This window comes from Dendropsophus ebraccatus, chromosome 9, assembly GCF_027789765.1.
Source record: "Dendropsophus ebraccatus isolate aDenEbr1 chromosome 9, aDenEbr1.pat, whole genome shotgun sequence".
Taxonomy (NCBI): Eukaryota; Metazoa; Chordata; class Amphibia; order Anura; family Hylidae; genus Dendropsophus; species Dendropsophus ebraccatus.
The window spans coordinates 4,618,886-4,690,974 of record NC_091462.1 but is presented as its reverse complement, the minus strand read 5'-3'; the positions used below and the strand labels follow the sequence as shown (position 1 = coordinate 4,690,974).

The window sequence follows — 72,089 nt, the reverse complement described above, 5'->3', positions numbered from 1 at the left end:
TGCTCCTATATACAGGGATATAACTACTATAATACTGCTCCTATATACAGGAATATAACTACTATAATACTGCTCCTATATACAGGAATATAACTACTATAATACTGCTCCTATATACAGGAATATAACTACTATAATACTGCTCCTATATACAGGGATATAACTACTATAATACTGCCCCCTATATATACAGGAATATAACTACTATAATACTGCTCCCTATATACAGGAATATACTACTATAATACTGCTCCCTATATATAGGAATATAACTACTATAATACTGCTCCTATATACAGGAATATACTACTATAATACTGCACCTATATACAGGAATATAACTACTATAATACTGCTCCTATATACAGGAATATACTACTATAATACTGCTCCTATATACAGGAATATACTACTATAATACTGCCCCCTATATACAGGAATATACTGCTATAATACTGCTCCTATATACAGGAATATAACTACTATAATACTGCTCCTATATACAGGAATATAACTACTATAATACTGCTCCTATATACAGGGATATACTACTATAATACTGCCCCCTATATACAGGAACATAACTACTATAATACTGCACCTATATACGGGAATATAACTACTATAATACTGCTCCTATATACAGGAATATAACTACTATATACACACAAGCCTTTGAGTAAGAAAAATGAAGCCAGCGGCACTCAGTGAGTTTCTGCAGCAGTTGTGGATTATTTTCTTGATGTTATCATGCAGGTCCATTCAGGGCAGGGAGAGACGGCTGTGCACCCCTGATCTCTTCTTGCAAAACGCTCTTAATCCAATTTACTCTTAAACCAAGGTATTACTGTACTATACTATACTATAATATTATGATAATATAATACTTCCTCCTATATAGCTGTGAGGTCAGGAGACACATGGGACCCCTCATATATCTGTCTGTGCTTCCAGACTGCTGACCCTGTATATAGCTGTGAGGTCAGGACACACATGGGACCCCTCATATATCTGTATGTGCTTCCAGACTGCTGACCCTGTATATAGCTGTGAGGTCAGGAGACACATGGGACCTGTCATGTATCTGTCTGTGCTTCCAGACTGCTGACCCTGTATATAGCTGTGAGGTCAGGAGACACATGGGACCCCTCATATATCTGTCTGTGCTTCCAGACTGCTGACCCTGTATATAGCTGTAAGGTCAGGAGACACATGGGACCCCTCATATATCTGTCTGTGCTTCCAGACTGCTGACCCTGTATATAGCTGTGAGGTCAGGAGACACATGGGACCCCTCATATATCTGTCTGTGCTTCCAGACTGCTGACCCTGTATATAGCTGTGAGGTCAGGACACACATGGGACCCCTCATATATCTGTATGTGCTTCCAGACTGCTGACCCTGTATATAGCTGTGAGGTCAGGAGACACATGGGACCTGTCATGTATCTGTCTGTGCTTCCAGACTGCTGACCCTGTATATAGCTGTGAGGTCAGGAGACACACGGGACCCCTCATATATCTGTCTGTGCTTCCAGACTGTTGACCCTGTATATAGCTGTGAGGTCAGGAGACACATGGGACCCCTCATATATCTGTCTGTGCTTCCAGACTGCTGACCCTGTATATAGCTGTGAGGTCAGGAGACACATGGGACCCCTCATATATCTGTCTGTGCTTCCAGACTGCTGACCCTGTATATAGCTGTGAGGTCAGGAGACACATGGGACCTGTCATGTATCTGTCTGTGCTTCCAGACTGCTGACCCTGTATATAGCTGTGAGGTCAGGAGACGCATGGGACCTGTCATATATCTGTCTGTGCTTCCAGACTGCTGACCCTGTATATAGCTGTGAGGTCAGGAGACACATGGGACCCCCCATATATCTGTCTGTGCTTCTAGACTGCTGACCCTGTATATAGCTTTGAGGTCAGGAGACACATGGGACCTGTCATATATCTGTCTGTGCTTCCAGACTGCTGACCCTGTATATAGCTGTGGGGTCAGGAGACACATGGGACCCCTCATATTTTTGTCTGTGCTTCCAGGCTGCTGACCCTGTATATAGCTGTGAGGTCAGGAGACACATGGGACCCCTCATATATCTGTCTGTGCTTCCAGACTGCTGACCCTGTATATAGCTGTGAGGTCAGGAGACACATGGGACCCCTCATATATCTGTCTGTGCTTCCAGACTGCTGACCCTGTATATAGCTGTGAGGTCAGGAGACGCATGGGACCTGTCATATATCTGTCTGTGCTTCCAGACTGCTGACCCTGTATATAGCTGTGAGGTCAGGAGACACATGGGACCCCTCATATATCTGTCTGTGCTTCTAGACTGCTGACCCTGTATATAGCTTTGAGGTCAGGAGACACATGGGACCTGTCATATATCTGTCTGTGCTTCCAGATTGCTGACCCTGTATATAGCTGTGGGGTCAGGAGACACATGGGACCCCTCATATTTTTGTCTGTGCTTCCAGGCTGCTGACCCTGTATATAGCTGTGAGGTCAGGAGACACATGGGACCCCTCATATATCTGTCTGTGCTTCTAGACTGCTGACCCTGTATATAGCTTTGAGGTCAGGAGACACATGGGACCCCTCATATATCTGTCTGTGCTTCCAGACTGCTGACCCTGTATATAGCTGTGAGGTCAGGAGACACATGGGACCCCTCATATATCTGTCTGTGCTTCCATTTGACTGCTAATCTAGCAGACATAGAGATGGGAGGGGAGGGGGGTGAAGGAGGCGCTTCAGCCCTTATGACTTGTGACACATTTATTATTAGTTTTAGACACTTGTAACCTTTCTTGACAAAGGGGTGTGGTCATATGGAAGGGGGTGTGGTTTCACATGAAATGAGTGTGGTTTACATGTTCTGAAATTGAAATGTAACATTTTGCAGTAAAGAAAATTTGCGGCATTATTAGAAACCGCCCCTGGGAACCATTTAGGGCTCAGTTTAGATTAGCCCTAATGCAGTGACACGGGGGGGAAATCAGAAAATGTTATTGATTCCTCCCAATATCCTCTCTATCAATCTGGAAATCATCAGGTCATTTTCTCCAAGATTAGTGTCGTCCTGTCTGTAACTTGTGCTTAAATCCTCTGTGCTGCTGCTGGCTCCTGCTCCCCCTGTCACAGCATGGCGCTGCCTCCGTCCTCACCGAAAGGCTATGTTCACACTACGTAAAACTACGGCCGTAGTTTTAAGGAGTTGAACATAGCCTTATTTGCAATGGGATCACGGAACGGCCGGATGTTCACAGCGTGTGAACATAGCCTAATGATGGATCCCTCCGTCTCCTCCGGCAGGATGGCATGCTCTTACCAGGCTGCTCTCTGTGTTAGTCAGGATGTTCACTGTGATAAGAGGTGAGTATTAATGAGAGCGATGCTCCGGTGAGGATGAGGCGTCACCGCGGGATCAGATCTGCACGTTGCAATAACACTCATCAGTCTTTGGGTGACGGGAGTGTACGGGTAACATATGGGCCGGACACAGGAGGATCCAGCAGCAGCTGCCTCAGTCTCCTGCCCAGAACCCACATATGTGACTGGTTAGAGGAGGCAGCACAGAGTGCAGAGTGCCCGAGGAGTCTACAGAGGGGAGGCAATAAGCTCACCGTATACCGCCTGAGCAGAGCGCAATGCTGCTTACTAACAGAGACTCCCTGCTCTGTACAGGAGCCGGCCCTGGGGTCACTGCATTAGGGCCCAGGGGCTTCACCTTACACCAGGAACCCTGGGAGGAAGTGACTGTATATATCACATGGTACCTGCTCATTATATACCTGGAGCAATATATTCTGATTATAGTTCTCTAAGGGAAATGATGTGCAGGCAGCGTATCCCGCAGGAATCAGATGTAAGTGTCGCATATTAGCAGCATCACAGCGACGCATCCGAGATCAGTGACAACAGCCAAAATCCCAAAGACATAAAGATCCTGCACACAGAAGGAAACACCAATATATAGGGATATACAGCTGCTATAACCTGGGTATATACTGTATATAACTATATATGTACAGCTGGTATAACCTGGGTATATACTGTATATAATTATATATGTACAGCTGCTATAACCTGGGTATATACTGTATATAATTATATATGTACAGCTGGTATAACCTGGGTATATACTGTATATAATTATATGTACAGCTGGTATAACCTGGGTATATACTGTATATAATTATATATGTACAGCTGGTATAACCTGGGTATATCCTGTATATAATTATATATGTACAGCTGGTATAACCTGGGTATATACTGTATATAATTATATATGTACAGCTGGTATAACCTGGAGATCTCCTGTATATAACTATATATGTACAGCTGGTATAACCTGGGTATATACTGTGTATAATTATATATGTACAGCTGGTATAACCTGGGGATCTCCTGTATATAATTATATATGTACAGCCGGTATAACCTGGGTATATACTGTATATAATTATATATGTACAGCCGGTATAACCTGGGTATATACTGTATATAACTATATATGTACAGCTGGTATAACCTGGGTATATACTGTATATAATGATATATGTGCAGCTGGTATAACCTGGGTATATACTGTATATAATTATATATGTACAGCTGGTATAACCTGGGGATCTCCTGTATATAACTATATATGTACAGCTGGTATAACCTGGGTATATACTGTATATAACTATATATGTACAGCCAGTATAACCTGGGAATATACTGTATATAATATATATGTACAGCTGGTATAACCTGGGGATCTCCTGTATATAATGATATATGTACAGCTGGTATAACCAGGGTATATACTGTATATAATGATATATGTACAGCTGGTATAACCTGGGTATATACTGTATATAATGATATATGTACAGCTGGTATAACCAGGGTATATACTGTATATAATGATATATGTACAGCTGGTATAACCTGGGTATATACTGTATATAGTGATATATATACAGCTGGTATAACCTGGGTATATACTGTATATAATGATATATGTACAGCTGGTATAACCTGGGTATATACTGTATATAACGATATATGTACAGCTAGTATAACCTGGGTATGTCCTGTATATAATGATATTTGTACAGCTGCTATATCCTGGGTATATACTGTATATAATGATATATGTACAGCTGGTATAACCTGGGTATCTCCTGTATATAATGATATATGTACAGCTGCTATAACCTGGGGATCTCCTATACATGGTTACATATGTTGTGCTGCTATAAGATATCGGTGCTAATAATAGACAGGGCTGCTCTGGTCTTTGTTCGCACACAGCACAGCAGCTCCTGATCTTTCCTTGCAGTATAATTACAGCCTCCATGTCTGGCCTCAGGCTTCTGGCTTCGCTCTCTTTTTCTTGCTTCTTAGACTTTCCTTCTGCATCTTGGATTGTTGAGAGCAATTACCGGTAACATCACCTTCTAGATGATTCTCCTCTCGGCCTTCGCTGCTGCATCATCGCTCGCAGTCATTGTCTTAGGATGCAGAAACTGTGGAGTCAGCGGTTTAGTTTCTATAAAACTCACATCCATATATCAGGTAGGATGGCAGAGAACTCGCTGCAGAGAGGCCGTGTGATACCTGAGCACTGATCCCTCCGCTATGGGGGGAGCGCGATCAGCTGATGAAGTGGCTGTCACATCTTCCCTGTTACATCAGGTCCCTGTGTGACCGTAGGGATCAGAGCTGGTGTGGTGTCCCACCACAGGTGTTTTGTGTTCCCTACACCTCTCGCAAAAGCTTTTTCTCTGGGTTAGGTGGTGATGAAGGTATTTTAGAATTTCACCACAAGATGTCAGTATTTTATATGTAAGCTCCTATGGGGGGCACAGCTGAAGCTAACAAAGGGTTACTATTTCCTATGTATTATGTACTTTTATTGTCCAATGGAGATGCTCTTTCTTTCTGACCTATCACTTTCATTCTTATCTTTGCACGCATTCCTTTCCACCACTCACAGGGTGGATAACATGTCCCCTGTAGGAAGTTATTTAGTGGGAGGAGGTGTAGCATCATTTCTACCTAGATTCTTGTGGGAGAAAGACGTACAGAGCAGACACCCCTGCTGTAGCTAAGCCAGGGCCTGGCTCTGGCAGGAACCTTGTCCGGGACAATCTAGTCTAGATAGTGTGTGAAGGCGGTTGGTTAAGACACAAGTATGAGGCAACCAGAGACACTCAGTTCTTCTAGTCTATCGTCTATATCTACTATGCAGTCCTAGACACTAGAAGAGGGAGAAAAGTCGGGGATAAACCCAGCCCACGCCGAAAACCACTCTACAAAGTGCAGGGCAGTATCCTAAGACACAAGAGGAACTAGCCTGGATAGAACAAAGGTACCCGAAGGTCTACATATTCTGTCTTGCAGTGCAAGTTAACCGGGACATCCTCAGACACTTATCTTCAGCCAGGTGACCAAGGCTGGGGCTTGTGTCATCCTATTAGGACGAGTATCTCATCACTGTACGTCAGAAGGTGGTCAGACTCTAGTCTAAACACGTGTACAAGTATTTCTCTCACTCTTAAGTATCACAACCCGGCAGGTCACTGACTACTTGGGGAACAGTACAAACCGGCCAAAACACAAAGCAGGTACCAACACCACACCTGTGTGCTGGACTAGCACTGGCATCACGACAATCACCATCATTGGCTGAGTACTATAATAACATCTAACATGCACCACACTGGCTCTGGCCACCACATCTTTCCTGTTGCATGAGGTCCCTGTGTGACCGTAGGGATCAGCGTCCGCTCCGGCCACCACATCTTCCCTGTTACATGAGGTCCCTGTGTGACCGTAGGGATCAGCGTCCGCTCCGGCCATCACATCTTTCCTGTTACATGAGGTCCCTGTGTGACCGTAGGGATCAGCGTCCGCTCCGGCCACCACATCTTCCCTGTTACATGAGGTCCCTGTGTGACCGTAGGGATCAGCGTCCGCTCCGGCCATCACATCTTTCCTGTTACATGAGGTCCCTGTGTGACCGTAGGGATCAGCGTCCGCTCCGGCCATCACATCTTTCCTGTTACATGAGGTCCCTGTGTGACCGTAGGGATCAGCGTCTGCTCCGGCCATCACATCTTTCCTGTTACATGAGGTCCCTGTGTGACCGTAGGGATCAGCGTCCGCTCCGGCCATCACATCTTTCCTGTTACATGAGGTCCCCGTGTGACCGTAGGGATCAGCATCCGCTCCGGCCATCACATCTTCCCTGTTACATGAGGTCCCTGTGTGACCGTAGGGATCAGCGTCCGCTCCGGCCATCACATCTTTCCTGTTACATGAGGTCCCCGTGTGACCGTAGGGATCAGCATCCGCTCCGGCCATCACATCTTCCCTGTTACATGAGGTCCCTGTGTGACCGTAGGGATCAGCGTCCGCTCCGGCCATCACATCTTTCCTGTTACATGAGGTCCCTGTGTGACCGTAGGGATCAGCGTCCGCTCCGGCCATCACATCTTTCCTGTTACATGAGGTCCCCGTGTGACCGTAGGGATCAGCATCCGCTCCGGCCATCACATCTTCCCTGTTACATGAGGACCCTGTGTGACCGTAGGGATCAGCGTCCGCTCCGGCCATCACATCTCTCCTGTTACATGAGGTCCCCGTGTGACCGTAGGGATCAGCGTCCGCTCCGGCCATCACATCTTTCCTGTTACATGAGGTCCCCGTGTGACCGTAGGGATCAGCGTCCGCTCCGGCCATCACATCTTTCCTGTTACATGAGGTCCCTGTGTGACCGTAGGGATCAGCGTCCGCTCCGGCCATCACATCTTTCCTGTTACATGAGGTCCCTGTGTGACCGTAGGGATCAGCGTCCGCTCCGGCCATCACATCTTTCCTGTTACATGAGGACCCCGTGTGACCGTAGGGATCAGCGTCCGCTCCTGCCATCACATCTTTCCTGTTACATGAGGTCCCTGTGTGACCGTAGGGATCAGCGTCCGCTCCGGCCATCACATCTTTCCTGTTACATGAGGTCCCCGTGTGACCGTAGGGATCAGCGCCGGCTCCTCATCCTCATGTAAAGCCGCAGGAGAGCTCAGCGGAATCCTATTGATTATTGCAGCTGATAAATGATATCACTTAAGAGGTCGGCAATTTACCAGGAAGCCGCAGGACGAGGATCAGCAACGCCACAAAGCTGAACAGTGATGGTGATCATAACAACGACCCCCCAGGGACCCGGGACTGTAGGGCCACACACCGGCCGCATCAGGGGAAGAACGCTCATTATTCACCGAGATATTGTGCTTTATGTAACAGGTTTACACAATACAATACTCCCATAATAGTAATAGATATAGGATATAAAGGGATATATACAGTATAAGGCTATGTTCACACTACGTAAGTTTCCGGCCGTAGCGCGTTCTGTGAATAAGCGGCCGGAGACTTATGTAGTTTGCGTATAATGGAAAGTATACGATGTACGGCTGCACAGTACACACTACGTAAGAACTTACGCCCGAATCGTACGCGGCGCCGTAAAAAATGAACCAGACCATAGTTTGTGGACGAAAATGCCGTAACTTTCGCCCGTAGCGTTACATGCGGTCCCGTACGTAGTGGTGATTTCTTCATTTTTGCAGCTTTTTGTGCCGATCCAAAAGGTTCTGTGGGGTGTCCGGGGCTAGGCGAAGATTTCCAAGTAAAAGACCGCTGTCAGATCGCTACGTAGGGCGCTCGGGAAGCGTAAGTAGACTGCGGGCGTAAATAGATAGGCATCTAACTCCAAAATTGTGATATCTAGGGAGAGATAGGGTGATAAAAAAAAGAAATAGGGAGAGAAAAGTGAGAAGAGTCACTCAGGACACGTAGCATTGAACCAGCTACTGTTCCGTGACAGAGAGGAGACGCTAGACGTTGCTGCTCTGCTGGTTGCCGTTAACCGCGTATAGCCGCGTATAGCCGCGTATAGCCGCGTTTAAAAAAACTTCAAAAAAAATAAAAAAAGTTTGTTTGTTTGTGATCAGCTGTTCTAGGTGACGCTAAGTCAGCGCCCCACAAAAGCTGTCCGTTTGTGCTCTGCTGGTTGCCGTCACACCCGTTTAGCCACCCGCAACCAAAAAAAGTTAAATAAAAAATAATAGTTTTTTTGGGATAACCTGTACACTTCTCCTTTGCTGGGTGCCTCCAACCCACAAACAATAGTCACTGAAAATTTGTGCCTTCTGCCCAATAGATTATTTCTTTTTCAAAATTTACACCAACCAAAGAACTATGTCCAGGCGTCCTACTTCCAGCACTTCCCAGGCAAGGACTGCAACGGCAGGCGGTGAGGGTAGGAGGAGTGGCAGCACCAGGCCCGGTGGCAGCCGGGGCCAGGGCCGTCTTAACAGCATTATGGGCCCCTGGGCAGAGGTGCGAATTGGCCCCCCCCCCCAACCGCCACCATCAAATCCCCCACATCTTTGCATATAGTGCCACACATAGTAGCCAATCCCCCCATATAGTGCCCCCCATAGTAGCCAATCCCCCCATAGTAGCCAGTGCCCCTATAGTAGCCAGTGCCCCCCATAGTAGCCAGTGCCCCCCAAAACAACAAACCAGTTACTCACCTGTCCGGCAGCCCCAGCAGCTCCTCTCCTATCAGCGCGCTCCCATCATCCTCTGGGAACAGGCAGCGGAGTACAGAGAGACGGCCTGTGCCGGAAGTGTCCTGCAGCCTCTATCATGAATGATAGAGGCTGCACGACACATCCGGGACACAGGCAGCGTCTCTGTACCCCGCTGCCTGTTCCCGGAGGATGATGGGAGCGCGCTGCCCAGTTCCGGGACCGCCCGCCCAGCCCGCCCCTTCTATAGCCGCTTAGCTGAACCGATCAGAAGCCCAGGAAAGTGCTGCTCATTGCACTTTCCTGGGCTTCTGATCTGCTCAGCTGAGCGGCGATAGAGGGGGCGGGCGGAGGGGGTTGCTCACTGTGCATATGCATAGTGAGCGGCAATAGAGGGGGCGGGCGGGACGGCTTCCTTGCGGTGCTCAGCATTGCTTGGGAGCCGTCTTCGCTTTATAGGACGCGCTTAGTTTTATAAGTGCGTTTTATAAAGCGAAAAATACAGGTATGTCACAGAGGGCAGGGGCCCCATAGGACGCAAGGGCCCCCGGGCAGCCACCTACCATGCCCAATGGGTAAGACGGCCCTGGCCGGGGCAACAGGCGTGGCAGCAGGGTGCAGCTACCCCAGACACCCAGTGGTTCTGTAAGAACCACACAGCCAGCGGTTCTAGATTGGCTTACCCAATCCTCCAGTTCCACCGCCCAAAGCTCCCAAACGAGGTTGGCTGGATCATCCGACACCACCCTTACATGGGACGGTCAGCGACAGTCCTCTGCCCCGTCCCCGGTTATTAATATGCCACTCACCTCTGGGGCACCTTCTGCCAGGGAACTCTTGGCAAACCTTGATTTGCCCTTGGAGTCTCTACCACTTTTTAGTGATGATGATGATGAGGAGGTAGTAGTCCCCCAAAGGCAGCAGGTGGAACGTGCAGAGACTGCAGAGGAGGTGGTGGCTGTAAGCCAGGGAGGGGCATCCGGTGCCACACCTGAGATCCTGTCCCAGCCCCTGGAGGACAGTAGCAGTGGTGGTGATGATGATGATGTCGCTGATCAGACGTGGCGCCCCCAAGCACCATTATCCTCAGTGTCATCAGGGGAGGAAAGTGAGGTGCTACCGATGCAGAAACATCCCACTGGTGCAAGGAAGCGAGGCGCAAGAGGGAGGGGTAGAAGACAACCTACCAGGCAGAGTCACTTACCTCTAAGCCTTGGTCCTGAGAGGGGACCCCCAGGCAGCGGTGGCAGTGAACAACCAGCAAGACCCCCCGGCTGGCAGCAAACCACGGTCCTCTGTCGTCTGGCAGTTCTTTCGCCTGGGGACAGATAAGCACATCGCTCTGTGCCTGCTGTGCAATGAGAGGGTCAGTCGTGGCAGGGGTGATAATCTTGGGACAACGTCCATGAGGAAGCACATGGAAAGGCAACACCAACAGGCCTGGAAAAACTGTGACCCCAATACCACCTCCTGTCAGGATGCACCATACACTGCAGATCCCATCATGCAGCATCCTGTCACTGCACGTCAGGCCTCGTCAGCCTCAGGTGCCAGCAGCAGCACAGTCTCACTGCCATGTACACCCCTAATGAGGCAGCAATCCCTGACCGAGTCCATGGGCAAACGTCAGGTGTACTGCAGCAGCCATCCCATGGCACAGAAACTAACCGGACACCTGGTTAAGCTGCTGGTGCTTCAGTCCCTGCCGTTTAATGTTGTGGACTCCCAGCCTTTCAGGGATTTCGTGGCGCGTGCGCACCCCAGATGGCGAGTCCCCAGCCGCCACTACTTCTCGAGCAAAGCTGTCCCATCACTGCACAGTTATGTGAAGAGAAAGGTTGAAGACTCATTGGGACTCTCGGTGTCCAAGACCGTGCACCTGAGTGCTGATGTCTGGTCCTGTAATTATGGGCAAGGGCAGTACATGGCCGTTACTGCCCATTGGGTCAACATCCTCCCAGGAGACCATCAGGAAGTCGGCCCATTCTTGCCGCTCTCACCTCCACGGTGCTTTAGTGCCCCCACCGTCAATTGTCTATTTGGAAACATACTGGGTGGAATCAAGAGCTGCGGAAGCTGCCATCTCAACTTGTCTGCTTTTAACAATACTGGCCTGAGAGCCATCAACTGCTGCCTTCTTCTGCTCCTCAACTGGTCTGTTTTTAATAATACTGACATTAAATCAATCAACTGCTGCCTCCTCCTCCTCAGTTAGCCTCTCCTCGATAATACTGGCCTTGAATCAATCAACTGCTGCCTCATCCTCAATTAGCCTCTCCTCGATAATACTGGCCTGGAATCAATCTACTGCTGCTTCCTCCTCCTCCTCAAGTAACCTCTCCTCAATAATACTGGACTGGAATCGATCAACTGCTGCCTCCTCCTCAATTAGCCTCTCCTCGATAATACTGGCCTTGAATCAATCAACTGCTGCCTCCTCCTCCTCAAGTAGCCTCTCCTCTATAATACTAGCCTTGAATCGATCAACTGCTGCCTCCTCCTCAAGTAGCCTCTCCTCGATAATACTGGCCTTGAATCAATCAACTGCTGCCTCATCCTCCTCAATTAGCCTCTCCTCGATAATACTGGCCTGGAATCGATCAACTGCTGCCTCCTCCTGCTCTTCAAGTAGTCTGTTTTTAATTATACTGGCCTGGAATCAATCAACTGCTGCCTCCTCCTCAAGTAGCCTCTCCTCAATAATACTGGCCTGGAATCGATCAACTGCTGCCTCCTCCCCCTCAAGTAGCCTCTCCTCAATAATACTAGCCTGGAATCTATCAACTGCTGCCTCCTCCTCAAGTAGCCTCTCCTCAATAATACTGGACTGGAATCAATCAACTTCTGCCTCCTCCTGCTGATCAACTTGTCTCTTCTCAACAATACTGGCCTGAGAGGCGAGCAATCTACTGCTGTCTCCTCCTGTTCCTCGACTTGTCTCTTCTCAACAATACTGGCCTGAGAGGCGAGCAATCAACCGCTGCCTCCTCCTGCTGCTCAACTTGTCTCTTCTCAACAATACTGGCCTGGGTGCAATCAAGTGCTGCCGCATCCTCCTTGTAAACTTTTTTTTCAATATTTTTTTGTCACTTTTGGCACTTTTATTCACTATATTTTATTATTATTTCTATAATTAATTTTTTTTTCTCATTATTTTTGCACTTTTTTCCCCCACTTTTTTCATTGTAATATCAACTGCAACCAAACGAAACTATACCCTATCACACTCGCACTATTGTAGCTGCAATTATTCAGCCGTTAGAGCAAGGTTCGTTTTCGGTTCGGACCAATCCGAAATTCACGAAAGTTCGAAGGATCGAACCGAACTTTTCAAAAGTTCGCTCATCCCTAAGTATAATAATGATAGATATAGGATATATATGGATATACAGTATAAGGCCATATTCACATTTAGTAAAACCCTGGCCGTTCTGTCACAGTACTGGCCGAGTGATCTTCCTTTTTGCTGAATTAGGATGTGCGCCCGCATCCAAATTCACCGCTGCATATAATAGAGCGTGCGGCCGCAGTTGCATGCTCCATTGTGTGAACTGACATTTCTCTGCAGCCACTATTCAATAAATAGAGGCCGCACAAAACTTTAGAAGACGTCAGTTGCAATTTGCAACAACGGCCATGGTTTATGCAAAACATACGTTGTATTTGAAAGAATGGAATCCCGGCCAGAGCGTACACACATAGCATACACTCCAGGCGGGATTCCAACTGGCCGCAAGAAAAACTGACATGTCAGTTTTGGGCGGCTGCTATTCATTGAAGAATTATATTCAGAGGGTGCAGTATGTGGCAGTATTATATTCAGAGGGTGCAGTATGTGGCAGTATTATATTCAGAGGGTGCAGTATATGGCAGTATTATATTCAGAGTGTGCAGTATATGGCAGTATTATATTCAGAGGGTGCAGTATGTGGCAGTATTATATTCAGAGGGTGCAGTATGTGGCAGTATTATATTCAGAGGGTGCAGTATATGGCAGTATTATATTCAGAGGGTGCAGTATGTGGCAGTATTATATTCAGAGGGTGCAGTATATGGCAGTATTATATTCAGAGGGTGCAGTATGTGGCAGTATTATATTCAGAGGGTGCAGTATATGGCAGTATTATATTCAGAGGGTGCAGTATGTGGCAGTATTATATTCAGAGGGTGCAGTATGTGGCAGTATTATATTCAGAGGGTGCAGTATGTGGCAGTATTATATTGAGAGGGTGCAGTATATGGCAGTATTATATTCAGAGGGTGCAGTATGTGGCAGTATTATATTCAGAGGGTGCAGTATATGGCAGTATTATATTCAGAGGGTGCAGTATGTGGCAGTATTATATTCAGAGGGTGCAGTATGTGGCAGTATTATATTCAGAGGTCGCGGCATGTGGCAGTATTATATTCAGATGGAGCCGTAAAAGCAGTATTAAAACCAGAGGGTGCAATATATGGCAGTATTATATTTAGGAGGTACAGTGTTTGGCTGTATTCAGAGGGTGCAGTGTGTGGTAGTACTATATTTAGGAGGTACAGTGTTTGGCGGTATTCACAGGGTGCAGGGTGTGAAACAAAGCTAAATCTTTGCCCTGGATGTGTTCACACTCATCTTATCGCTGAATGGATCCATGTAGTGTTACATGTCCTGAGAGCATCGGCCTTTCACAGTAGCTTAGGGTCATGACTCTTTCTCACTAAGTCTAAACACTGTGTAAGTCTATGAGAGGAGACACAGAGACTGATATCTATATAGGGCTTTATGGCTGCCCTAATGACATGTCAGGATATTGTGGTGGAGGCTGCAATGAGAGATTCCTTTACTTAACTTATCTCAAGGAGACGTGAGGGTGGACAACTCTGTATACTATACTGCCATACATGATCTAAGGGAGAGGTGAGGGTGGACACCTCTGTATACTATACTGCCTTACATTATCTAATGGAGAGGTGAGGCTGGACACCTGTGTAATACTATACCGCCATACATGCTATAAGAAAGGTTGAGGCTAGACACCTCTGTATACTACACTGCCATACATGATCTAAGGGAGAGGTGAGGGTGGACACCTCTGTATACTATGCTGCCATACATTATATAAGGGAAGGGTGAGGCTGGACACCTCTGTATACTATACTGCCAAACATGATATAAGAGAAGGGTGAGGCTGGACACCTATGTATACTATATTGCCATACATGATATAAGGGAAGGGTGAGTCTGGACACCTCTGTATACTAAACTGCCAAACATGATATAAGGGAAGGGTGAGACTGGACATCTATGTATACTATAATGCCATACATGATATAAGGGAAGGGTGAGGCTGGATACCTCTGTAAACTATACTGCCATACATGATATAAGGCAAGGGTGAGGGTGGATACCTCTGTATACTATACTGCCATACATGATATAAGGGAAGGGTGAGGCTGGAAACCTCTGTATAATATACTGCCAAACATGATATAAGGGAAGGGTGAGGCTGGACACTACTGTATACTATACTGTCATACATTATATAAATATGCAAAAGAAGAGCCCGTGGAGCCTCATCAAAGAGTCTTGAAACACTGGACTAGCCAGATATACTAGCCCTCTGGGATGGACCCAGCTAAGGAGTAGCTCCTGTAAGGAAACCACCATATTAAGTGGCCCTATAAGTCAATGTAATGACAAGGGAAAAACCAAGGCCAGGTAACCATCCACATACAGCTGTTTCGGGGTGTTGCCCCTCATCAGTGTGGAGCAGGATTCTGGCTAGGTGGGAGCAGTGTCTAGAAGAGCCATAAGAGAAACAGATCGCTGATCTCAGGGAGACCAGCCAAACGACAACACTGCCGGCTGCTAGTGAAATCGCTCAATGCAGTGAAGTCCTAGGTGCATTGCCCCCATTATATAAGGGAAGGGTGAGGCTGGACACCTATGTATACTATACTGCCATACATGATCTAATGAAAAGGTGAGGCTGGACACCACTATATGTGTATCCTTTAGGACATTACCTGTATCTTGTAGGAGTTGTTGCGGTAATACCACCATTCACCCACGGCCATATATCACCATGTGGACCTCTGTAGAGAATAACTATATGTGAGGTTCATACCAATCCCTATCTCATGGAGGTTACAATCGAATTTGTACAGTACACTAGCGCTATATACTGGGTACATAGTGGGAATGTTGCGCTCGTCTCCTGCGCTCTCGTGTAACGCATTACACCGTACCTTTCCTTTATGGTTCTTGTGCTCTCAGCATTTCATGCAATGACATTTCCATTTTATTCTGACAAAGACTGGAACCAAATTAGCATCTCAGAAATTAATGATTTACCTGTTTATTTGGCTACAAACCTGTCACGATGTAATGACGGCGTGTCATCCTGCGCATCCATTAGTGTGCGTCGTCATGGAAACCATTCAATTTACCAGTGGCTGCAACGAGCTGATAGATAATTATACCGACAGCTTCTGTTATTGAAGAAAATGATTATAAAAACTGATAAATTGTGCTACAAGTTTAACTTCGTTCTCAGTGATGTCACCGCTGATCTCTAGTGATGGATAAGCTGTATTCTCAGTGATGTCACCGCTGATCTCTAGTGAGGGATAGGCTGTATTCTCAGTGATGTCACTGATCTCTAGTGATGGATAGGCTGTATTCTCAGTGATGTCACCCCTGATCTCTAGTGATGGATAGGCTGTATTCTCAGTGATGTCACTGATCTCTAGTGATGGATAGGCTGTATTCTCAGTGATGTCACTGATCTCTAGTGATGGATAGGCTGTATTCTCAGTGATGTCACTGATCTCTAGTGATGGATAGGCTGTATTCTCAGTGATGTCACTGATCTCTAGTGATGGATAGGCTGTATTCTCAGTGATGTCACTGCTGATCTCTAGTGATGGATAGGCTGTATTCTCAGTGATGTCACTGATCTCTAGTGATGGATAGGCTGTATTCTCAGTGATGTCACTGATCTCTAGTGATGGATAGGCTGTATTCTCAGTGATGTCACTGATCTCTAGTGATGGATAGGCTGTATTCTCAGTGATGTCACCGCTGATCTCTAGTGATGGATAGGCTGTATTCTCAGTGATGTCACTGCTGATCTCTAGTGATGGATAGGCTGTATTCTCAGTGATGTCACTGATCTCTAGTGATGGATAGGCTGTATTCTCAGTGATGTCACTGCTGATCTCTAGTGATGGATAGGCTGTATTCTCAGTGATGTCACCGCTGATCTCTAGTGATGGATAGGCTGTATTCTCAGTGATGTCACTGATCTCTAGTGATGGATAGGCTGTATTCTCAGTGATGTCACTGATCTCTAGTGATGGATAGGCTGTATTCTCACTGATCTCTAGTGATGGATAGGCTGTATTCCCAGTGATCACTCCCCAAAAAGACAAAAGCATATGCACAAAAAGGTAGCACATCATAATGAAACTTTATTGAGACAATAACAGAATATACAGAAAAATACCATAAACTATGCAGGGGTAAAGCAATAAGGGAGACAAACCCCAAACACTACCCTACATTAAAAACACTTAAAATGTCAACATAGGACCCGCCGGCGTACCAGCAAGGTCTAACAACCACTCTGACCCCGGACCATATGGGTTTAACAAAGCTGCCTAAGCAGTATCCCTATGACATGTAACATCAAGAAAAATAATTAATATGAACAAAGGGTAGATTAATGAAACGATCACCATGTGTAGTCCAAAAAATAATAAGAAGCGGGTCAGATAGGCAACAGTCACCCCACGCGTTCCGCCGCCCAGCGGCTTCCTCAGGGATGTGGGTAATGAGATAGGGACATATTATATATACATGTGGAACATGTGAAAACAATTCCCAACCTTGATGAGACCATGTGCAGGAGAATCCGGCGTCCTGTAATGACGGGCGCCATCTTGGGGAGGCCGCGCATGCGCCGTAGGAACAAACAAATAAATAAAAAAAAAAAAAAAAAAAAGGGGCTTGAATGAAGAACTGTTGTTCTCCGGATTCTATAAGAAATGATTTCCTTTCACAGTTGGTAGGATATACATTCTCATACCCGTTCTTTTATCCTCAGATTGTTCTTTTTCTATTTCTTTATATTAGTTTATATTAGCTGTTGGCAGTTTCCATATTAGTGCTCTATACACGTATGGGTGGGTACATATAGGGGGGCACATATTATTCACTGCTTTTACACACATGGGGTCACACATATTATTTTTCGTGCCGCTTGGCATATGTTGGGTTGTGTGTGGGTGGGTGTGGGGTGGGAGGGTGGGGGTGGTTTTATTTGGTTGGTGGGGGGTTGGTTTAGTGTTCCACCTTTTTTGGGGGGATGGGTGTGTGTGTGTGGTGGTGTGTGTTTTGGGGGGGGGGGGGGTTGTAGTGGGTGTGGGGTGTGTGAGTGTGGGTGTGTGTTGGTGCTGTGGGTGTGTGTGTGGGTGTTGGGGGTGTGTGTGTGTGTGTGTGTGGGGGGGGGGGTTTCCACCAGTAGGGGGTTGTCCCTATGGGACTTTATCACTCATTGGGTCACTTTTTTGTTCACTCTTTGGATATGCTGTTTATCTGTGATACCATTTTATCTTCCCTTTTAGGATGGAACTGCTAACACTAAGTACTCTATATTAAAAAATTTTGGCACGTGTCTCTAATGGATATGTTTCTTGCTGGATTGGTGAAATGAATGGAAACTGGGAAAGTATCCACATGAATGAAAGTCAACATGCAGGAATAATTATCTGGATATCATCAATGGATCCTGAGAGAGAGAGAGAAAAGATAACAGCTTCATCTACACCTTTTGGCCCTTAGGGACACTGCTACAATCCGATCTGGAAGATTGTTTTTCTTGGGCCTGCTATTTAGATATTGGACTTTTTCCTGATAGAGGTTGATGTTAGATTGAGTGTATATGTGCCGGAGATTTTAAGCATCACTTGCATAAATGTAAATTTTTTTTTTTTTTTTTTTGGTTATCATCACATTATAGACTTTGTCACATTTTGGGCTCCTCTTTTTGCATGTGCAGGAGAATCTGTACAGGGTTTGGGGTTCTTTCAATTTAATGTAATTGTTGGGTTATATTTAAGGTGATTGTTTGGTTAAATTTCATACCGCATGGGGTGGTGGTTGTCCTCAGACATGTGCATACTCAGAGTCCTCTGACTCTGGTTTGCATATTCACCCCTCCATGCGGGCCTGGGTGTTGCATTCTCCATCCACTGTCTTCACATGGGTTGGTTAGTCCTTGATCACCATGGTCATCGAGGACGTTCTCACATGTGGTCTTCTAAGCACTATTACAGACCGATTATTACTTTATACGGTCCCACATTATTTTACATGATTGTTTTCATATCATTGTCGTTCGGTATCCACATTTATAATACATATTTTATAGGTTTTATGTAGATGACACAGTGTTGGTTGCTGTTTTTTATGGTTCTTTTTGTCCCTTTGTAATTATTAACTTTTGGCACTAAGCAGGATATTTTTGTGCTCTCCACTTACCATCAGTAATCTCTCATCATCTGGCCTCTGTTTATATAGAGCTTATATAGCTCTGTACCTTTATCCATTGCTATTCACATTGCCTGAACTTTCTGACCCTCAGGCTGGTACATGTATATCTCACTTTCTTGACCTGACCGTATTGGGTGTCATCTTATGATACACTGTATTCTGTCCCCAATTTTGTGACCATGGACTACCTGCCATTCTGCACATACTATATATTGTGCATTGTGGTTCACGGCATGTTAGGGCTATATATATACTCTTGTCATACGCCATACTCATACTCTTGTTATACGCCGCTTTGCATAGGTTTTGTAGACCGCTACAAGATACTTCATTTCATTGAATTAAGGCTCTAGTATGCGTTGTCCTACAGATGCTGCACATTGTATCTGCATGTCCTGCATATTTGTAATCTGCATGCTTGGCATATTATGTGCTTTATTGCATTCTAACGGCTAGGACTTGTTTCGTGACTTGTGGGCTGCTTCATGATGCGCTATACTATACTATTCGATAGGACCTTGTTATTCCATTAGATCTAGTAGTGGATGTTGCCATATTGTGACATTTCCCACTATAGTTGGAGTAGTGGACAGTAGCGGTTGCTGCTATTTTGTGACATTACCCATGGGGATTATTGTCGTTGTGGATGTTGCTATTACAATAGCATTTCCCACTTTATAATTTCTGTATACTGTGATGCGCACTTATTCTATCATATGCATATCATGATATGTACATGTTCTTCTATTATATGGTCTTCATTGACTGTTTGCACTTTATTATTTTTTATCTTTGTAATTCTTTATTTGGTCATATCCACTGTCCTTAGATGTCTATACCCACTGCGCGTGTGCAGCCTCTCCAAGATGGCGCCCACCATTGTCTTCAGCTATCTGTACATGTCCTTGGTTGCCCATTTCTCTATTGCGCAAAAAAATTATTATTATTTTTTTTTTTTTCTTTATTTGTTTGTTCCTACGGCGCATGCGCGGCCTCCCCAAGATGGCGCCCGTCATTACAGGACGCCGGATTTTCCTGCACATGGTCTCATCAAGGTTGGGAATTGTTTTCACATGTTCCACATGTATATATAATATGTCCCTATCTCATTACCCACATCCCTGAGGAAGCCGCTGGGCGGCGGAACGCGTGGGGTGACTGTTGCCTATCTGACCCGCTTCTTATTATTTTTTGGACTGTACATGGTGATCGTTTTATTTTTCTACCCTTTGTTCATATTAATTACTTCTTTTGATGTTACATGTCATAGGGATACTGCTTAGGCAGCTTTGTTAGAACTCATATGGTCCGGGGTCAGAGTGGTTGTTAGACCTTGCTGGTACGCCGGCGGGTCCTATGTTGACATTTTAAGTGTTTTTAATGTAGGGTAGTGTTTGGGGTTTGTCTCCCTTATTGCTTTACCGCTGCATAGTTTATGGTATTTTTCTGTATATTCTGTTATTGTCTCAATAAAGTTTCATTATGATGTGCTACCTTTTTGTGCATATGCTTTTGTCTTTTTGGGGAGTTGTCTGTTACTTATATGCATTGGTTTAGCACTCCTTACTTTTAGCGGTGCCCACTATTCCTATATATATTAGTATTCTCAGTGATGTCACTGCTGATCTCTAGTGATGGATAGGCTGTATTCTCAGTGATGTCACTGATCTCTAGTGATGGATAGGCTGTATTCTCAGTGATGTCACTGATCTCTAGTGATGGATAGGCTGTATTCTCAGTGATGTCACTGCTCTCTAGTGATGGATAGGCTGTATTCTCAGTGATGTCACTGCTCTCTAGTGATGGATAGGCTGTATTCTCAGTGATGTCACTGATCTCTAGTGATGGATAGGCTGTATTCTCAGTGATGTCACTGATCCCTAGTGATGGACAGGGCCGCCATCAGGAATTTTGGGGCCCCATACAGCCAAAGTATCAGGGCTCCCTATTAGCAGAACCAATCCCAAAAATTTGCGATGTATCCTTAACTGATGTCTTTGGAGTGGCATGCAGACACAGGTGCTTTGGATACATCCTTGTTCCATGCATTAGCCCTAATAATTAAAATAAAAACATGTTGCTCGATCTCCCAGCAGCAGCTACGTCTGCACGCCACTCCAGAGACATTAACTTTGTGGCAGGCACCCTTTAAGAGTTACTGTCATTTTAATTAAAGGGTACTCCTAACTTAACTATTGCATTGCCACACAAACGTTATATAACATCTAAATATACTGGGGGAGATTTATCAAACATGGTGTAAAGTGAAACAGGCTCAGTCGCCCCCGGCAACCAATCAGATTTCACCTTTCATTCCTCACAGACTCTTTGGAAAATGAGAGGTGGAATCTGATTGGTTGCCGGGGGCGACTGAGCCAGTCTCACTTTACACCATGTTTGACAAATCTCCTCCAATGCATCTACCGCTTCTGGACGCATAGTGCTATATTATTTGCACTTACCGCGACCGGAAGTCTTGAACTTGAGCTTTCATCTCATCTCTCTAGCTAGGATCGGGACTAGGCTAGGAGGTCGCCTTTTCCTGGCTCCACTTCCCATTTTTTGCAAGACTTGGTAACTGAGCAGATAGTGACGGCCCCTGTCTCTGTATCTGATGTTACCAAGTCTTGCAAGAAATGGGAAGTGGAGCGGGGAAAAAGCGATCTCCTAGCCTCTTACATGCCATGGCGCTAGGACCATGGCAACCAAGCAGACACATCTCGGACCCAAGATGGCACCCGATCCTAGACAGGGAGATGAGAATTTTATCAAGTTCAAGATTGCAGATAACATAGCACTATGCCGCCAGATGCAGTAGAGACAGTATATTTAGATGTTATATAACTTTTGTGTGGCAATGCAATAGTTATTTATAAATTACAGCAGGAGTACCCCTTTAACTTTTGACGTGTGCAACATGAATAAAGTTAAGACTGGTCAGGGTCTAAACCCCCTCCAATCGTTACCTATAGTAATGTGCACAGTAGTATGGTTCACTCCTCAGCTCAGTGCACAGTCCAGCTGACCACAGGAAATGGGCTCCATAGGCTATAATGGAGCCCCTCTCCTATAATCAGTTGCACTGTAAGGGCTGTATTACACGGCCTGATCACTAATGTAAGTGATTTCCGATCTGCTAGATCGGTGCTTGCTTGCTGAGCCCATATACGGCTCGATAATCATGCAGCAAGGGCTGTGTGTGTATATATATATATATCATTAGTGATGTCCGTGCAGCCTTTGCCCTATTGTAAAATAATAAACCTTAGCACACCTGTCCACGTTTCCGGTGTACTTCTTGCTTCTGTCCGCAGCTGCCACTGGAACTTCTGAGATAGTCTCTAAAGGGACAGGCGGCTCAACCAATCACTAGCCATGGTGGTCCCTTCTCTGTCAGTGATTGGCTGAACGGCCTGTCATTTTACAAACCAGCTCAAAAGTTCCAGTGACGTCTGCGGACAGAAGTGAGAACACCGGAAGTGTGGACAGGTGTGCTAAGGTTTATTTATTAATTTTACACATTTATCAGCCAGATCGTTGTCATTTACTTCAACCTGATGGATCTTAATTTTTGACATGTTTTTTTTTAACATGTCACAAATTAATCTAAATGACAGTAAAAAAAACGGCTATTTTTTTGACTGTGCGACCCTGCTGATATATCAGTGTAGCCGCCTCGCTCCACATTTCAGCGCTGTTCTTATTTTTGCAGGTGCCGCTGTTTTGAAGCAATTTCATCCAAAATAAAAATGTAAATTAGTTACTTTGGTGCTCAAGAAAAGTCCCTCTGCCCCTCAGTACACTGTCCCACCTGCACGCTGGTTCTGAAGTGCATGCCTACTTTTTCATACTCAGTTATGCCATCCGGGAACACAGTCTGAACAGAGCATGTGCGAGAACGAGACATACCTGCTTATGTATAACTGAGTATGTATAAGCGTGCACTTCAGAACCAGCGTGCAGGTGAGATGGGGTACTGAGGGGCAGATGAACTTTTCCCCAGTGCACTAAAGGAACTGATTAGCATTTTTAGGCAATGTTTACACTACGTAGAAGTATGGCCGTTGTGAACATTGCCTACATTTCTATGGGATCCTGGCCGGAGCGTATACATATTGTATTCAATGAATTGCGGCCGTAGGAAACCCTGTCAGTTCACACAATGAAGCGTGTGGCTCCGGCTGCTTGCTTCACTGTGTGCTATAGGAGGTTCTGATGCGGGCGTGTGCTGATGTGCCCGCATCAGAACACTGGGGCCTGAAGGATCATCCGTCCGGTACTGCAGTACCGGCCGGTCTCTTACCCCATGTGAACATAGCCTTATTTTGGATCAAAGTGCTGCATAACAGCGGCACCTAAACATAAATGCCAAAATAATATAGTCCAAAACGCACAGAAGAATATTAAATAAAACAAAAAGATCCACAGGGATCATACAAAGTGCAGGACAATCATAGAAGATTATAATTAGATTCTTTATTCAAACAATTACATTAAAAATACACATCAATAAATAATGAGTGAAAGCAGTAAAAAACAGGAAAAATGAAACTGAACCAAATACATAAATTAGTGAGGGGACATACAAGTATGTTTTTATGAAATCATATATTGCACTTGCATATTACATGATCAGGATTGCAATGACCGTGACAATGCAGGCAACCTCCAATACACAATAAATATTTATACATATAGGTAAAATAGCAACAAGAAAAATGGGTTTATAAACCCACAGAGTCCTATTTGAAGCTACAATTACTCAATGAGGTAAATACACTGGTGAAAATCACCAACAAATGAAGGGATATAAGATCTAGGAGGAAGCATGCATTGAAACAGGTCCCACTCACCCACTCACCCAAACAGCGTAACAGCGTACCATAACAGCGGCACCTGCAAAAATAAGGAGACCTGCGCCGGAATGAGGAGCGAGGCGGCTACAGCGACAAATCAGCAGGGACATGTGGACAAACCTGCTGAGTATAATGTACAGCATCCTACATATTTACAGTCATACATGCAGGTTATATACACATACACACACATGCAATTTACATACTATATATCATGCACACACAGACATACAGTATACATTACAGATCAGCAGTCACATGGATGAACCTGCTGAGTTTAATCTTCAGACTAATACATATTTACAGTCATACATACAGGTTATACACATGTACACACACACACGTGCACTTTACATACCATACATCATATACACAGACAGGCAGTATACATTATATACAGTCACACCTTACACAGATATACACACTTATGCACATTGTATACTTATATCCATACTAACACACACACAGAGAGACATTAAATAGACATACACATTACATGGACATAGAAACTCACACACTGTGAGCACCTGTGTGTGCAGGGGAGCTCCATGCTGTGCAGTCCTCAGCTTCTCTCCTCACAGCTCTGAGCCCCTCCCCCTCACAGCCCGGGCTCTAGGCCCCTCCCCCTCACAGCCCGGGCTCTGGGCCCCTCCCCCTCACAGCCCGGGCTCTGGGCCCCTCCCCCTCACAGCCCGGGCTCTGGGCCCCTCCCCCTCCTCCTCACAGCGTCTCCGGGCCCTCTCCTCTTCTGTCCCGACATGAGGAGAAGGAGGAAGCAGTCAGAGAAGGCAGTAAGAGGGCGGGGGAGGGGCCCGGGGATAGTGAGGAGGGGGCCCTGTGACAGGACAGACAGGAGGGAACTGTGTGCGGTACAGCTGTCAGGTTGGCCGGGCCCCTTTGATCTTAGTCTGAGCCCGGGCCCCTGACAACTGTACCGCCAATACTGCCCTGATGGCGGCCCTGGTGATGGATAGGCTGTATTCTCAGTGATGTCACTGATCTCTAGTGATGGATAGGCTGTATTCTCAGTGATGTCACAGATCTCTAGTGATGGATAGGCTGTATTCTCAGTGATGTCACTGATCTCTAGTGATGGATAGGCTGTATTCTCAGTGATGTCACTGATCTCTAGTGATGGATAGGCTGTATTCTCAGTGATGTCACTGATCTCTAGTGATGGATAGGCTGTATTCTCAGTGATGTCACCGCTGATCTCTAGTGATGGATAGGCTGTATTCTCAGTGATGTCACCGCTGATCTCTGGTGATGGATAGGCTGTATTCTCAGTGATGTCACCGCTGATCTCTAGTGATGGATAGGCTGTATTCTCAGTGATGTCACAGCTGATCTCTAGTGATGGATAGGCTGTATTCTCAGTGATGTCATTACTGATCTCTAGTGATGGATAGGCTGTATTCTCAGTGATGTCACTGCTGATCTCTAGTGATGGATAGGCTGTATTCTCAGTGATGTCATTACTGATCTCAAGTGATGGATAGGCTGTATTCTCAGTGATGTCATTACTGATCTCAAGTGATGGATAGGCTGTATTCTCAGTGATGTCACCGCTGATCTCTAGTGATGGATAGGCTGTATTCTCAGTGATGTCACTGCTGATCTCTAGTGATGGATAGGCTGTATTCTCAGTGATGTCACCGCTGATCTCTAATGATGGATAGGCTGTATTCTCAGTGATGTCACCGCTGATCTCTAGTGATGGATAGGCTGTATTCTCAGTGATGTCACAGCTGATCTCTAGTGATGGATAGGCTGTATTCTCAGTGATGTCATTACTGATCTCAAGTGATGGATAGGCTGTATTCTTAGTGATGTCACCGCTGATCTCTAGTGATGGATAGGCTGTATTCTCAGTGATGTCACTGATCGCTAGTGAATGGATAGGCTGTATTCTCAGTGATGTCACCGCTGATCTCTAGTGATGGATAGGCTGTATTCTCAGTGATGTCACCGCTGATCTCTAGTGATGGATAGGCTGTATTCTCAGTGATGTCATTACTGATCTCAAGTGATGGATAGGCTGTATTCTCAGTGATGTCACCGCTGATCTCTAGTGATGGATAGGCTGTATTCTCAGTGATGTCACTGATCTCTAGTGATGGATAGGCTGTATTCTCAGTGATGTCACTGATCTCTAGTGATGGATAGGCTGTATTCTCAGTGATGTCACTGATCTCTAGTGATGGATGGGCTGTATTCTCAGTGATGTCACCGCTGATCTCTAGTGATGGATAGGCTGTATTCTCAGTGATGTCACTGATCTCTAGTGATGGATAGGCTGTATTCTCAGTGATGTCACTGATCTCTAGTGATGGATAGGCTGTATTCTGAGTGATGTCACTGATCTCTAGTGATGGATAGGCTGTATTCTGAGTGATGTCACTGATCTCTAGTGATGGATAGGCTGTATTCTCAGTGATGTCACCGCTGATCTCTAGTGATGGATAGGCTGTATTCTGAGTGATGTCACTGCTGATCTCTAGTGATGGATAGGCTGTATTCTCAGTGATGTCACTGATCTCTAGTGATGGATAGGCTGTATTCTCAGTGATGTCACCCTGCAGAATATTCCGCTCTCTTTCCGGCCACCTCCCTGCAGAATATTCCGCTCTTTCTCCGGCCGCCTCCCTGCAGAACATTCCGCTCTCTGTCCGGCTGCCTCCCTGCAGAATATTCCGCTCTCTGTCCGGCTGCCTCCCTGCAGAATATTCTGCTCTCTGTCCGACTGCCTCCCTGCAGAATATTCCGCTCTTTCTCCTGCCGCCTCCCTGCAGAAGATTCCGCTCTCTGTCCGGCCGCCTCTCTGCAGATTATTCCGCTCTCTATCTGTCACACTCTTTTTCTCCCTCTAATTAGCGTCTTCTTCCTCCTCCTTCCTGCTCATCAGGAGTCGATGCTGGAGAGCTCTTCCCTCCCCTGAGGCGGCTGCACCTCTAAGTTTCCGGTGTCCCCCCGCTCCCGGCGCACCTCTTAATTTAATGGTATTTACCATCCACAATGGTCTCTATTAGGCTCCTAACTCTCCAAGGAACGTTTATGACCGGGCAGAATCCGCATCAAATCTCTCTCATTTGGCAATTACAGTCATTCTTGAAGACAGGTCAATAGATTTGTGAGCTGCGGTAGCGGTACTGCCATCTGCTGGGTCGAGAGAAGAGCTGCTGAAAATAAAGGCAAGAAGTAGATGAGAGTCCCTGGGGGCGGGCGACGGGCGATGACTGGGGCGACGGCCTCTGACTACGGCAACAGGTTCTGACTAGGGCGATGGGCTCTGACTAGGGAGACGGCGTCTGACTAGGGCAACGGTCTGTGATTAGGGCAACGGTCTGTGATTAGGACTACGGGCTCTGACTAGGGCGACGGGTTCTGGCGACGGTCTGTGACTAGGGCGACAGGCTCTGACTAGGGCGACGGGCTCTGACTAGGGCAACGGTCTGTGACTAGGGCGACGGGCTCTGACTAGGGCGACAGGCTGTGACTAGGGCGACGGGCTCTGACTAGGGTGACGGGCTCTGACTAGGGCGACAAGCTCTGGCGACGGCCTCTGACTAGGGCGACGGGCTCTGACTAGGACGATGGGCTCCAACCTGCTGCTCTACAAGTCTTAAAGGGAATGTGTCACTAGGAAATGACTTATTTAAATGATGTTGTTGTATTTTCTGTTAAACATTTTTAAGAATTTTTGGTGACGTTTTTTCTAATTTTCCATTTTTTTATCTATATTATATAATAATCCTGATATCTTGCAGTTTTCATTCTCAACACTGGGGCTAAAAGTAAGCTGAGACTTCCTGTTGTGTCTGTGGTGATAAGAGGAGGCTGCTGTAAAGTGATCTGTACAGCATTGCATCTATTCAGTCTCCCTCTCCCAGTTCTTAGCTGCTGCTTTCTGCTGAAGACACAAAAGTCTGTGAGTGAGCCTTTCTCTCTGTCTCCCCCTCCCTTCTGAGACAGCTGATGTAAACAAGTCCCTCGCAGGGTGTTTCTGCAAAATTGTAGCTTCTTTGTAATTCTGGGAGGGTTATTCTAAGGTCAAGTTGCTGATGAACTCACTGTGAATAACCCTCCCAGCATTACAAAGAAGCTATAATGTTGCAGATACAGCCTGCCAGGGACTTGTTTACATCAGCTGTCTCAGAAGGGAGGGGAGAGGAGGGGGAGAAAGAGAGAAAAGCTCACACAGCAATTTTTGTGTCTTCAGCAGAAAGCAGCAGCTGAGAACTGGGGGAAGGAGACTGAATACATAATAACAACTATGGAAGGAATTGTCAGTCTCACTATGGGCAGCAACATACCAAAAGTTATTTTGAAACGGAATACTCCTTTACCAATCAGAATAACACATGCCAAGCTGAGATACACTGCAGAAAGAGACAGTATCACAGGTGATAAGCTGAGATACACTGGATACCATTACGCCCTGGAGTCCCTGGAGATTATACCGCCCTGTGGTCGGCTACGCAGGACACAGATAGAACGTCTCTTATTTATAGGATTTCAGTAGGAAGTAATCAGAGAAACAAATGGGCTGAGCGCAGAGGTCACGCTGTACGGCTCCCCCGGGACTACGTGTCACTGATCCGTTATACCGCCCTCCCCACCACCACCCGCCCTTTACCTGTTACACAACCTTGGCCGGGCTCCCATTATCTGCTGGGAATCCCTCCGGTCCGGATCAGCGCTCACCGCCATGTCCCCCTCTACTTGACCTTGTCACAGGGAATCAATAAGGCTACAAAACACGCTGAAAACATCACTTGACTATTCACATCTCATCCTGATCAATACCTGAGCGATGATACCCGACATCACTGCCTGACATGTGACCAGCGATCACAATACAGCGATCAATAGTCACAGCTCACAAAGACGTTATATAGTAACTACAGGAGAAACAAAGCGGGAATATACAAGACCCCGTGCAGACAACGCAGCAGTATATATATAATACAGGAAGGAAAAGGGCGACCGACTGAGCTCACACTCTATACACAATAGTGGCCGCAAACCGGCAAACTCTACTGATACCATTACTGAGCCAAATATATATATATATATATATATATATAGGAGCAGTATTATAGTAGTTATATTCCTGTATATAGGAGCAGTATTATAGTAGTATATTCCTGTATATAGGAGCAGTATTATAGTAGTTATATTCCTGTATATAGGAGCAGTATTATAGTAGTTATATTCCTGTATATAGGAGCAGTATTATAGTAGTATATTCCTGTATATAGGAGCAGTATTATAGTAGTTATATTCCTGTATATAGGAGCAGTATTATAGTAGTTATATCCCTGTATATAGGGAGCAGTATTATAGTAGTTATATTCCTGTATATAGGAGCAGTATTATAGTAGTTATATTCCTGTATATAGGAGCAGTATTATAGTAGTTATATTCCTGTATATAGGAGCAGTATTATAGTAGTAATATCCCTGTATATAGGAGCAGTATTATAGTAGTATATCCCTGTATATAGGAGCAGTATTATAGTAGTTATATTCCTGTATATAGGAGCAGTATTATATTAGTTATATTCCTGTATATAGGAGCAGTATTATAGTAGTTATATTCCTGTATATAGGAGCAGTATTATAGTAGTTATATCCCTGTATATAGGAGCAGTATTATAGTAGTATATCCCTGTATATAGGAGCAGTATTATAGTAGTTATGGTTCAGGGAAGAAACAGAGTGCTGCACCTCACACCTATGGCTGATACTAGTGCCGCTTGGCTAAATAAAAAACACATCAGAATTTTGTGTATGAATTGATCAAGCCATACTGCCCCATGTACCTCGTGCCGGTATCTGATACACATGGGTCCCTACACTAAGTCCACACCGTGCCAGTCAGTGGCCACCAACCCCGCAGGCGTGCACAGCCAGGGAACGGGGGCCCTGGGACGGCCCTGCGACCCCCATGCCACAGGACCAGACCCAAAAACACCACACCAGAACCCGGCCAGCACCGCCGGCGGAGAAGGTCGCCCCCAAGCAGCACAAGTCTGGATAAGGTATTGCGCTCACCATAGCTGCAGCAAACAGAATGGGAAAAAACAGGAGGGATTAAAACCATGTGCACTCAGGTGTCTCCTGCTAATTGCGGTCATGTGGGTCTCACCAGGAGGAGTGAAGCGGCACTAGTATCAGCCATAGGTGTGAGGTGCAGCACTCTGTTTCTTCCCTGAACCACATTTTGTTTCTCTCTTTTCTCCGTGTTTTGCACTCCTCCTGGTGAGACCCACATGACCGCAATTAGCAGGAGACACCTGAGTGCACATGGTTTTAATCCCTCCTGTTTTTTCCCATTCTGTTTGCTGCAGCTATGGTGAGCGCAATACCTTATCCAGACTTGTGCTGCTTGGGGGCGACCTTCTCCGCCGGCGGTGCTGGCCGGGTTCTGGTGTGGTGTTTTTGGGTCTGGTCCTGTGGCATGGGGGTCGCAGGGCCGTCCCATGGCCCCCGTTCCCTGGCTGTGCACGCCTGCGGGGTTGGTGGCCACTGACTGGCACGGTGTGGACTTAGTGTAGGGACCCATGTGTATCAGATACCGGCACGAGGTACATGGGGCAGTGTGGCTTGATCAATTCATACACAAAATTCTGATGTGTTTTTTATTTAGCCAAGCGGCACTAGTATCAGCCATGGGTGTGAGGTGCAGCACTCTGTTTCTTCCCTGAACCGCATTATAGTAGTTATATTCCTGTATATAGGGAGCAGTATTATAGTAGTTATATTCCTGTATATCAGAGCAGTATTATAGTAGTTATATCCCTGTATATAGGGGCAGTATTATAGTAGTTATATCCCTGTATATAGGAGCAGTATTATAGTAGTTATATTTCTGTATATAGGAGCAGTATTATAGTAGTTATATCCCTGTATATAGGAGCAGTATTATAGTAGTTATATCCCTGTATATAGGAGCAGTATTATAGTAGTTATATCCCTGTATATAGGGAGCAGTATTATAGTAGTTATATCCCTGTATATAGGAGCAGTATTATAGTAGTTATATCCCTGTATATAGGAGCAGTATTATAGTAGTTATATCCCTGTATATAGGAGCAGTATTATAGTAGTTATATCCCTGTATATAGGGAGCAGTATTATAGTAGTTATATCCCTGTATATAGGAGCAGTATTATAGTAGTTATATTCCTGTATATAGGGGCAATAATAAAGTAGTTATATTCCTGTATATAGGGGCAATAATATAGTAGTTATTATAAGGCAGTATATATATGTTATAGAGCATATTTCTATAGACATTTTTGTAAAAAGTCTTTTTTATGTTGTTTATATGATAATACTCACTACTTTAGTTAATTTTGTCTAATTTTCTTTCTCTATATTTTGGATTTCTTTGGAATATACTTCATTTATATAAGTGATTTAGTAAGATTAGATCCTCATCTCTGCATTATCCTTTGTAGCTGGTAACACAATCATTTGGTTGGGTTTGTTCGATTTGTGATGATTTGAGTCTTTAATGTCTTTTAATGCATAAAATATTCCGCTTCCAGTTGTGATCTGAGCGCCCGCCACCGCCGCCACCTGTTGTATTCTCCAATCATCAGTAATATTTCAGCGGTTTATCCATATTCACTGTGTAACCAGCTGGGATGGGTCTTCTGCTTGATGCTTTTTTTTTCTTTTTTATACAGATTAATAGAAGGCGAGAAGGATGACCCTCCCCCGCTGACCGTCTCATTACTGCAGCGGCTGGAGCAATAATCATATAAGCCGCGTCCTCCATACCCGGGGAGCGGTGACAATTACCTTGCTGCATATAATGTCATTACCCTGCAGAGCGCCGACACGAGCAGCGTCACACTGAGATAAGAGTCCAGGATGGGAACCACAACCCGACGCCTTTGTATCTGTCACTTCGCTTCTCCTTCTGCTCAAAATGCTGAAAAATCCGTAATACTCTGAGGAAAGCAAATCCTAACCGGTGCCGGAAAAGGGCTTATATTATAATACACTTAAAGGGATTTTCCACATTCGTGTTAACATGGGAAGGATTTTAAAGTGCATCAAGAACAGCAGAATGTATCACAGTGGCTCCTGAGTTTTTGGGAAAAAAAAATATTTTTTTTTTTTCATTTTAAAACTTTATTACAAAGTTTTTATATACAAAACAAGAAAACATTAAATCTGATTCCTTAACCAGGTTACCTGAGTGTCACCAATAGAGGAAAGATCAGCCAGCAAATACCTATTACCAATCCGTAAACCACCCAGTGGAGTTTACACCGACCACCACCCTGTAACTGCACTCACATAGTAATAAGGGTTATTCTACACCCTCACACACCCTGGTGCTGCAATGCCGCGGCCCCCAGACCCAGGGTCGATGACCTTTATAATGGGGTCCACTACCTCTATCAGGGTCCACGACTTCTATCAGGGTCCACGACCTTTATCAGGGTCCACGACCTCTCTAAGGGTTCTCAACTTCTATCAGGGTTCTCGACCTCTATATGGGTCCGCGACCTATATCAGGGTTCACGACCTCTATCGGGGTTCATGACCTTTATCAGGGTCCACGACCTTTATCAGGGTTCTCAACCTCTATCAGGGTCCACGACTTCTATCAGGGTCCATGACCTCTATTAGGGTCCTTGACCTCTATCCGGGTCCACTACCTCTATCGGGGTTCACGACCTCTATCGAGGTCCATGACCTTTATCAAGGTCTACAACCTCTCTAAGGGTTCTCGACCTCTATATGGGTCCGCGACCTATATCAGGGTTCACGGCTTCTATCGGGGTCCACGACCTTTATCGGGGATCTCAACCTCTATCAGGGTCCATGACCTCTATCAGGGTCCTTGACCTCTATACGGGTCCACTACCTCTATCAGGGTTCACGACCTCTTTCGGGGTCCATGACCTTTATCAGTGTCGACGACCTCTATCCGGCTCCACAACCTCTATCAGGGTCCATAACCTCTCTAAGGGTTCTCGACCTCTATCGGGATTCACAACCTCTATCGGGGTTCACGACCTCTATCAGGGTTCACGACCTCTATCCGGATCCAGGACCTTGGTTCTTACATTCTTTACACATTTCATCCTTTTTCATCATCCTTTATCCCGTTATATTCCCGTCATCCTCTTATAAATGACATATAAGACATGAACCGGACCAACTCATTCACCGAGAAGTAACATGACCATTCTGGCCTCAGACGTACACCCAGACCTGGGGCATTCTGGTCACTCGTAGGTGACCCCACATAATGCAGCTACCCAGTGTGCCGGGGACCCCCATATACCAGTCCTGATCTCACCGCGGGATCCGGTATTCCGTATACTGCCGTATCTGCTGGCTATTATCTCACGATTAATCTCCACCACTAATCTACTCTTCCCCGGAGGACGAGGCCTGGCTGAGGTCAACCCCTGGTCATGTCGCAATACTCACAACCAGTTAGGCCGGGTTCACACTGCGTTGCTTTCATCTGTTGTATAGGAAAAAACTGATGAAAAAAAGATAAAAAACGGAGGTATTTGTGTGCATATGTTTTGATCGTTTTTTCATTGACTTCTGTTTTTTTCATTGACAGGTTTCCTTCCCAGGAGGCATATCCGTCTATCCCCGTGACTGTACACTGAGGGATCAGCTGCAGCCGCCCATAGAAGTCTATTAACAGAGGGGGAGGAGGAAACTGCAGAGAGACAAAGCAGCTGCTGAAGGCTCAAACAAGTGTTACATCTCCTCCCAGTGCTGGAGTCACAGCTTACACTGCTCAGTACTGCTCTATAATGCCCTCAATGTTGCTGCTTCTTTATAGGCCTTTATAGGGCAGCCATTATGGTGAGGTCATTATACTGAGGTCATTATTCTGAGGTCATCATAGAGAAGCCATTATGGTGAGGTCATTATAGTGAGGTCATCATGAAGAAGCCATTATAGTAAGGCCATTATAGAGAGAAACAGATTTCCCCATATTATGATCCCTGTAGTTCACAGAGAGCTTTAAAATGAATGCAACAAATCTTCTATTCTTTGAGCCCTGGCTGTTGCAGTGCTGTGTGGATTATAGCGTTTTCAAATCAGCTGATGTCAGAAAGTTATATAGATTTGTAATTTACTTCTGTTAAGAAATCTCCAGTCTTCCAGTACTTAGCTGCTGTATGTCCTGCAGGAAGTGGTGTATTCACTCCAGTCTGACACAGTGCTCTCTGCTGCCACCTCTGTCCATGTCAGGAACTGTCCAGAGCAGGAGAGGTTTTCTATGGGGATTTGCTGCTGCTCTGGACAGTTCCTGACATGGACAGAGGTGGCAGCAGAGAGCAATGTGTCAGGCTGGAGAACATACACCACTTCCTGCAGGACATACAGCAGCTGATAAGTACTGGAAGACTGCAGATTTACTAATAGAAATAACTTTCTGACACCAGTTGATTTAAAAAACATTTTTCTTTCTCTAGAGTTCCCCTTCAACAGCTTTATTTTTTAACCACCACGTTTATATGTAGTTTTTTACCCATTCCTTTGGCTGCAGATTCCCGGTTATCACATGTGACGCGGCGCAGACATTCTCGCCGCAGCTTCTCGTGAGGAAACATCCGCTAACTTTTATACGTTTTGTACTGGAGCTCCCGGGATCGGTATTTCTTATTATGATTTATTTATTCTTTGAACCGTCATAAGTGGTGGAAGTGTCGGCAGCTGCTGCGGTAGGGCGGTAAATGACAGGGGCAGGACGGGGGGGGGATAGCCAGGAGCTATTCTGTACAGTCACCTGAAACGCGGCGTCCTCAGTCATAGTAAAAAGCGCTGTCAATCACAAAGACACCACACGACATCTTAAGCCGCTTATTGATCTCCTGCTCAAAATTCATGGCAGGCGGCTGCTTGTCATAAAACATTCAGCGGCCGGGATCAATAGGAGATGTGCTGCATCTGGCCGCAGACGCTTCCCAGTTGTACTTTATAAATCACTGCAACCAAAATGTCGCCAGGTCCTCGCTTTCCCTCCGCTCCAGCCGGGCGCCTCCATTAATAGGTATTTGGTTTCTGTGTTTTCTTAAGTTGTTGCCGGAAAAACAAAAGGGGAATATTTCAGAGACAGCTGGAGGAGCAGAACGGGGATAAGGCCACATCTCCATACCCCGCCAGCCGCCACATCTCCATACCCCGCCAGCCGCCACATCTCCATACCCCGCCAGCCGCCACATCTCCATACCCCGCCAGCCGCCACATCTCCATACCCCGCCAGCCGCCACATCTCCATACCCCGCCAGCCGCCACATCTCCATACCCCGCCAGCCGCCACATCTCCATACCCCGCCAGCCGCCACATCTCCATACCCCGTCAGCCGCCACATCTCCATACCCCGCCAGCCGCCACATCTCCATACCCCGTCAGCCGCCACATCTCCATACCCCGCCAGCCGCCACATCTCCATACCCCGCCAGCCGCCACATCTCCATACCCCGCCAGCCGCCACATCTCCATACCCCGCCAGCCGCCACATCTCCATACCCCGCCAGCCGCCACATCTCCATACCCCGCCAGCCGCTACATCTCCATACCCCGCCAGCCGCCACATCTCCATACCCCGCCAGCCGCTACATCTCCATACCCCGCCAGCCGCCACATCTCCATACCCCGCCAGCCGCCTCATCTCCATACCCCGCCAGCCGCCACATCTCCATACCCCGCCAGCCGCCACATCTCCATACCCCACCAGCCGCCACATCTCCATACCCCGCCAGCCGCCACATCTCCATACCCCGCCAGCCGCCACATCTCCATACCCCGCCAGCCGCCACATCTCCATACCCCGCCAGCCGCCACATCTCCATACCCCCACATCTCCATACCCCGCCAGCCGCCACATCTCCATACCCCGCCAGCCGCCACATCTCCATACCCCCGCCAGCCGCCACATCTCCATACCCCGCCAGCCGCCACATCTCCATACCCCGCCAGCCGCCACATCTCCATACCCCGCCAGCCGCCACATCTCCATACCCCGCCAGCCGCCACATCTCCATACCCCGCCAGCCGCCACATCTCCATACCCCGCCAGCCGCCACATCTCCATACCCCGCCAGCCGCCACATCTCCATACCCCGCCAGCCGCCACATCTCCATACCCCGCCAGCCGCCACATCTCCATACCCCGCCAGCCGCCTCATCTCCATACCCCGCCAGCCGCCACATCTCCATACCCCGCCAGCCGCCACATCTCCATACCCCGCCAGCCGCCACATCTCCATACCCCGCCAGCCGCCACATCTCCATACCCCGCCAGCCGCCACATCTCCATACCCCGCCAGCCGCCACATCTCCATACCCCGCCAGCCGCCACATCTCCATACCCCGCCAGCCGCCACATCTCCATACCCCGCCAGCCGCCACATCTCCATACCCCGCCAGCCGCCACATCTCCATACCCCGCCAGCCGCCACATCTCCATACCCCTGCCAGCCGCCACATCTCCATACCCCGCAGGCCGCCACATCTCCATACCCCGCCAGCCGCCACATCTCCATACCCCGCCAGCCGCCACATCTCCATACCCCGCCAGCCGCCACATCTCCATACCCCGCCAGCCGCCACATCTCCATACCCCGTCAGCCGCCACATCTTCATACCCCGCCAGCCGCCACATCTCCATACCCCGGCAGCCGCCACATCTCCATACACCGCCAGCCGCCACATCTCCATACCCCGCCAGCCGCCACATCTCCATACCCCGCCAGCCGCCACATCTCCATACCCTGCCAGCCGCTACATCTCCATACTCCGCCAGCCGCCACATCTCCATACCCCGCCAGCCGCTACATCTCCATACCCCGCCAGCCGCCACATCTCCATACCCCGCCAGACACTTTGTCACGGACGACGATCAGAGTTCCGCCTCTCACTTCTTGATTTTAGGAAATGATTAAAAGTGACAAGTTATTAGCCGATGTTTTCTGGTTACGGTGAGCAATAAAGGACGGGAAACTTCAGCCCCCGAAACGCGTGACTTACACCAGACCAGGTGTAGATCTGTATAAGTGGAACGTCCGACGCTACATCCTCCTCATCCTCAACACTCAGAGGTCTATTCATGAGAAGCACTATGGCCGACCGGTCACTTGCCAGATGGTATTGTGTGACGGCACTACAGTGGTGATTGGTTGGACGCCAGTGCCGGTTGGGCACACAGGTATGGGGACACACCTGCCTTTATTTTATTGAGGCTGTTATACCCTTTACCCTGTGGTCGGTGACCTGCCGGGCTGTAAGGGGGTCCCTTGGGTACTTATCACCGTGGTCCAGAGTGGAGCTGTGACCCACCCGGACTGTCAGTACCGCCACCCACAGAAAGGGGAGATGAACCAAAGATGGTGTAATGTCGGTGTAGGTGGCGGAACAGTAATCACAAGAGTCCCGTTACCGTAAATAAAATCTTCTTTACTGCAGGAATACTCAACACAGTAGCAGATAATAGACTTCTGACTTGACAAGACACAATCTGCGCTAAGAGCTTTTCGAGCAGAAGAGCTGTGCTGACTTGGTTGTGTGCTGAGAAGTAGAGCGAGTTCAGAGTAGTAGAGAGGAGTTTGTGCTAAGAGTCACAACCCAGGGTAAAAGTGTGCTCTGCCGGAACTTTAGAAGAAGAAGGATACTTAAAAATACTTAAAAGTAGAAGACTACTTGTGCCCGTGTTTCGACCTTTGCTGTCGCTGTACCACCTGTTGCCCTGCAGTGTCAAATGACCCGTCCTCCTAGGGTGGCACAAACCCCAGACCTTGTTACCTGAGTTGAGCAAGGTTGCCAAGATTACCTGGTTACACCAGCTTTGCGAGATAGAGTACGTAGGCTTGTAGCAACTTTGCTCTATCCGAATCAGTTCCTCTTGTTTCAGTATACTGTCCTGCACCCTTTGAGATGTTCACAGCATGGGTTGGGGTGATATCTGACTTGTCCTCTCCTGAGTGGTTTAGCACTGCATAATAAGAATAAGTGTTGCTTTGAAGAAGAAAAGAGTCTCTGTGTTTTCCATACGTCTGTCCACTACCACACTTCCGACTAGACTTCACTGGACAGGTGTGGGAACCTGGCAGAGCCAGGGCCCAGCTGAACTACAGAAGGGACCGTCTTGTTGTGCGTCCTCTCTCTACCAAGACTTGGATAGGACTCCCTAAGTGTGGGTGTGTACTTCCTCTCTCCATGTGACAGCTTCCTACAGGGTGTGTAATACCTCCTGTGAGTGGTGGAGAAGAAAGTGCAGAGAAAAAAAGGAGAATAGAGATAGGAGGAGAAAAGAAAAGAGCTCTTATTGGTGTGCAGATTACGAACAACCAATAACCCCTTGTTCACTACAGCTGTGCAATATACAAGTGCATATACAAATAATAGCGACATCTAGTGGCAAAACGTATGCATAACTTCATTACAACTTTACTTGAAGTACAGGCCTTTGCGATATATATATATATATATATATATATATATATATATATATATATATGCGCAAAAAAGGGGTCCGTGGAGCCTCAGTTACGAGTCTCAAAACACGGGAATAGCCAGATATCCCTCTCTCCAGAGAAGGAAGCCCATTGCCAAGGGGTGCCTCCTAGTGGGGAGAGCACCAAACCACCCTGATACATAGTCCCTCGGGTCCTCACTTTGTTGCGAGCTTTGGGACCCAAATAGGGAAACACCAGGGTGGCCCCTGTGAGTCAAAGTCTAACTCTGTGGCGAGTATAACGACATAAGACAAGGGTTACCAAGGCTAGGCATCCATCCACAGACTGCAGTTTTTGGATATTTGCCCCTCGTCAGTGTGGAGCAGGATTCTGGCTACTGGGGCAATGATAAATAGACCAACAAAACACTCGTAAATAAGTACTCCATTGGAATTTTTCACTGTTCTCCCTGAGTTCAGTGATTGTTGTGTTATATATATAGGATCGTATCCTGCCAGTCAGCTGTCACAGGTTACAATGAATCAGTGGTTGTAAGAGATGTCCGCCTGAACTCCAGGACAGGAGTCTAGGAGTCTAGACACATGATGAAGCCTGGTAATGCTGATCTTATGATGAAGCCTGGTAATACTGATCACATAATGAAGCCTGGTAATACTGATCACATGATGAAGCCTGGTAACACTGATCACATGATGAAGCCTGGTAATACTGATCACATGATGAAGCCTGGTAATGCTGATCACATGATGAAGCCTGGTAATGCTGTTTACATGATTGAGCCTGGTAACACTGATCACATGATGAAGCCTGGTAATACTGATCACATGATGAAGCCTGGTAATGCTGATCACATGATGAAGCCTGGTAATGCTGATCACATGATGAAGCCTGGTAATGCTGATCACATGATGAAACCTGGTAATGCTGATCACATGATGAAGCCTGGTAATGCTGATCACATGATGAAGCCTGGTAATGCTGATCACATGATGAAGCCTGGTAATGCTGATCACATGATGAAGCCTGGTAATGCTGATCACATGATGAAGCCAGGTAATGCTCAAACACTCAATTTAGACAAAACAATCACTTAGCCTGTAAGTATGTAAACTAAGAAACATAACAATTCTGTGAAAGTGTGAACACAGCCTAAAGCTCCTGGGCTCTAATTCACAATCTGCACATGGGTTCCCACCCACCACGCGTAATTTAAAAAACTGGGTCTTATTATGGGGCAGTAAGGCTTCAGGATCTGGGTCTCGTTCTGCATCCAAAGCTGGTCATACACATTAGATTAATTGTGGCTGGACCTGCCAGTATTGGTGGAATCAGCCAACTCTATTGAACAGACATCACAGAAAAGAACTGACAGACTTGTTTAGAGTTTAACATATCTGATACCTTTGTTCATTTACCGGCTATCAAATATGTATGACCAGCATACGACATCTTTCTAGTCCACAAGCACCCTCCTCTGTACTGATGACTGGAAGGAACCCCAAAACAGCCGTCTACAGACGGGTACAGATGGTTCAGATTGGAGAATAGCTCTTTGTATACTTTTTTTTCCATGGAGCATTGCTTGAAAGTCTCCTCACCACTGCTCTCCTCTATGACAGTCTGTTCTCCTAGTAACAACTGGTTATGACCAAATCTTTCTGCATTCAAGGGAACAGGGTGATGCCATCAACCATGCAAGTTCATTTTGTTTCGATAAGAGAAGCCATAAAAGATAGCGCAAATACTAAGTAATGTTGGAACAAAGAGTCCATCAACCTTCAACAACTTCACCACCATTGTGACTCTACCCAGATAGTAGATATACTACTTCTCCCAATCTCAACCTGTATAACAAGCATCGTGAAGAAGCCACCATGGACAACGTCCATAGAAGCCCACATGGTGCCACTGACTGAACCTCAAGAAAAGATTGTAGATGCTGATGAATTTCGGGAGATAATACCAAGCCAAGGACCTGTTGTCATTGATCACTCCACATGCTGTAGCCATGATCGGTCCTTAAGCATTCCTTCCATTGACATTATGTAAAGGAGTCATGCACACTGTAAGGGTATATGCACACTACAGAATTTTGCAGAGACTTCAAGCGGATTCTGACAGGTGGCCTCCGCTTGAAGTTTCCTCCGTTCCAATGATACTTAATAATATTTGCTGGCGGATTACACTGTCCGCTTAAATGTAAATTCTTTGGGTGGTCAGCGGAACCCGACGACAAACATTATTGAATTTATGGAAGGGACGGTACATAAGGTGGAGTCCGCCCGTCAGAATCTTTTTAAAGTCTCAGCAGAAATTCGGTAGTGTGCACATACCCTGAGTGAGATTTTCTAGACGGCAGTACAGAGCGATCTCAGAGCTGTTCCTCCGCACCCTCCTTGATTCTTCACCAACTCTTATAGATGAGAAGACGACTCTGATGGTGCTGAATTATTCACGACCCTCCAGACATGACACTTGCTGCAATTAAAGTGAAGCCTGTCATAAGAGCCCGGACTGGGATAAAGAACGCGATCCATTGGCGGTGGCACGTAGGCTCTTGTATAAAGACTATTCCTGCCTCCGCCGCGTAATTGTCTGCAGTAATTGCTGCTAAAAAACCTTCCCAGCTCCCATTATAGGGTGAGACATAGCAGTCGCTCCCAATGGGGACTCTGATCTTGCAAATCTTTTACTAATATAAGTGTTTTTAATTGACTTTAATTCACCCTGGAAAGTGCGGCCAATTAGGATAGAAGGAGGCGCAGAAACGCTGATCATTGATATTTAATGCTGATGGTGCAATCCGGGCAATGCAAAAAGCTGTCGTAGGGGAAATTACCTGTGCCGGAAGAGACAGATGTGGGCTATGAATGTAAACCTTGTAGATTCTGCCTGAACGTGTGATAAAGGGAGCAAAAACGTCATTCCTGGCAAACTGCCCTAATTCAGGCATTGATTTCAGAGTCCTCCTCCCTTTACGATACAGAGCGGTGAATTATTCAGTCCGGAGTCCCAGGGGATTCCTCAAGGAAAACACATCACACATGACACCAGGCAAAGTCATCAGGCACAAGGCTTGACTAGGACGTCCATCATGTGGGAGATCCCCCAGGATCATCTGCTCTTCTTCATTGCTCATGGATACAACGGAGGACGAACGCAGAGGAGAGTGGCACCGAGCAGAGGGGCCACAGCTGAGGGGCCAGGATCCGAGGGGTTCTCACTGCTTCAGAGTCTTCCATGAAAGCATGTTCCATCCCTAATACTGGTGTCCTATGTAGCACAGGGGTCTCTGGGCCCCCGCAGGCATCAGCACTTCAATGCAAATGTTACCTCTACCCCCCCATTGGGACCTAGAGTAGTCCTGGTCCTCTCCTGCTATGACCTCCATGACCTTGAAACTAAAGATTAGGCTTGAAAATTCTAGAATATAAATTTCTCTTATGTAGCCACATCCCACAATGTAATTTTCCCTCAGCTGTTGTCTCGCTTTGGGTGGAGTGTGAGGCCATGGTCCCCAGGTAGTTGGTGGCCAATGAACGCATTATGTTACCTGTATTTACCAGCAGGATCACATGGCATTTGGTCTCCAGCAGCATAAAACCACAGACTAATGATGTGTTTACACGGAACGATTATTGTGCGAATTCGAACGATAATTGTACATGTAAACGCTGCGAACGATCAAGCAACGAGCGATAAATCGTTCATTTTGATCTTTCAACAAGTTCTCAAATCTTCGTTGATCCTTCGCAAAAAATTCGCGATGGGCTTAAGCGATCCCATGAAAAACACATCCTTACTTCAACATCGTTAAACGTACGATCGGGCGAATTATCGTTCCGTGTAAACGTAGGATAATAGTCCCATATCTGCATCATTACGTAACTATAACATAACAAGAGGAGTGGAGCCTCACAGGTCTGGGGTAATATACTGTGACAATGAGGAAAATATAACAGTGAATGCAAGGAGAGCAGGGCCGACACACGGAGATGGACTCACACACTATGATGGACTCGCACAATGAGATGGACTCGCACAATGAGATGGACTCGCACACCATGATGGACTCGCACAATGAGATGGACTCGCACATGGAGATGGACTCGCACACCGTGATGGACTCGCACAATGAGATGGACTCGCACAATGAGATGGACTCGCACACCGAGATAGACTCGCACACCGAGATGGACTCGCACAATGAGATGGACTCGCACAATGAGATGGACTCGCACAATGAGATGGACTCGCACAATGAGATGGACTCGCACATGGAGATGGACTCACACACCGAGATGGACTCGCACAATGAGATGGACTCGCACACCGAGATGGACTCGCACAATGAGATGGACTCGCACATGGAGATGGACTCGCACATGGAGATGGACTCGCACACCGTGATGGACTCGCACAATGAGATGGACTCGCACATGGAGATGGACTCGCACAATGAGATGGACTCGCACAATGAGATGGACTCGCACAATGAGATGGACTCGCACAATGAGATGGACTCGCACAATGAGATGGACTCGCACACCGAGATGGACTCGCACAATGAGATGGACTCGCACAATGAGATGGACTCGCACAATGAGATGGACTTGCACACCGAGATGGACTCAGACACTGAGGTGGATTCACACAATGAGATGGACTCACAATAAGATGGACTTTTTCAAGGATGAGGAAGCTGGACTTGTGAGGTTAGAGGACACCAGGTCGCTCCACAAGTGTGGTCCTGGTGTGAGCAGCAGCTCGGTGCACAGTCGGTGTCAGGCAGCGGGGAACAGGCTGGGTATACATGGTCAGCCAGCAGGAGAGTCAGCACAGTACCAGGGATGAGATGGGTATCATAGTCAGACAGGTTAAGGGTCAGGGCATACGGCTTAATGGGCAAGTCAGACAATCCAAATCCGCAACAGGAGAGGCAGACAGTACAGACGGGGGTCAGGCAGAAGGGCATAGGTCAGAATACAAGGGAATACATAATCCCATATAAGGCCCAAACAGTGTGGTCTATGCGCACCCAAAACTGTCCAACACAAAAACCAAAAGAAAAAATTACGAATGCAAGACCAATGTATATACAAGTACTTATCTTTTATTAGAATATCAAAAAGAAATTATTTCAATTAAAAATAAATAACAGGGGGGCTGGAGCTAATACAAATCCCCATGAAAGCGGTGGATTAACTAGGTTCTTATACATAAAGTACTATATCACAAAGTAGATAACAGTAGAAAATGGGGAACCTATATATACACATATATACTGGGCACTGGGTTGGTACTACATACAATAAATAAATAAATCTCACAGTGAGTACAAAGAAAAAAACACCATCCGCAAATAATAAATATTACCCATACATGTCCTTAGTATACGAGTCCACCTCACCATACACCCGACGCGCGTTTCGCATGTTGCTTTATCGAGGGTGATGATACAAGGGAATACAGCAGAATAGCAGACAGACACCTTTACTAGGAATGCAAGAATCCAACAATGCTCAGACAGGTAAATGGCAGGTGGATAAGGTTTAAATAGGTGCAGGTGGCTCTAGATTGGCAGACGACAGTAGCCATTGGAGACAAGGTATCTCTATAAATTTAGAGCAGTTGCCCGCCTGCGCACCCTAGTGGCCAGAGGTGTCACTGCAGCAGAAGGAGGAATAGTACACCAGAAGACATGGGCAGCTCCAGGATGGAGCCCAGCAGAGGAGCGGACACAACAGCGCATGATGTGTTTTCTGAAGTCATTGACCTCCTTTAGTCGTGACCTTCCGGGAGTCTCCAGACTTCTCCCATATGATCCGTGTAGAGTAAGTCTCACCTTGCTTTGTCTAGACTCCTCTTTAATCTGCTCGGCGTTCATGCAAATTACCTAGATGCAAATAAAGAGAAATGATATTGAATGTGAACTCTTTGTCCTTGGGAGCGGGTGCTGGAGCCACGTGTTGGCGGAGGAGATTAATGAGAAGCTAATTACGGGGCGGCCCCTCTCCAGTCTCCAGATTACTAGTCTAGGTTATCCAGGACGGCCATGTACAATCATTAATCTCCTATAACAAAGTATGGATAATTATATCACACTCCATACACACTCTTACGTCTCCCTGGTGGTCTTCGTCTTGGTGGGGACTCCATTGACTTTGCACTGGAGGAAGAAGAGTCGTGTAGGTCGCTCAAGGAGTTTACAATGGATTTTTCCAAATTTCAAACTTTTTTTTTTAATTTTAATATTCTAAATTGCAACCAGGAATGGAGAGAAGAGAAGACGAGCCAAGGAGGAGACCCGGGTGATGAGATACATGATTAGGACTTGGAGGATTTCCATGGAGGTTTCTGTGGACTTATAGGGGAACTCCTATTATTTTGTTTTTAAATGAACTGTTGTCAGAAAATTATATAGATTTGTAAGTTATTTATATTTAAAAACATGCAGTCTTCCAGTACTTATCAGCTGCTGCATGTCCTGCATGAAGTACCGTATTCTCTCCAGTCGGACACAGTGCTTTCTGCTGCCACCTCTGTCCATGTCTGGAACTGTCCAGAGCAGCAGCAAATCCCCATAGAAAACCTCTCCTGCTCTGGACAGTTCCTGACATGGACAGAGGTGGCAGCAGAGAGCACTGTGTATGAGTGGAGAGAATACGGCACTTCCTGCAGGACATACAGCAGCTGATAAGTACTGGAAGACTGGAGATTTTTAAATAGAAGTAATATACAAATCTATATAACTTTACAGTACAGTATAAAATGTTATAATTTTACTATCTGTCAAGGCAGGAGGTTTGTAACTCTAGAAAATGATTAATTAAGAATAAACCTTGGTAGAACTGGTGTGAGGTGCAATGCAAGAGATGACACCAGAGATGAGTCCCAACTCTGTAGATTAAATATAATATATACTTGAAGAACTTCTCGTACTCATGTTTAGATGTCTTTTGTATCTGACCGCCTTCTGCCTACACTAGTTCGGAGACCGTCATGTGAGGTAGTACAAGTCCTAGTCCTCTGTCTCTAGGTTGAACTCCCACTGACGTTATTCCCAAATGGAGGAGGGTGTGTCAGTAAGGTACCTCGGCTCCTAGCATCTTTGACTTACTGGGGATCAGTCCCTCTGCCTTTCCTTAGGGGGTGACTGTCCTGACTGAAGAAACCCCCAGTGTAGACAAGGGTTGTTCCTAGTGTCCAGTTACCCCACCTCTATGGCTTAGAACTGAATAGTGCCGGTTTCAGTCTCTAGTAAAAATAAATCCGTTCCTGCTGAAGGCTCTGGCCTAAGCTAGGCCCGCTTGGTCACTGCAGCTGGGACACTGGTCTGTAGTCTGTCTCTCATACACTCCCCCCAGCACCTAACCCCATTATATATATGGGTGGTGTGACAGGAAGAGAAGAGCATAGAGAGTGCAGAAGGGTAGAGAGGAGGCATCTGTGATTGGACAAACATAGAAACAGCTAAACCTTTCATGTAGATTGCAGCTTCGCATAGTGAGACACCTAGTGGCTGCAGTGGAAATCACAGCTACCAGCACTTGGTATATCTGCCCCTGCGGTCAGTGAAGGGCACCACCGGCCTCAGAGACGCCGCCATCTATACGGACATAATTCCGCTGCCACCAATCCTCTATATATGCAATCAGTTGCCTTTTTGCTGATCACGGGGATATTATTCGCTGACTGATGTGGCCGTATTACGATCATTTGTGCATTATAGCAATAATTCAGAGAGTGACTCCATCCATCCCGCATAATAGATCTTCTTTATATGATGAGAAGAAACAAAGCGGCGGAAGAAAAAAAGCAAAGCTGCACGCTGGCGCCCGCGCCGTCTATTTGTCTTCCAGTCGGAGAATTGATCATGTGTAAAGTTATTTAGATGGCAAAAGGAATGCCTCTATTTCCGAGCCGTATATCTCCTCTACAGAGCAATTTGGCTCTTAGAGAATTGCGCGGTTTGTGTTGGGAGCGCGGCATTCATCTAGATGGGGGGGGGGGGGCGCCATCACTAACCGGTCACCGGGAGAATATTTACTTCCAATCAATGAGAGAAATGGAAGGCGACAGAAACATTTCATTTCCAGTCCGGGGAAACACATTCTCCTGTTTAGACGGTAACACAAGTGTGTGCCGGGCCGGCGGTAATGAGATACAAATGGCGAGCGGAGATGGAGGCTCCAGCTGCATTTATTTCTGATGCCAGATCCTGATCGGAGGGAAAGGATAGAAATGAAGCTCGGGGGAGAATGCCATTAATATTCCGGCCTCCTTCTATAATACTACCTGCGAGGGAGAGATGCAGCAGAGCTGAGCGGGTTGGGAGGAGCGCGGCGCCTGCACGGCTGCGATATGATAGATCTCCGGGAACCCGACTCTATTCATCTCTGGGGACATTGTATGGGATCAAAATGCTATAAATATGTATAAATATAGATGGCGAGGCGGCTGCGTCCAGCGCAGTGATGTCATCAGGCAATACACACAGATTTACTGTATACGGATGTGATGGGGGAGCCCGTACCCCAAACCTAGATACGGGGCCCAGGAGTAATTCTATCCAGATCTATATCTCTGTATTATCTGCAAAGCTTTATCCCCCCATACAACAGAGATTTTCAACCTGTGGCTCCCCAGATGTTGTAGAACTACAACTCCCAGCATGCCAGGCAACCACTGGCCCTTAGATGACTGCTGTGCCCCTGTATTGCTGATGTACCCGGACCCTCTGTAATGTGGCAGGTGCAGCCCCTAGGATGGAGCCTGTATACGGATTTCATGCCGTTTCACTAAAGTTATGAAGGAAAGATCACTTAATATAAAGGTATGGAGGAAAATGGTTTCTCACCGCTGCGCTGACATCTTATTCAATAGACTCTTCTCCATCCCGCACCGTTCATCCCTCCGGCCAATAACCAGTCTTCATCATATCACCTTTGTTTTTAACCGATGCAGCGAACAACAACGTAGGTTCCCACAGCCGATGCCTCACGTGACCCAGACGCCAGGCACGTCGCACTCCGCAGACGTCAGAAACTCCGACTCCTTCCTCCTGCTCCCATATTGTATGTCCCACTGATGTAAAGCTCCTATACTGTACAGTCCCCTGTAGTCATGCCCCCATACTGTATACCTTCTTCCCCCTCTGTAGTTCTCCCCCCATACTGTATACCTCCTCCCCCTCTGTAGTTCTTCTTCCCATACTGTATACCTCCCTCCCCCTCTGTAGTTCTCCCCCCAAACTGTATATCTCCCTCCCCCCTCTGTAGTTCTCCCCCCCCATACTGTATACCTCCCCCCCTCCATACTGTATACCTCCCCCCCCTCTGTAGTTCTCCCCCCATACTGTATACCTCCCCCCCTCCATACTGTATACCTCCCCCCCCTCTGTAGTTCTTCACCCCCATACTGTATACCACCCTCCCCCTCTGTAGCTCTTCACCCCCATACTGTATACCTCCTTCCCCTCTGTAGTTCTCCCCTCATACTGTATACCTCCCCCCCCTCTGTAGCTCTCCCCCCCATACTGTATACCTCCCCCCCTCTGTAGCTCTCCCCCCATACTGTATACCTCCCCCCCTCCATACTGTATACCTCCCCCCCCTCTGTAGCTCTCCCCTCCATACTGTATACCTCCCCCCCTCTGTAGCTCTCCCCCCATACTGTATACCTCCCCCCTCCATACTGTATACCTCCCCCCCCTCTGTAGTTCTCCCCCCATACTGTATACCTCCCCCCCCCTCTGTAGTTCTTCCCCCCTATACTGTATACCTCCCTCCCCCCTTGTAGTTCTTCACCCCTATACTGTATACCTCCCCCCCCCCCTCTGTAGTTCTTCACCCCTATACTGTATACCTCCCTCCCCCTCTGTAGTTCTTCCCCCCTATACTGTATACCTCCCTCCCCCCCTGTAGTTCTTCACCCCTATACTGTATACCTCCCCCCCTCTGTAGCTCTCCCCCCCCATACTGTATACCTCCCCCTCTCCATACTGTATACCTCCCTCCCCCTCTGTAGCTCTCCCCCCCATACTGTATACCTTGCTCCCCCTCTGTAGCTCTCCCCCCCATACTGTATACCTCCCCCCCTCCATACTGTATACCTCCCTCCCCCTCTGTAGTTCTTCCCCCCATACTGTATACCTCCCCCCCCTCTGTAGCTCTCCCCCCATACTGTATACCTCCCCCCCTCCATACTGTATACCTCCCTCCCCCTCTGTAGTTCTTCCCCCCATACTGTATACCTCCCCCCCCTCTGTAGCTCTCCCCCCCATACTGTATACCTCCCCCCCTCCATACTGTATACCTCCCTCCCCCTCTGTAGTTCTTCCCCCCATACTGTATACCTCCCCCCCCCTCCATACTGTATACCTCCCTCCCCCTCTGTAGTTCTTCCCCCCATACTGTATACCTCCCCCCCCTCCATACTGTATACCTCCCTCCCCCTCTGTAGTTCTTCCCCCCATACTGTATACCTCCCCCCCCCCCTCCATACTGTATACCTCCCTCCCCCCTCTGTAGTTCTTCCCCCCATACTGTATACCTCCCCCCCTCCATACTGTATACCTCCCTCCCCCCTCTGTAGTTATCCCCCCATACTGTATACCTCCCCCCCCCCTCCATACTGTATACCTCCCTCCCCCCTCTGTAGTTCTTCCCCCCATACTGTATACCCCCCCCCCCCCCCCTCCATACTGTATACCTCCCTCCCCCTCTGTAGTTATCCCCCCATACTGTATACCTCCCTCCCCCTCTGTAGTTCTTCCCCCCATACTGTATACCTCCCCCCCCCCCCTCCATACTGTATACCTCCCTCCCCCTCTGTAGTTATCCCCCCATACTGTATACCTCCCTCCCCCTCTGTAGTTACACAATTATACAGGGCTGATTCTAGGTTTTCAAAACCTGAATTGTTTGACCACCTCTGCCTAGTCTCCCTGTCCTCTGGCTTGTTCATCTGCCCCTCATCAACATCAAGACGTCCCCGCTATAGCTAGACAATAGTATCAGGGAATTAGCCCAGGGGAACTACAAGGTCCATTGCATCGACCACCATTATCATCAGCCACCTAGATGCAGCCCCCTCACAACCTACAACGACCGCTGTATGTGACAGCAAGCTACGTCCACCAGATCCGGAGCCGCTGACCCCTGGTTATGGTTTATAGCCCAGCAGTCAGTCACTGTATGGCGCGCTCCATGTGACTGTATACGTGTGATCTTCAGGCCTCCCGTGTCCTGATACACTCCAGCACTTCTATCATCCTTCCATGTTGTTGTGGGAAAACCTGAGGCAGCTCCATTGTCCTTGAGGTAATGACTCCATCAGCGATGAGCACCATTCATGAGCCCATCCATCTCCATTACACAGATGTTCCCGCACTATAAGGGTTCAAGTCCGAGGACTCGACATTGTAAAATCTCTGTTTCTTATAATTCATGACGGAAAGAGAAAACCTGACGGGAAAACCCGAGAGAATTCAATATCAAGTCTCCACGGAGAAAAAAAAAATCACAACCCAACCCGCAACTCGCTTCCAACATCTCCCATTGGGGTCATGGCGTGATTGCTATTTTATTACATCATCATGACAACACGTGGCTACGACTATGGAAAATGCCAGGGGCTCCAGCCGTTCAGATGTTTCCATCTATTGCTTTATATTTGGTTCTTAAGACCCCCCATACACCTTCCATAACTGAAGGCCGAACCATCTCCCGCCCACCTCCCGTCCTCCCCATACACAGGAACATTTGGTACGGCCGAGCATTCCTGTGTATGAAGAGGGGTAAAGTACAGTGAGAGAGCTCTTGATGCGGCTTATCTCCAACGGAACAAAGGGGTTGGCCGTGGTTTTCCATCACAGCCGACCCACTACTACTGACGTTGTGGTGGATCTAGACTGCCCCATAAACCTTATATTGGTGGCCTTAAAACAAACTGCACTAAAACAGCTAAAGTTTTAGTCCGGTTCAGCAAGTTCGCTCCTCAATACTTACCTGTCTGCGCTCTCCTGGTGTCCTCTTTCTTCGGTGTGTCCCCCCAATGGTCAGACCCCCAGCAGTCATATAGTGATCTCCTATCCCTTTAAAGGGTAATCTCCTGCAGAACTGGAGCTAACTAGTCAATCTGAAAGTTTGACCCTTGGGACCCTCACAGGGGATGAAGATCAATTGTGAAAGAGTCACTGTCGTATATATTTATTTATTTCTTTTTTGCAGAAATCAATAGTCCAGGCGATTTTAAGAAACTTTGTAATTGGGTTTATTAGCCAAATCTGCCATTATCTGCATTTAAAAAGCCTTTTCCAGGTCCCCCCCTCCCTCCTCTTTTCCATCCACTGCAAAAAATCAGGAAATTGTGACTTGTTGCATCAGATGTCCCCAGTCTGTTCTATAGAGAGGGGAGGGGGGAGGAGGGAGGAGGGAGTTAGCCGACAGCAGAAAGCAGATAGCAGAGGATTACAAGCATGGAGCTGGGTGACAGCTGTAATCAGAGGTCAGAGAGGTCAGTGCTGACTGTCAGAGGAAATAGACTGTGATGTATTTGTAGATTAACTCTTTGTTGTCCTGTTTTGGTCTTTTATTTAGCTCTCTCCATAGGAGAACAATGAAGACAGGGGGGAGAGCTTCAAACAGTTTTTTCATGATAAAAATGCATTTTTCGGCTAATAAACCCAATTACAAAGTTTCTTAAAATCACCTGGACTATTGATTTCTGCAAAAAAAAAATTTCACGACAGTGACACTTTAACAATATGAGGAAGAAGAAGGAAATGTCTTGGGGACCTCGTCTCCTCCTGTAGATTTCTTTCTCTTTCTTTGCTGAATTGTAATTTTATGAATCATTTGTGAAGGTTGTAAAACCCCTTTAGGTTCTGGACGTGTTTCCTCCTCTCCCCGGCGGCCGCGTCTCTTGTATAATCGCACAATAGCATGTACGCTTCTATTATAGCCGGGCGTCATTTGCACTTGTCAGCGGCCCCCGTCCTCACTTCCCGGCACCATTTTTCACCGGTGCGTGCGTCTCGGAGACAAAGCGCGCCCATAAAGGCAAGTGTGTTGGCTTTCGGCATATTATTATAATACGGTGACTTGTAAATAGATCAAAACTCGCCGATTCCTCCTTCTTTTCTGCCATTTAGGAGCCCACAGAGGGCTGAAGCAATCACCGGAGTTGTTAGATGCAATGAGGCTTGCAGAGCGCGGTGCGGAGCGCGGCTCCTAGAACGTCGCCTTCCTTTGATGAATTCCGAGCCGTAATCACTTTAATTAAAAATGGTCCCGAGTCAACTGCAATTTTCTCCCGAAGAGCGAGCAGGATAAAGATGGATCTGGTGTTATTGTACCCGCAGAACAATGTTTGGTTGTCATACAGTATAAAGCAATTAGCTCTTTGTCTTTCTGCAGACCCAGGAGGGAGCCGCGGCGGCCATTTTGAAATCACGCCACTCATGCGCTGTATGTGCGGCGTTCTGCTCGGTTATTTTTCTTCCTATGACCGGCCAATTACACATAAATGAGTCTTTCAGCTGACGCCTTTTACTTTGCGCTTGTCAGGTGCAGAAATTGTGATTTACGGGATCCCGGCGCTGGCGTTCTGTTTTTGACACGTTGACGGGACTTTTTTTTTTTCTTCAGGAAAATACATTATGCAAATTGAAGCGTTCACTTTTCATTCTCGGCTACAAATATGTTCTGGAAAGTAAAAGCTTTTCTGCCTGATTCATGGGAAAGTCTCATCTTTATGTACTGTATGCAGATGTAGCAGAGCTGAATTGGCCACTTACAGCGCCTTTCCTGAAGTCGCAATGTAACCGCTCAGAGTCTTTTTCTGACAGTGAAGAATAAAAATTGTTACAATCATTTGCTAAAATTTTCCAGATTTCCCCCTTGTTCTCCCAGTTGTATCCGGGTCTCCAGGTGGGAGGAAGAGCGCACTCCCTTCCCTCTCACTGATGTCACCTTCGCACTACTCCTCCCATCATTCCTAGTTTATAGGAGTATTCCCATCTCTACTTGGTAACTCCACCCGTAGGTTCCAGTGATTGGACCCCCACCATCTCTGATTGTTCCTGGAATAAATGGGGTGCAGAACGTCCACTGCCGCCCATCCATTGCTTCTCTATGGGGCTGCCGATCATTGCCGAATGCTGACCTTGGGAATATTTGGTGGCTCCATAGAGAATGAATGGAGCAGGGGCCACACACACTCAATTAGGGACAGTTATGTCCACATTCTCAGAATCAGTGGGGTCCCTGTGATGGATCCCCAACAATCACTGTGTTAGTTATAGGAAAGAGATGGGAATACTCCTTTAGGGTGCGTTCACACCTACAGGATCTGCAGCAGATCTGCAGCAGATTTGATGCTGTGTTCAGTTATTTAAATGAAATCTGCTGCAGAAAATCAGCTGCAGATCCTGTAGGTGTGAACGCACCATTAAGAAATAAATAAACTTGTAACCATAATGTAGAAGGAAAGGAGCTGCCTCTCTACTGCCACCTGCTGGAGGTAGGAGGTATGGTAATGGTAGTATTACACAGGCCGATGGGGGCCCGACAATAACTGTAAATGAGAGCCGATCTGCTCTGCGCAGTGTATATATTATATATATATATATATATATATATATATATATTACTTGCAGCTTTCCTGCTGCCTCACACATTCACCATAGTCAGTACCTGTAACCACCACAGGTGTCACTGCTGAGCTCTGTCACATACATGTGATTGAATATAACATATCACAGGAACAGCCACCGGCACTACTAGGACAATGTTTTTTCCACTGTCTGTGTCCGCAGACTATTATATTGTGGATATGAATTGGTCTCGTGGATATGGGGTGCTCACTTCTATAGAAAAGACAGTCTTTGGTGCATGATATTGGAAAGAAGAAGTATATAGAGGGCACTCACCATTTTAAATACAGGATTGTCTGTACTACAAGTCCCAGAATATCCTGAGGCCAATAATAATGGTATATAGAAGCAAATATTATCACGTCACCTCCACCACCACCATAGTACCACCACCGTATCACCATACCACCACCATAGCACCATATTACCACCACCACCGTATCACCATACCACCACCATAGCACCATATTACCACCACCACCGTATCACCATGCCACCACCATAGCACCATATTACCACCACCACCGTATCACCATACCACCACCATAGCACCTTATTACCACCACCATACCACCACAGTATGACCATACTACAACCCCCATAGCACAACCATACCACCACCACCACCATACCACCACCGTCTCACCATACCACCACCATAGCACCTTATTTCCACCACCATACCACCACCACCACCGTATCACCATACCACCACCATAGCACCTTATTTCCACCACCATACCACCACCGTATCACCATACCACCACCATACTACAACCCCTATAGCACAACCATAACACCACCACCATACCACCACCGTCTTACCACCACCACCGTATCACCCTACCACCCCCACCACAGCATTACGAAATATCATCCACTGTAGTCAGATCACACCTTGGGCCTTGCGAGCGGCGGCACAGACTGACTATGACTGTACCCTGAGTCTGTGTGAGTCCATCTGCAGGTGCTGGACTGTGAATCCTCCGGACAATCCTCCGGTGGGCCAGTGTGACATTGGATGGAAGGGATGGGAGTCTGACGTAGATTAAAATTCAGCTCCCATCTTACTAGAGGCTCAGACTGCTCCTCGGCCATCCCCCATGCTTTATACTACCGCTCTGCTCCATTAGGCCACTATGATCAGTCCCCAGAAATAAACTGTGAGAAAATGAAGATGATCTACATACAAAGGGGAGGAGCCTCAGTAAAGGGGAGTGGCCCAAATAAGGGGAGGTGTAATGAAAGCATGACACACTGATGGTCAGGTGCCAGGACAGGACGGACCCCTTGTACATACAATCCGCATCCAAATTAATAGGAAATGTAACAGATCTCCTGAAATGTGTTGAGACCGGCGGCGGCTCAGGGTAGATCTGGTCTCAGTCAGCGGTGAGCGGGTTAAGGACGAGGTCATGGGCATGGTGCCACGCTAGCTTGGTGGCTAAATCATCCGTGAAATGACCTTTCCTTTCTATATCGCTTCCCAGGTGATGGATGTAATGATTTTTACGCTTCTTGGGTGTTGACAGGCTCAGCCCTAATCTTGTAGACAGAGGCGACGTGAGCGGCCACCAGCCAGATGATTGATGCTCTGGAGGCACAGCTATTGAAATGCGTCTCCTACTGAAATGTGGGTGTGAGAATTAAGTCGCTTACAGCGGACCTCATCCCACCTGTTACATCCTGATCCAACCCGTAACCCCCGTCCACTACAAACTATGGATGTAACGGAATCCGAGTGTTAGGGAGTCCGTCACATGGCAGTAAGGAGAAGGGTCACATGACCTCAGGGTTACCCAGGATACTTTTTTTCTTAAGTTCGGTGAACTAGCCGAACTGAACTTCTGAAAAGTTCTCTCATCTCTACCAGGGCCGCTTTATCCAGAGGGCAAATGGTGCATGTGCATCGGGCCCACTGTTAAAGTCATGTGACAGGGGGCCCCCGTAGGGCTATGTGTGACCAGTGCAGTATGGGTAATTAATCTACTTACCCATCCATGCCGCCCCCCCCCCCCCCGACGCTGCTGCATTCTGCATTGTAACTATGAGTGCTCGTAACGAGTTACATGCAGCAGCACTGATAGAGCGGGAGCTATTGGCTCCCTCCCTGTCAGTCACTCTTGTGGTCACAAGAGGCCGCTCTTTTCTTGCGGTCCGGACGTTGGTGCTCACGTCACTGGGGTCTACATACAACTCGGGGAACACACAGGGGGTCTATATAACTGGGGGAACACACAGGGGGTCTATATAATTGGGGAGCACAATGGGGTCTATATACAACTGGGGGAGCACACAGGGGGGTTATATATAACTGGAGGAGCACAGTGGGGTCTATATATAACTGGGGGAGCACACAGGGGCTATATACAACTGAGGGAGCACCCGGGGGTCTATATACAACTGGGAGAGCACACAGGGGTCTATATACAACTGGAGGAGCACAATGGGATCTATATACAAGTGGGGGAGCACACAGGGGGTCTATATACTACTGGGGGCAGAACACAGGGGGTCTATATACATTTCTCTCTATTCTGAGTGTTTGCACTCCTCCTGGAAGACCCATGTGACCGCAATCAGCAGGGGGCACCTGTGCACACATGACTAGTACCTCCTATCTTTCCCATTCTACCTGCAGGAGCAATGGTGAGTGACAAGACCATGTTCACACTTGTGTTGCTTGGTGGCAGCCTTCTCTGCCGGTGCCTGCTGGGTTTTGGGGGGGGGGGCCCTTGGGGATTGGTCCTGTGACATTGATGTTACAGGGCCTTTCTATGGCCTCCCTTCCCTGTTTGCACTCACTTTGGGTTGGCGGTCGCTGACTGACAGTCTCCAGCTGAAATCCAGCATCACCCAACCTTGCCCTAATTACAAATGTCAAGAAATGTATTCTCTCCAGTCTGACACAGTGCTCTCTGCTGCCACCTCTGTCATGTCAGGAACTGTCCAGAGCTGCAGCAAATCCCCATAGAAAACCTCTCCTGCTCTGGACAGTTCCTGACATGGACAGAGGTGGCAGCAGAGAGCACTGTGTCAGACTGGAGAGAATACACCACTTCTTGCAGGGCATACAGCAGCTGATAAGTACTGGAAGACCAGAGATTTTAAATGGAAGTAAACTACAAATCTGTATAACTTTCTGAAACCAGTTAATTTGAAAGAAAAAGATTTTCACCGGAGTACTCCTTTAACTATTAAGCAATGCAGATTCATATATCAAGGTCTGTAGAAAGCGTGGTGGCCATTGTCTGGTGGTGGTGGTGGTGGGGGGGATTGGGGTTCGGCCATTGTCTGGTGGTGGTGGTGGGGGGGTTCGGCCATTGTCTGGTGGTGGTGGTGGTGGTTCGGCCATTGCCTGGTGGTGATGGGGGTGGGGGGGTTCGGCCAATGCACTTATCCAGGGCCTAACAATCACAATCCTAATGACTGGTAAGATATCAGCTGTCCCCGGATTTCATCAGCTTCTGCTCACATTATTAAGTGCAGACATATTTCATCAGAAGATACGGGGCCGGGTATCTGACAGCAGCGTATATCACATAGATCTCCGGCCCCCGTGGCGCGGCTCTATCGCTGTCATACCTCTACATATTACGTCCTTAGCATGTCTTTATCTCCGGCTACCGGCAATCTATTCTCCATATTAAATCTATCCATCTTTATGGAGTCGCCCCGATGGTCACGTTTAATAAACAGCTCATTTGCGGTCAGATTTACGGAGCCTTTGTACGTCCCGGGGGCAATCTGCTGGGAGAAAATGGCCAGTAATATATCTGTGTGTAGCTTAAGGGTGCAGGAGCCGCGCTGGAAGTATTAACCTCTCGCTCCACGCTATAGTTTATGCAATCGAGAGCAATATATATGGTGGGAGTCCTCCTCGGTGGATTAGGCGATACAGAATCCAATATCTGCGAGTTATGGAATAATTGGATCTCCCCTCGGAGTCGGCGGAGGGATTGCTAAGGATAAATGGCAGATATGTAATTTATACAATGTGATGAAGTAAGCGTTACCCACGCCGCCTGCAATGACTCCAGCCCTATTTATCGGCCTCCATTAAGGAGGCTCGCATCTCCCCTTGTTTGCTAATAAATAAAAGTCAGAGGCTGCACTCCAGACGGCCATTAAGCTGACTAATATCCAAAGCCTAGGTGACAAGAGCCCAGTGCATCGTGGGAAACTGGAGGAATCTCAGATATTCAAGGAAGTAACTAGTGTCCCCAATTGGTCACGGAAGTCGTCTTCATTATCTTCACAGGAAGAAGCAAACAAGGGACGCAATAGGCTTATTGGTGGCAGGACACCAGGTGGTACAAGACACTTCAAGGATGCAGAGGTGCAATGCTCCACCCTACGGGGCCCGAGGGCCGTGCTAGAATCCACGAAGAGTCAGCCAGAATCTGAAGCGACTCCAGGAGCCTACAATCTGCAATCCATGTGTGGTACTCGGCCAGTAATGTAGATGTTCTTTGTCATTACGCCAGTGCTGGGATAGCAAACAGGTCTGATGTCGATACCTGCTTTTGTGTATGGCCGGTTTATGTCCCCAAATAGTCGGTAACCTCCAGGCTTGTTGCGGGTACCTTGGGCTCTTGTCACAGCAACCTGGAGTTGTAACTGATCCACCCAGGATGTTGGTACCACCACCCACAGAGAAGGGTAAAAATAACCCAAGGTATACTAGGTTTACGGTAGAACTTTGCAAATAGAAAGTACCTGCTCTGTAGCTGTGCAAATCTTGACACAGACTCAAGTGCTTTAGAAGTAGGTGCTTGGAAAGAGTGAGAGCTTTGGTAGAAGTAGTAGTTCTTCATAGAGGTAGAGAGAGAAGAGGAGAGGAGTTTGCCAGAGGAGCCCTTACCCAGTGTACATCCTGTACTCTGCCAGTAGATAAGTGATACTCGTACTCACTTTTAGACCTATGTCTGACCACCTTCTGCCCCCTGGTATCATAGAACCCGCCTCAGATGGGTAGCACGAGCCCCAGTCATCGGTTATCGCAGACGTCCAAGGTTACCCCGTTGTCTTGCACTTTGCAGTAGGATGCGTAGACATATTCTGGTAGCTTTGCCCTTCTGGGGTTGATTCCTCTAGTAACAGGAGATCGACCTGCAAGTTTTTGAGAGGTTCCTGGCGTGGGCTAGGGTAGCCCGAAGTGGATGCTCTCCCCTACGGTAGCTTAGCACTGCATCAAATAGGTAGTAACTTGGATAAAAGAAATCTCCCTCATAGCTAGTCTCTCACACATCTGTCCCCTTGGCCCTTCAAAAACTAACTCTCCAACTTCCTCCCACATGGAGCTAACTCCTCCTACAGGGGTACTATCTAAACCCTCCTGTGAGTGGTGTGGCAGAGTGCAGGTGAGAGTAAAGAAGAAAATACGATAGATAAGAAAGAGCACCTCCTAGTGGTCAGCACAAAACACATGACACAGAAACATTTAACCCATTACCTTCAGCTGTGCATAAGAAAGACATATAAAAAAACCAGTGACACCTGGTGGGGAAACCACATACTTCATCACCCACTTTCACCTGAGTGCACGACTCACTGGGGTGCATATATATAACACCCATGGTGGTATATCATACATGCTGATCTACCCAGAGGCTCTGTACTATACTATACTGCACCTCTTACAGAATACCTTCAAACCATCATGGATGTTGAAAACAGTTAAAAAAAAAAAAATTGTACTGTTCATATTGAGTTTAGAACTTTTTTTCTGGCCAAAGTTTTGCAGCCACTTTTTGGCAGATACTGCAAAATGATTGTAAACCAGAAGGTGCAACGCATCCTAATCCAGCTGGGTGACGGCCCAACTCATTGAAAGGCTGCAAAAAAAAAAGTTTCTCATCGAGGAACATCTGTCACTGGCTGTCGGGCTGCCAGAAATAAAGTAGAATTTGTCATTGATATTTTTTTTAAACTTGTCCAATGTCCCTATGATGTCCAAGCCAACCGGGGGAGCAGCGGCAACAGAGTCCATTACGGGGGGTGGGTGAGGGAAGGCTCCTCTTGTGGTGCTGGAGATGGCAGAGAGACCCCATGGGTCCGGAGGTGCTGGTGATGGCGAAGGGTCCTCATGGGTTCTGAGGTGCTGGTGAAGGGGGAGGGTCCCCATGGGTCCTGTGGTGCTAGTGATGGTGGAGCGCCCCATGGGTCCTGAGGTGATGGTGATGGCGGAGGGTCCCCATGGGTCCTGAGGTGGTGGTGGTGATGGCGGAGGGTCCCCATGGGTCCTGTGGTGCTAGTGATGGTGGAGGGCCCCATGGCTCCTGTGGTGCTGATGATGGCGGAGGGTTTACATGGGTCCTGTGGTGCTAGTGATGGTGGAGGGCCCCATGGGTCCTGTGGTGCTGATGAGGGCGGAGGGTTCACATGGGTCCTGTGGTGCTAGAGGGCCCCATGGGTACTGTGGTGCTGATGATGGTGGAGGGTTCACATGGGTCCTGTGGTGCTAGTGATGGCAGAGGATCCCCATGGGTCCTGAGGTGGTGGTGATGGTGGAGGGTCCCCATGGGTCTTGTGGTGGTGGTGATGAGGGAGGGTCCCCATGGGTCTTGAGGTGGTGGTGATGGTGGAGGGTCCCCATGGGTCTTGTGGTGGTGGTGATGACGGAGGGTCCCCATGGGTCCTGTGGTGCTAGTGATGGCAGAGGATCCCCATGGGTCCTGAGGTGGTGGTGATGGCGGAGGGTCCCCATGGGTCTTGTGGTAGTGGTGATGAGGGAGGGTCCCCATGGGTCTTGTGGTGGTGGTGATGAGGGAGGGTCCCCATGGGTCTTGAGGTGGTGGTGATGGTGGAGGGTCCCCATGGGTCTTGTGGTGGTGGTGATGACGGAGGGTCCCCATGGGTCCTGTGGTGCTAGTGATGGCAGAGGATCCCCATGGGTCCTGAGGTGGTGGTGATGGCGGAGGGTCCCCATGGGTCTTGTGGTGGTGGTGATGAGGGAGGGTCCCCATGGGTCTTGTGGTGGTGGTGATGAGGGAGGGTCCCCATGGGTCTTGTGGTGGTGGTGATGAGGGAGGGTCCCCATGGGTCTTGAGGTGGTGGTGATGGCAGAGGGTCCCCATGGGTCCTGTGGTGCTAGTGATGGAGGAGGATCCCCATGGGTCCTTAGGTAGTGGTAAAGCTATTAAGAAGTATTGTACAGAGTATCAATTTCATTAAAAGTTTTTTTTCTTGCTTAGTTTGCTGCTTTGTAGAATTTTAGTACTTAATGTATAGAACATAGATGGTGGATTATCTGAGGTCAAGGATCGCGTTCTTCATCTCACTTTTCTTAGCTACAAGAATGCGGAGACCTCCGGTAACTAAGCAGCCAAAGCAATGTAATAAATATCTCAATAAAATCTATTAACGCACCTCTAGGCAAATAGCAAAAACCACTCATATATAATAAGCCGCAAATTAGTGGGAAAATGATATAACCATAGGGCGGAAAGTGAGGACGGCCGATATAATTATCCAGAATTCCTCCTGTCTGCTGAGAGAGGCTCAAGGATGATGTTATACACAGTCCTACAAAGTAAGAATCCTCAGTTATGGTGCATTCTGGGATCCCGGAATAGCAGGAAAAATTAACCCCCTCCCAGACAAACTATAGCCAAACTATACCCAGGGTGTAAAATGTCCTAGGCCAAACTATACCCCGGGGTGTTCACCAGCTTAGGCCAAACTATACCCCGGGGTGTAACATAGCCTAGGCCAAACTATACCCCAGGGTTGTAAACTATAGCCAAACTATACCCTGTGGTGTAAACCAGCCTAGGCCAAACTATACCCTGTGGTGTAAACCAGCCTAGGCCAAACTATACCCTGTGGTGTAAACCAGCGTAGGCAAAACTATACCCCATGGTGTACACCAGCTTAGGACAAACTATACCCAGGGTTGTAAACCAGCCTAGGCCAAACTATACCTTTATCCATCTCTAGTGGGTGGAGTTTCTCCATTTCTAGTAGCCCCCGCTTCTCTCTTACAGAATATTGATCCATGGGTCAGATAACTAAGAACAAGAGACCCCGTCCTGCTCTTATCCCGCTCTCTCACCCTCTGACTCACAATTCACAGATTTCCAGTGAAAACCCCTCGTTCTCCATATGCAAATACACACAATGTTTTCTTGCCTCCACTTCAAGGAATATGGAAAGAACCCAAATAGCCACTGAAGTGAAACTTAGCAATTTCGGAGTGCGCTGAGCTCTTAATTGTCAGGCTGCGGTCACTTAATCCTGGAGAAGCTTTCTCGATGTGTGCGGAGCGTCGCTCCTGAAAGGAATAGGCTGTAATTACTTTAAGTGCTCGGGAGCAGGTTAGCTTCCTAATAAATGGAGCCCTGCTTTCCCAATTAGAAGGTGATTTATTTGCGCGGTGTTGCAGAAGCGTTTTCCATAACATTTAAAGCGCCGAGCGCGGATCAGGGTCCCTGACATTTACAAATATCCTCATTTAAATAACAATAAAATTGGGAACCGTATTTTTAAGTTGAAGGTTTTGCTGGAGGGAAAAAAAATGAAAGTGATTATTAATTTTCTTTGAATAGTTTTCTAATACTTTCATAAATATTCGGCGGAAATAAATCACACGGGAAAACTTTGGTCTTTACTCTGATTATTGGATGGTCTTAAAGGGGTTGTTCACCAAAAAAAAGTTCTTTCAAATCAACTGGTCAAATTTCCAGTTTTCCAGTACTTATCAGCTGCTATATGTCCTGCAGGAAGTGGTGTACTGTCTCCAGTCTGACACAGTGCCCTTGTGGAGTCCCACTATTCAGTGCCTTAGGCACCAGTTGTAAAGTTCTCACTCCAGGTTAAGTGGTGATGAAGTAGTTTACAGTTTCGCCACTAGGTGTCAGTGTTATTTATAAGTCTTGTTATTCCGTGCACAGTTGAAGGAAGGTAATGGGTTAATGTTATTGTTATGCCATGCCATGTGTTCCGTGCTGACCAATAGGTGGTGCTTTCTCTTCTTCTGCCTATCCCTGATCTCTACACACTCACCCCCCTGTAGGAGGAGTTAGTTAGCTCCGTGTGGGAGGAAGTGAGTAGGGCAGTCTAGTCTAAGAAGCGAGTGTGCTCAGATGCAGCTAGAGACAACTAGTTCTTCTACTATTACTTCTACTATATCTATTATGCAGTGGTAAGCTCATAAAGGGAGAAGAGTCCAGGAACACCCTAACCTACACTGTGAACCAGTCTCAAAGTGCAGGGCAGTATCCTGAAACACAAGAGGAACAAGCCTGAATAGGACAAAGCTACCAAAGAAGGTCTAGGTATCCTATCTCGTAGTACAAGTAACAGGGACACCCCCGGGAACTTAGCTTTGCCCAGATAACCACAACTGGGGCTTGTATCACTCTATTAGGATGGGTAACTCAACACTGTAGGGCAGAAGGTGGTCAGACATTGTCTATAGATGGGTACAAGTAAACATCTGACTACAAAGTCTTCTCAAAAGTTCAGGCAGAGTACATTGCTACACTGGGTCAGGGCTCCTTTGACCAACTCTTCTCCTCTACTCTACTCAACTCTCCAAGTACCGCTACAACTGCCTCTCTTCTTTTCTCCTCTAAGCACCTCCTCAAGCACAACAAGTCTAAGCACTAAAGTCTATGTGAAGATTTATCTATTATACGAAAGTCTATTGTGCTACTGTAGAGTCCTACAGTAAAGGTGTTCTATTTTTGATAACACTAGGACTCTGTCATCTTTCCTCCGCACCCATACACACTAGCCGCACACCTTGGGTCATTTTCCTCTTTCTGTGGGTGGCGGTACCGACAGACCGGGTGGGTCAATTGCCACTCACACATCACACCCGTGAGCTAAACAAGTACTGGTGTCACGACAATCATCATCTATGGCTGAGCTGTCAGGCAAATATCATCTAGTGCCACAAGTGAAAAAGACCAACTAGTCACCACACTCTCTGCTGCCACCTCTGTCCATGTCAGGAACTGTCCAAAGCAGCAGCACTAATCTATAGAAAACCTCTCCTGCTCTGGACAGTTCCTGACATGGACAGAGGTGGCAGCAGAGAGCACTGTGTCAGACTAGAGAGAATCCACCACTTCCTGTAGGACATACAGCAGCTGATAAGTACTGGAAGACTGGAGATTTTTAAATAGAAGTAAATAACAAGTCTGTATAACTTTCTGACACCAAAAGCTGATTAGAATTTTTTTCTCTGGAGTTCCCCTTTAAGAATAACCTGTATGTAAGTAAATATAGAGAATACGGCTCTCTGGCTTATTGGCCTGTAAATGAGCCGGCTCCTGCTTCATGGCCTGGAGGTCACGCAGCCATTGGTGTCTATGCATACCAATCCGCTCTGGACCAGTGGCCTCCTTGAGGTGTGAGCGGACCCCGATTATTGATCCCATGACTCCCATCAGTATAGATGAAGCACCAGTCATTGGTTAATGTCCATATCCAATAAGCCCCCTTCACCTTTCTTACCTCTTACGACTCCATAATGAAGACGTCGATACTGTGATTAGTTACTCGCTGTAATGAAGCAGACGAGAAGAAGCCGAGACGGGCGAGGAGTGAAAACTTACATCACTGAGAACATAGAAGTGACTGTGCTTGGGATCAATATGGCCGCTCGGCTCCCTCCATTCATTACTCCATTGACTCTGACTATCCCAGTCATATTCCAGAAGTCATTAAGCAGCGATGGGGGAGGTGAAGCAGCGGTAATTGTCTGACGGCTCTATATCCGGCCGTACGTCTTCCTTCTCTGGAGATCTCTCATATCCCGGGATCATCCTCATCACTTCTGACATTCATGTCCCCCCCGGGGGCCGCTCGCTGCGCTGCCTCACCCCAACTCACTCAGGCACCAAACTATCTGGTAATTGGTTATATAGTTACGCCCCGAGCGCCGGATCTTAATATTTTATATGAAATTTCTATTGTTTATTTAACGAAGCTGCTTTACAAGAACGGACGGAAACGGCTAATTGTAGCGTCATTAATTATTCATCTACAGCGAAAGAGATAATATACAGAAACCTCCCTGATAGATAACATATAGAATACCGCAGCGGTGGACTAACAGGACTAATATAGCGTAGGGGGTATATAGGGGGCAGTATTATAGTAGTTATATTCCTGTATATAGGGAGCAGTATTATAGTAGTTATATTCCTGTATATAGGGGGCAGTATTATAGTAGTTATATTCCTGTATATAGGGGCAGTATTATAGTAGTTATATTCCTGTATATAGGAGGCAGTATTATAGTAGTTATATCTCTGTATATAGGGGGCAGTATTATAGTAGTTATATCCCTGTATATAGGAGCAGTATTATAGTAGTTATATTCTTGTATATAGGAGCAGTATTATAGTAGTTATATTCCTGTATATAGGGAGCAGTATTATAGTAGTATATTCCTGTATATAGGAGCAGTATTATAGTAGTTATATTCCTGTATATAGGAGCAGTATTATAGTAGTTATATTCCTGTATATAGGGGGCAGTATTATAGTAATTATATTCTTGTATATAGGGGCAGTATTATAGTAGTTATATTCCTGTATATAGGAGCAGTATTATAGTAGTTATATTCCTGTATATAGGAGCAGTATTATAGTAGTATATCCCGGTATATAGGGGGCAGTATTATAGTAGTTATATTCCTGTATATAGGAGCAGTATTATAGTAGTATACTCCTGTATATAGGGAGCAGTATTATAGTAGTTATATCCCTGTATATAGGGGCAGTATTATAGTAGTTATATCCCTGTATATAGGAGGGTTCTGTGACAGTGGGGTTGCAGGGCCATTCCGTGGCCCCCCTTCTCTGCTTGCGCACGCTTTGCGGGGATTGTGGTCGCTGACCGGCACAGTGATGTTTTTTGGTTAGGGACTCATGTGTATCAGAAGACCTGCACGTGGTACATGAGGCAATATGGTTTGGCCAAATTATATACTAACTTCTGATGTTGGTTTTAAATGTAGCTGAATAAGCTTTCGTGTCAGCCATGGGTGCGATGTGCAGCCATTTCTGTCTTTTTGGCTTGTGCATATTATAGTAGTTATATTCCTGTATATAGGAGCAGTATTATAGTAGTTATATTCCTGTATATAGGAGCAGTATTATAGTAGTTATATTCCTGTATATAGGGGGCAGTATTATAGTAGTTAGATTCCTGTATATAGGGGCAGTATTATAGTAGTTATATTCCTGTATATGGGAGCAGTATTATAGTAGTTATATTCTTGTATATAGGAGCAGTATTATAGTAGTTATATTCCTGTATATAGGAGCAGTATTATAGTAGTTATATCCCTGTATATAGGAGCAGTATTATAGTAGTTATATCCCTGTATATAGGAGCAGTATTATAGTAGTTATATTCCTGTATATAGGTGCAGTATTATAGTAGTTATATTCCTGTATATAGGAGCAGTATTATAGTAGTTATATACCTGTATATAGGAGCAGTAGTATAGTAGTTATATTCCTGTATATAGGAGCAGTATTATAGTAGTTATATCCCTGTATATAGGGGCAGTATTATAGTAGTTATATTCCTGTATATAGGAGCAGTATTATAGTAGTTATATTCCTGTATATAGGGAGCAGTATTATAGTAGTTATATTCCTGTATATAGGAGGCAGTATTATAGTAGTATATTCCTGTATATAGGGGGCAGTATTATTGTAGTATATTCCTGTATATAGGGAGCAGTATTATAGTAGTTATATTCCTGTATATAGGAGCAGTATTATAGTAGTATATTCCTGTTTATAGGAGCAGTATTATAGTAGTTATATTACTGTATATAGGGAGCAGTATTATAGTAGATATATCCCTGTATATAGGAGCAGTATTATAGTAGTTATGCGGTTCAGGGAAGAAACAGAGTGCTGCACCTCACACCTATGGCTGATACTAGTGCCGCTAGGCTAAATAAAAAACACATCAGAATTTTGTGTATGAATAGATCAAGCCATACTGCCCCATGTACCTCGTGCCGGTATCTGATACACATGGGTCCCTACACTAAGTCCACACCGTGCCAGTCAGTGGCCACCAACCCCGCAGGCGTGCACAGTCAGGGAACGGGGGCCATGGGACGGCCCTGCGACCCCCATGCCACAGGACCAGACCCAAAAACACCACACCAGAACCCGGCCAGCACCGCCGGCGGAGAAGGTCGCCCCCAAGCAGCACAAGTCTGGATAAGGAATTTATAGTAGTTATGTGCTGGAGTGAAACATTGAGTGGCCGTCACTACAGATAACGCACTGAGATAGACTCAATCTGACTGTATGCAGCTATCCACGGACCAAAAAACAGACCTCTGGTGGTGCACAGCAAAAATGTTGAGAACCGCACAATGTGAATATTGGAGAAAACAGAAGTGAAACTCACCAAGGCAGGTCGAATCGTAGCTTTATTAGAAACGTGGAGCACTCAGCAGGGAAGGGGGAAGGTGGAAAAAGCAGGTAGCGTCACAGACCAACGAGCACTTTCGCTCTCAGTAGAGCTTTGTCAGGTTGAAAACACTTTAAACCTGACGAAGCACTAAGCGAAAGCTATATCAGCAGCTGATAATGACTGGAAAGCTGGAGATTTGTTAATAGAAGTAATTTACAAATCTATGTCTTTCTGAAACCAGTTGATTTGAACTAAAAATAATTTAGCTGGAACGGTTCAGTAATTTGGAGTCTCTTTCGCGCCCATATTAGCCACAGACCTTTCTCTGCTGTTTGTACAGAGGAATCGCCATTCATGTTAATGGCTTTTACAATGTTAGTCCAGCTAAAGGTGAACCAGCATGACCACAGCACAATGTCATCGTGGTTCTAGAAGCTTCAGGATCTGGAACAGGCCCGGATTGGTAATCTGGCGGGCTGGGCCGCCACATTACCAGTCAGTGGGGCCGCTGGTCCTGCTGTAAACTTGCATCGGCCCTCTGCAGTGGCTGAGAGAAGTGTGGCCGGCCGCCGCGCTGTTCTCTCAGCCTCTGGCAGTGTGACTGGGCCGGAATATTCCTCCCCTGCTCCCCCCTCCCCTCGGCCTATTTCCCTATACCTCAGCATAACGGAGGTGCCGCACAGGCCGTCTGCTTCAACTTCCTCTCTCACATCTGACGTCATTTCCTGCAGGGGATCAGCTTCCTGGAGGAGAGAGGAGAAGAAGTTGCCCCACGCTGCAGCACTGAGAGGCTGCTGAGGTGTCAGTCAGAGGGGGGCCCGGGCCTGTCATCTGCCCCCTGCTGGGCTGGGTGAGGAAGCAACCAAGTCTCCCTCCCCCTCACAGTGATTTCATCATCTCCTTCCTGCTCTGCAGTCGGAGGGGCCGGGGAGAACCATGCTGGCTGTGAGGGAGGAGGACCTGCCAGGACCAGAGAACTAAGGAGCTTAGTGATGAGAAGTAAGTGAGTGTATGTGTAAGTGTGTTACTATATGGAGTGTATTCAAGTGTGTAATGTACACAGTGTGTGTACAGTATATAGTGTATGCATGCCTCTGTAGTATGTGTATGATGTATGTATATGTGTGTACAGTATATAGTGTATGCATGCCTCTAGTATGTGTATGATGTATGTATATGTGTGTACAGTATATAGTGTATGCATGCCTCTAGTATGTGTATGATGTATGTATATGTGTGTACAGTATATAGTGTATGCATGCCTCTAGTATGTGTATGATGTATGTATATGTGTGTTCAGTATATAGTGTATGCATGCCTCTAGTATGTGTATGATGTATGTATATGTGTGTACAGTATATAGTGTATGCATGCCTCTGTAGTATGTGTATGATGTATGTATATGTGTGTACAGTATATAGTGTATGCATGCCTCTAGTATGTGTATGATGTATGTATATGTGTGTACAGTATATAGTGTATGCATGCCTCTAGTATGTGTATGATGTATGTATATGTGTGTTCAGTATATAGTGTATGCATGCCTCTAGTATGTATATGTGTGTACAGTATATAGTGTATGCATGCCTCTAGTATGTGTATGATGTATGTATATGTGTGTACAGTATATAGTGTATGCATGCCTCTAGTATGTGTATGATGTATGTATATGTGTGTTCAGTATATAGTGTATGCATGCCTCTAGTATGTATATGTGTGTACAGTATATAGTGTATGCATGCCTCTAGTATGTGTATGATGTATGTATATGTGTGTATAGTATATAGTGTATGCATGCCTCTAGTATGTGTATGATGTATATATATGTGTGTACAGTATATAGTGTATTCATGCCTCTAGTATGTGTATGATGTATGTATATGTGTGTACAGTATATAGTGTATACATGCCTCTAGTATGTGTATGATGTATGTATATGTGTGTACAGTATATAGTGTATGCATGCCTCTGTAGTATGTGTATGATGTATGTATATGTGTGTACAGTATATAGTGTATGCATGCCTCTGTAGTATGTGTATGATGTATGTATATGTGTGTACAGTACATAGTGTATACATGCCTCTGTAGTATGTGTATGATGTATGTATATGTGTGTTCAGTATATAGTGTATGCATGCCTCTAGTATGCTTATGATGTATGTATATGTGTGTACAGTATATAGTGTATGCATGCCTCTAGTATGTGTATGATGTATGTATATGTGTGTACAGTATATAGTGTATGCATGCCTCTAGTATGTGTATGATGTATGTATATGTGTGTACAGTATATAGTGTATACATGCCTCTAGTATGTGTATGTGTGTGTGTACAGTATATAGTGTATACATGCCTCTAGTATGTGTATGTGTGTGTGTACAGTATATAGTGTATGCATGCCTCTAGTATGTGTATGATGTATGTATATGTGTGTACAGTATATAGTGTATGCATGCCTCTAGTATGTGTATGATGTATGTATATGTGTGTTCAGTATATAGTGTATGCATGCCTCTAGTATGTGTATGATGTATGTATATGTGTGTACAGTATATAGTGTATTCATGCCTCTAGTATGTGTATGATGTATGTATATGTGTGTACAGTATATAGTGTATGCATGCCTCTAGTATGTGTATGATGTATGTATATGTGTGTACAGTATATAGTGTATTTATGCCTCTAGTATGTGTATGATGTATGTATATGTGTGTTCAGTATATAGTGTATGCATGCCTCTAGTATGTGTATGATGTATGTATATGTGTGTACAGTATATAGTGTATACATGCCTCTAGTATGTGTATGTGTGTGTGTACAGTATATAGTGTATGCATGCCTCTAGTATGTGTATGATGTATGTATATGTGTGTACAGTATATAGTGTATGCATGCCTCTAGTATGTGTATGTGTGTGTGTACAGTATATAGTGTATGCATGCCTCTAGTATGTGTATGATGTATGTATATGTGTGTACAGTATATAGTGTATACATGCCTCTAGTATGTGTATGTGTGTGTGTACAGTATATAGTGTATGCATGCCTCTAGTATGTGTATGATGTATGTATATGTGTGTACAGTATATAGTGTATGCATGCCTCTAGTATGTTTATGATGTATGTATATGTGTGTACAGTATATAGTGTATGCATGCCTCTAGTATGTTTATGTGTGTACAGTATATAGTGTATGCATGCCTCTAGTATGTGTATGATGTATGTATATGTGTGTTCAGTATATAGTGTATGCATGCCTCTAGTATGTGTATGATGTATGTATATGTGTGTTCAGTATATAGTGTATGCATGCCTCTAGTATGCTTATAATGTATGTATATGTGTGTACAGTATATAGTGTATGCATGCCTCTAGTATGTGTATGATGTATGTATATGTGTGTACAGTATATAGTGTATGCATGCCTCTAGTATGTGTATGTATATGTGTGTACAGTATATAGTGTATACATGCCTCTGTAGTATGTTTATGATGTATCAATATATGTATAGTGTGTGTGTGTAGATGTGTGAATAGTGTATACATGCCTCTGTAGTATGTTTATGATGTATCAATATATGTATAGTGTGTGTGTGTAGATGTGTGAATAGTGTATACATGCCTCTGTAGTATGTTTATGATGTATCAATATATGTATAGTGTGTGTGTGTAGATGTGTGAATAGTGTATACATGCCTCTGTAGTATGTTTATGATGTATCAATATATGTATAGTGTGTTTGTGTATTTGTATGTACAGTTTATAGTGTATACATGCTTCTGTAGTATGCTTATGATATATTGTATGCATGTATGTGCAGTAGGCATATGTGTATATAATTTTATGTGTATATAATTTTATGTTTGTACAGAATGTTCTCATATATGATATGCATGTGTTAAAAAAAATCCAGAGGACTGCATCTACTTCATGCAAAAATTGTGCCTTCTTATTCTGACATATTGCACATACAGTATTACATATTTTTTGTATATGCAATATGGCAGAATATGAAAACACATTTTTGTATGAAGGAGATGCTGTCCTAGTTTATAGTCTCCATTGTGTGACAGGGATGCCATGGGTTGGTTGTAGTGTGCCCATCCCAGGGTATCGGCAGTACACAGCGCTACAAAAAGTGTATGCCGCCAGTGTTAGACACATTGCGCTGACATGTGACCATACCTGAACTGTAGCGTCAGCACAATCTGTTTAATGTCGGCTACATGTGTACGTACGTATGTATATATATATATGTATGTATGCACAGTGTGTGCTGGGTGTTTACACCACTGGAATAATCTGTAATAATCTGTAGTTAAAGGGGTAGTGCGGCGGTAAACAATTATTCACAGAATAACACACATTACAAAGTTATACAACTTTGTAATGTATGTTATGTCTGTGAATGGCCCCCTTCCCCGTGTCCCACCACCCCCACCCGTGTACCCGAAAGTGTGGTGCGCTATACTCACCTGTCACGTGCCGACCACGGTCTCCGATCTTCAGTCATCAGATGCTCAGCCGCGATTGGCTGAGCACAGTTATGCTCAGCCAATCGCGGCTGAGCATCTGGTGACGCTGAAGAGGGCGGCCGGCACTCAGGACGGTCGGAGGGATTCGGCCCGGCTGTCCGAAGACGGCATCGCTGACTGAAGATCGGAGACGAGTCGGCACGTGACAGGTATGTATAGCGCACCACACTTCCGGGTACACGGGTGGGGGTGGTGGGACACGGGGAAGGAGCCATTCACAGACATAACATACATTACAAAGTTGTATAACTTTGTAATGTGTGTTATTCTGTGAATAATTGTTTACCGCCGCACTACCCCTTTAAATGTGACTGTAAATATATGTAGGATTCCATAGACAAAAGTCCAGCACTTTCTTCCTATGTAATTATATTCACATCTTTATTGTAAATCCCTGATACAAGACGCCATCACCATCACATGATGCAGTTGTTGGTAACAAGGGTGTCTTACATTATGGATCTGTTATGAAGCTGTGAATTCTAATACACCAGAACGAGGTGCTGGACTTTTGTCTGTCAGGCTATGTTCACACACACTTTTTTGAGCCATAGGCCGCATTCACACGTTCCGTGTTCTGCACGGAACATGAATGTGGAATGCCTGTAACGGACTCTCCCCCGCCCGGACAGCATCTGTGATAAGATGCTGGGAGCGGGGGAACTGTACAGATATGCGCTGCACTGTAATGACAAAGCCGCACGGCTGCTTCATTACAGCATATCTGTACAGTTCCCCCGCTCCCAGCATCTTATCACAGATGCTGTCCGGGCGGGGGAGAGTCCGTTACAGGCATTTCACGTCCGTGTTCTGTGCAGAACACGGAACGTGTGAATGCGACCATACAGTAGCTGCTCATAAAGTCCTAAAAGGTCCATAATAGTTTATTATGTTCGATTAAACTTGATATTAAAATGGCTGTTTGCACACACATGTAGTGACTTTATGGTCATAATCATCACTACAGATTTTAAAAGGATAATCCAGAATTAGAAAAACATGGTTGTTTTCTTCCAAAAACAGCG

General features: G+C 46.3%; 1 protein-coding gene across 1 annotated transcript; it reads left to right on the top strand.

Moving 5' to 3' along the window:
* Positions 1 to 21,836: 21,836 nt before the first annotated feature.
* LOC138801125 (uncharacterized) lies at positions 21,837 to 36,921 on the top strand. Its single transcript, XM_069983631.1, has 2 exons — positions 21,837 to 21,952; positions 35,070 to 36,921. The coding sequence occupies exons 1-2, from the start codon at positions 21,837 to 21,839 to the stop codon at positions 36,919 to 36,921; spliced, it is 1,968 nt and encodes a 655-aa protein (XP_069839732.1).
* Positions 36,922 to 72,089: the final 35,168 nt, after the last annotated feature.

Coding starts and splice junctions, on each gene's coding strand:
- LOC138801125 (XM_069983631.1), top strand. CDS start 21,837: ATGGCAACCAAGCAGACACATCTCGGACCCAAGATGGCACCCGATCCT. Junction 21,953..35,069: donor GCACTATGCCGCCAGATGCA/GTAGAGACAGTA, acceptor TGTTTTCTTAAG/TTGTTGCCGGAAAAACAAAA.